The sequence below is a fragment of the Schistocerca gregaria genome, chromosome 9 (genome assembly GCF_023897955.1).
Source record: "Schistocerca gregaria isolate iqSchGreg1 chromosome 9, iqSchGreg1.2, whole genome shotgun sequence".
NCBI classification, from domain to species: Eukaryota; Metazoa; Arthropoda; class Insecta; order Orthoptera; family Acrididae; genus Schistocerca; species Schistocerca gregaria.
Genome location: NC_064928.1, coordinates 47,319,707 through 47,391,795, shown reverse-complemented (window position 1 = coordinate 47,391,795; position 72,089 = coordinate 47,319,707).

Genomic DNA, 72,089 nt, shown 5'->3' with positions numbered 1-72,089 from the left:
CTGTGTTTCATCAACACTCTGATAGTCCACCGATTACAGAATGCCACCAGATGTGCTTCGGAAATTTCTACTGGTCTTCCAGGGAACGATCAAAGCGTAGACTGTTTGAGACATTACTCCCGTGGAGGGAAGTGCGCATGGTGACTGTTGTAATAAATCCCAATGCAATTTCTGTGTTTCATCAACAATCAGTTATTCCACAGATTTCAGAATGCCTCCAGATGTGCATCGGAAACTACTACTGGTCTTCCAGGGAACAATCAAAGCGTAGACTGTTTGAGACATTAGTTCCGTGCAGAAAGTGCGCATGGTAACTGTTGTAATCAATCCCAATGCAATATCTGTGTTTCATCAACACTTTGAAGGTCCACAGATTACAGAATGCCTCCAGATGTGCATCGGAACCTACTACTGGTATTCCAGGGAACGATCAAAGCGTAGACTGTTAGGGACATTACACATATGGAGGAAAGTGTTCATGGTGACTGTTGTATTCAATCCCGATGCAATATCGGTGTTTCATCAACACTTTGAAGGTCCACAGATTACAGAATGCCTCCAGATGTTCATCGGAACCTGCTACTGGTGTCCAGGGAACGATCAAAGCGTAGACTGTTTGAGACATTACTCCTGTGGAGGAAAGTGCGCATGGTGACTGTTGTATTCAATCCCGATGCAATTTCTGTGTTTCATCAACACTCTGATAGTCCACAGATTACAGAATGCCACCAGATGTGCATCGGAAACTGCTACTGATCTTCCAGGGAACGATCAAAGCGTGGACTGTTAGAGACATTACTCCCATGGAGGAAAGAGCGCATGGTGACTGTTGTATTCAATCCCAATGCTATTTCTGTGTTTCATGAAACTCTGATACTCCACAGATTACAGAATGGCTCCAGATTTGCATCGGAAACTACTACTGGTCTTCCTGGGAACGATCCAAGCGTAGACTGTTAGAGACATAACTCCCATGGAGGAAAGTGCGCATGGTGACTGTTGTAATCAATCCCAATGCAATTTCTGTGTTTCATCAACAATCATTTAGTCGACAGATTTCAGAATGCCTCCAGATGTGCATCGGAAACTACTACTGGTCTTCCAGGGAACAATCAAAGCATAGACTGATTGAGACATTAGTTCCATGGAGAAAGTGCGCATGGTGACTGTTGTATTCAATCCCGATGCAATTTCTGTGTTACATCAACACTCTGATAGTCCACAGATTACAGAATGCCTTCAGATGTGCATCGGAAACTACTACTGGTCTTCCAGGGAACGATCAAAGCGTAGACTGTTAGGGACATTACACATATGGAGGAAAGTGTTCATGGTGACTGTTGTATTCAATCCCGATGCAATATCGGTGTTTCATCAACACTTTGAAGGTCCACAGATTACAGAATGCCTCCAGATGTTCATCGGAACCTGCTACTGGTGTCCAGGGAACGATCAAAGCGTAGACTGTTTGAGACATTACTCCTGTGGAGGAAAGTGCGCATGGTGACTGTTGTATTCAATCCCGATGCAATTTCTGTGTTTCATCAACACTCTGATAGTCCACAGATTACAGAATGCCACCAGATGTGCATCGGAAACTGCTACTGATCTTCCAGGGAACGATCAAAGCGTAGACTGTTTGAGACATTACTTCTGTGGAGGAAAGTGCGCATGGTGACTGTTGTATTCAATACCGATGCAATTTCTGTGTTTCATCAACACTCTGATAGTCCACCGATTACAGAATGCCACCAGATGTGCTTCGGAAATTTCTACTGGTCTTCCAGGGAACGATCAAAGCGTAGACTGTTTGAGACATTACTCCCGTGGAGGGAAGTGCGCATGGTGACTGTTGTAATAAATCCCAATGCAATTTCTGTGTTTCATCAACAATCAGTTATTCCACAGATTTCAGAATGCCTCCAGATGTGCATCGGAAACTACTACTGGTCTTCCAGGGAACAATCAAAGCGTAGACTGTTTGAGACATTAGTTCCGTGCAGAAAGTGCGCATGGTAACTGTTGTAATCAATCCCAATGCAATATCTGTGTTTCATCAACACTTTGAAGGTCCACAGATTACAGAATGCCTCCAGATGTGCATCGGAACCTACTACTGGTATTCCAGGGAACAATCAAAGCGTAGACTGTTTGAGACATTACTTCTGTGGAGGAAAGTGCGCATGGTGACTGTTGTATTCAATACCGATGCAATTTCTGTGTTTCATCAACACTCTGATAGTCCACAGATTACAGAATGCCACCAGATGTGCATCGGAAACTGCTACTGGTATTGCAGGGAACGATCAAAGCGTAGACTGATTGAGACATTACTCCCATGGAGGAAAGTGCGCATGGTGACTGTTGTATTCACTCCCGATGCAATTTTTGTGTTTCATTAACACTCTGATAGTCCACAGATTACAGATCTGCATCGGAAACTACTACTGGTCTTCCAGGGAATGATCAAAGCGTAGACTGTTTGAGACATTACTCCCATGGAGGAAAGTGCGCATGGTGACTGTTGTATTCAATCCCGATGCAATTGCTGTGTTTCGTTAACACTCTGATAGTCCACAGATTGCAGAATGCCACCAGTTGTGCATCGGAAACCACTACTGGTCTTTCAATGAACGATCAAATTGTAGACTGTTTCAGACATTACTGCCAAGTAGGAAAGGGCGGATTGTGACTGTTGTATTCACTCCCGAGGCAATTTCTGTGTTTCATCAACACTTTGAAGGTCCACAGATTACAGAATGCCTCCAGATGTGTATCGGAAACTACTACCGATATTCCAGGGAACGATCAAAACGTAGACTGTTTGAGACATTACTCCCATGGTGGAGAGTGCGCATGGTTACTGTTGTATTCAATCCCGATGCAATTTCTGTGTTACATCAACACTCTGATAGTCCACAGATTACAGAATGCCTCCAGAAGTGAATTGGAAACTACCACTGGACTTCCAGGGAACGATCAAAGCGTAGACTGTTTGAGACATTACTAACATGGAGGAAAGTGCGCATGGTGTCTGTTGTATTCAATCCCGATGCAATTTCTGTGTTTCATCAACACTCTGATAGTGCACAGATTACAGAATGACTCTAGATGTGCATCGGAAACTAATACTGGTCTTCCAGGGAACGATCAAAGCTTAAACACTTTGAGACAATACTCCCATGGAGGAAGGTGCGCATGTCGACTGTTGTATTCAATCCCGATGCAATTTCTGTGCTTCATGAACACTCAGATACTCCACAGATTACGGAATGGTTCCAGATGTGCATCGGAAATTACTACTGGTCTTCCTGGGAACGATCCAAGCGTAGACTGTTAGAGACATTACTCCCATGGAGGAAAGTGCGCATGGTGACTGTTGTAATCAATCCCAATGCAATTTCTGTGTTTCATCATCAATCAGTTAGTCCACAAATTTCTGAATGCCTCCAGATGTGCACCGGAAACTACTACTGGTCTTCCAAGCAACAATCAAAGCGTAGACTGTTTGAGACATTACGTCCGTGGAGAAAGTGCGCATGTTGACTGTTGTATTCAATCCCGATGCAATTTCTGTGTTTCATCAACACTCTGATAGACCACAGATTACAGAATGCCTCCAGATGTGCGTCGGAAACTACTACTGGTCTTCTAGGGAACGATCAAATTGTAGACTGTTTCAGACATTACTCCATGTAGGAAAGTGCGGATTGTGATTGTTGTATTCACTCCCGCTGCAATTTCTGTGTTTCATCAACACATTGAAGGTCCACAGATTACAGAATGCCACCAGATTTTCATCGGAAACTACTACTGATATTCCAGGGAACGATCAAATCGTAGACTGTTTGAGACATTACTCTCATGGAAGAAAGTGCGCATGGTGACTGTTGTATTCAATCCCGATGCAATTTCTGTGTTTCATCAACACTCTGTTAGTCCACAGATTATAGAATGCCTCCAGATGTGCATCAGAAACAACTACTGGTCCTCCAGGGTACGATCAAAGCGTAGACTGTTTGAGACATTACTTCCAAGGAGGAAAGTGCGGATGGTGACTGTTGTATTCAATCCCGATGCAATTTCTGTGTTTCATCAACACTCTGATAGTCCACAAATTACACAATGCCACCAGATGTACATCCGGAACTACTACTGGTCTTCCAGGGAACGATCAAAGCGTAGACTGTTTGAGACATTACTCCCGTGGAGGAAAGTGCGCATGGTGACTGTTGTATTCAATCCCGATGCAATTTCTGTGATTCATGAACACTCTGATACGCCACAGATTACAGAATGCCACCAGATGTGCATCGGAAACCAATACTGGTCTTCCAGGGAACGATCAAAGCGTAGACTGTTTCAGACATTACTCCCATGGAGGATAGTGCGGATGGTGACTGTTGTATTCACTCCCGATGCAATTTTTGTGTTTCATCAACACTCTGATAATCCACAGATTACAGATGTGCATCGTAAACTACTACTGGTCTTCCAGGGAATGATCAAAGCGTAGACTGTATAAGACATTACTCCCATGGAGGAAAGTGCGCATGGTGTCTGTTGTATTCAATCCCGATGCAATTTCTGTGTCTCATCAACACTCTGATAGACCACAGATTACAGAATGCCTCCAGAAGTGAATTGGAAACTACCACTGGTCTTCCAGGGAACGATCAAAGCGTAGACTGTTTGAGACATTACTAACATGGAGGAAAGTGCGCATGGTGAATATTGTATTCAATCCCGATGCATCTTCTGTGTTTCATCAACACTCTGATAGTGCACAGGTTACAGAATGACTCTAGATGTGCATCGGAAACAACTACTGGTCTTCCAGGGAACGATCAAAGCGTAAACTCTTTGAGACATTACTCCCATAGAGGAAGGTGCGCATGGTGACTGTTGTATTCAATCCCGATGCAATTTCTGTGTTTCGTGACACACTGATACTCCACAGATTACAGAATGGCTAAAGATGTGCATCGTAAACTACTACTGGTCTTCCTGGGAACGATCCAAGCGTAGACTGTTAGAGACATAACTCCCATGGAGGAAAGTGCGCATGGTGAAAGTTGTAATCAATCCCAATGCAATTTCTGTGTTTCATCAACACTCTGATAGTCCACAGATTACAGAATGCCACCAGATGTGAATTGGAAACTACCACTGGTCTTCCAGGGAACGATCAAAGCGTAGACTGCTTGAGACATTACTAACATGGAGGAAAGTGCTCATGGTGACTGTTGTATTCAATCCCGATGCAATTTCTGTGTTTCATGACACTCTGATACTCCACAGATTACAGAATGGCTCCAGATGTGCATCGGAAACTACTACTGGTCTTCCTGGGAACAATCCATGCGTAGACTGTTAGAGACATTACTCCCGTGGAGGAAAGTGCGCATGGTGACTGTTGTATTCAATCCCAATGCAATTTCTGTGTTTCATGAAACTCTGATACTCCACAGATTACAGAATGGCTCCAGATGTGCATCGGAAACTACTACTGGTCTTCCTGGGAACGATCCAAGCGTAGACTGTTACAGACATAACTCCCATGGAGGAAAGTGCGCATGGTGACTGTTGTAATCAATCCCAATGCAATTTCTGTGTTTCATCAACAATCAGTTAGTCGACAGATTTCAGAATGCCTCCAGATGTGCATTGGAAACTACTACTGGTCTTCCAGGGAACAATCAAAGCATAGACTGTTTGAGACATTAGTTCCGTGGAGAAAGTGCGCATGGTGACTGTTGTATTCAATCCCGATGCAATTTCTGTGTTACATCAACACTCTGATAGTCCACAGATTACAGAATGCCTTCAGATGTGCATCGGAAACTACTACTGGTATTCCAGGGAACGATCAAAGCGTAGACTGTTAGGGACATTACACATATGGAGGAAAGTGTTCATGGTGAATGTTGTATTCAATCCCGATGCAATATCTGTGTTTCATCAACACTTTGAAGGTCCACAGATTACAGAATGCCTCCAGATGTTCATCGGAACCTGCTACTGGTGTCCAGGGAACGATCAAAGCGTAGACTGTTTGAGACATTACTCCTGTGGAGGAAAGTGCGTATGGTGACTGTTGTATTCAATCCCGATGCAATTTCTGTGTTTCATCAACACTGTGATAGTCCACAGATTACAGAATGCCACCAGATGTGCATCGGAAACTGCTACTGATCTTCCAGGGAACGATCAAAGCGTGGACAGTTTGAGACATACCTCCCGTGGGGGAAAGTGCGCATGGTGACTGTCGTATTCAATCCCGATGCAATTTCTGTGTTTCATCAAAACTCTGATAGTCCACGGATTACAGAATGCCACCAGAATTGCATCGGAATGTACTACTGGTCTTCCAGGGAACGATCAAAGCGTGGACTGTATTAGACATTACTCCCATGGAGGAAAGTGCGCATGGTGACTGATGTATTCAATACCGATGCAATTTCCGTGTTTCATCAACACTTTGATAGTCCACAGATTACAGAATGCCACCAGATGTGAATTGGAAACTACCACTGGTCTTCCAGGGAACGATCAAAGCGTAGACTGCTTGAGACATTACTAACATGGAGGAAAGTGCGCATGGTGACTGTTGTATTCAATCCCGATGCAATGTCTGTGTTTCATGACACTCTGATACTCCACAGATTACAGAATGGCTCCAGATGTGCATCGGAAACTACTACTGGTCTTCCTAGGAACGATCCAAGCGTAGACTGTTAGAGACATTACTCCCATGGAGGAAAGTGCGCATGGTGACTGTTGTAATCAATCCCAATGCAATTACTGTGTTTCATCAACAATCAGTTAGTCCACAGATTTCAGAATGCCTCCAGATGTGCATCGGAAACAACTGCTGGTCTTCCAGGGAACGATCAAAGCGTGGACTGTTTCAGACATTACTCCCATGGAGGAAAGTGCGTATTGTGACTGTTGTATTAAATCCCGATGCAATTTCTGTGTTTCATCAACACTCGGATAGTCCACAGATTACAGAATGCCACCAGATAAGCATCGGAAACTACTACTGGTCTTCCAGGGAACGATCAAATCGTGGACTGTTTCAGACATTACTCCCATGGAGGAAAGTGCGCATGGTGACTGTTGTATTCAATCCCGATGCAATTTCTGTGTTTCATCAACTCTCTGATAGTCCACAGATTACAGAATGCCACCAGATGTGCATCGGAAACTACTACTGGTCATCGGGGGAACGATCAAAGCGTAGACTGTTTAAGACATTACTCCTGTGGAGAAAAGTGCGCATGGTGACTGTTGTATTCAATACCGATGCAATTTCTGTGTTTCGTCAACACTCTGATAGTCCACAGATTACAGAACGCCACCAGAAGTGCATCGGAAACAACTACTTGTGTTCCAGGGAACGATCAAAGCGTAGACTGTTTGAGACATTACTCCTGTGGTGGAAAGTGTGCATGGTGACTGTTGTATTCAATCCCAATGCAATTTCTGTGTTTCATCAACACTCTGATAGTCCACAGATTACAGAATGCCACCAGATGTGCATCGGAAACTTCTACTGGTCTTCCAGGGAACGATCAAAGCGTAGACTGTTTGAGACATTACTCCCGTGGAGGGAAGTGCGCATGGTGACTGTTGTATTCAATCCCGATGCAATTTCTGTGTTTCATCAACACTCTGATAATCCACAGATTACAGAATGCCAGCAGATGCGCATAGGAAACTACTACTGGTCTTCCAGGGAACGATCAAAGCGTGGACTGTTTCAGACATTACTCCCATGGAGGAAAGTGCGTATTGTGACTGTTGTATTAAATCCCAATGCAATTTCTATGTTTCATCAACACTCTGATAGTCCACAGATTACAGAATGCCACCAGATAAGCATCGGAAACTACCACTGGCCTTCCAGGGAACGATCAAAGCGTAGACTGTTTGAGACATTACTAACATGGAGGACAGAGCGCATGATGACTGTTGTATTCAATACCAATGCAATTACTGTGTTTCATCAACACCTTGATTGTCCACAGATTACAGAATGCCTCCAAATGTGCATCGGAAACTACTACTGGTCTTCCAGGACACGATCGAACCGTAAACTCTTGGAGACATTACCACCATGGAGGTAGGTGCGCATGGTGACTGTTGTATTCAATCCCGATGCAATTTCTGTGTTTCATGACACTCTGATACTCCACAGATTACAGAATGGCTCCAGATGTGCATCGTAAACTACTGCTGGTCTTCCTGGGAACGATCCAAGCGTAGACTGTTAGAGACATAACTCCCATGGAGGAAAGTGCGCATGGTGAAAGTTGTAATCAATCCCAATGCAATTTCTGTGTTTCATCAACACTCTGATAGTCCACAGATTACAGAATGCCTTCAGATGTGCATCGGAAACTACTACTGGTCTTCCAGGGAACGATCAAAGCGTAGACTGTAAGGGACATTACACATATGGAGGAAAGTGTTCATGGTGACTGTTGTATTCAATCCCGATGCAATATCTGTGTTTCATCAACACTTTGAAGGTCCACAGATTACAGAATGCCTCCAGATGTTCATCGGAACCTGCTACTGGTCTTCCAGGGAACGATCAAAGCCTAGACTGTTTGAGACATTAATCCTGTGGAGGAAAGTGCGCGTGGTGACTGTTGTATTCAATCCCGATGCAATTTCTGTGTTTCATGACACTCTGATACACCACAGATTACAGAATGGCTCCAGATGTGCATCGGAAACTACTACTGGCCTTCCTGGGAACGATCCAAGCGTAGACAGTTAGAGACATTACTCCCATGGAGGAAAGTGCGCATGGTGACTGTTGTATTCAATCCCAATGCAATTTCTGTGTTTCATGAAACTCTGATACTCCACAGATTACAGAATGGCTCCAGATGTGCATCGGAAACTACTACTGGCCTTCCTGGGAACGATCCAAGCGTAGATTGTTAGAGACATAACTCCCATGGAGGAAAGTGCGCATGGTGACTGTTGTAATCAATCCCAATGCAATTTCTGTGTTTCATCAACAATCATTTAGTCGACAGATTTCAGAATGCAGCCAGATGTGCATCGGAAACTACTACTGTTCTTCCAGGGAACAATCAAAGCATAGACTGTTTGAGACATTAGTTCCATGGAGAAAGTGCGCATGGTGACTGTTGTATTCAATCCCGATGCAATTTCTGTGTTACATCAACACTCTGATAGTCCACAGATTACAGAATGCCTTCAGATGTGCATCGGAAACTACTACTGGTCTTCCAGGGAACGATCAAAACGTAGACTGTTAGGGACATTACACATATGGAGGAAAGTGTTCATGGTGAATGTTGTATTCAATCCCTATGCAATATCGGTGTTTCATCAACACTTTGAAGGTCCACAGATTACAGAATGCCTCCAGATGTTCATCGGAACCTGCTACTGGTGTCCAGGGAACGATCAAAGCGTAGACTGTTTGAGACATTACTCCTGTGGAGGAAAGTGCGCATGGTGACTGTTGTATTCAATCCCGATGCAATTTCTGTGTTTCATCAACACTCTGATAGTCCACAGATTACAGAATGCCACCAGATGTGCATCGGAAACTGCTACTGATCTTCCAGGGAACGATCAAAGCGTGGACAGTTTGAGACATACCTCCCGTGGAGGAAAGTGCGCATGGTGACTGTCGTATTCAATCCCGATGCAATTTCTGTGTTTCATCAAAACTCTGATAGTCCACGGATTACAGAATGCCACCAGAATTGCATCGGAATGTACTACTGGTCAACCAGGGAACGATCAAAGCGTGGACTGTTTTAGACATTACTCCCATGGAGGGAAGTGCGCATGGTGGCTGATGTATTCAATACCGATGCAATTTCCGTGTTTCATCAACACTTTGATAGTCCACAGATTACAGAATACCACCAGATGTGAATTGGAAACTACCACTGGTCTTCCAGGGAACGATCAAAGCGTAGACTGCTTGAGACATTACTAACATGGAGGAAAGTGCGCATGGTGACTGTTGTATTCAATCCCGATGCAATTTCTGTGTTTCATGACACTCTGATACTCCACAGATTACAGAATGGCTCCAGATGTGCATCGGAAACTACTACTGGTCTTCCTAGGAACGATCCAAGCGTAGACTGTTAGAGACATTACTCCCATGGAGGAAAGTGCGCATGGTGACTGTTGTAATCAATCCCAATGCAATTACTGTGTTTCATCAACAATCAGTTAGTCCACAGATTTCAGAATGCCTCCAGATGTGCATCGGAAACAACTACTGGTCTTCCAGGGAACGATCAAAGCGTAGACAGTTTGAGACATACCTCCCGTGGAGGAAAGTGCGCATGGTGACTGTAGTATTCAATCCCGATGCAATTTCTGTGTTTCATCAACACACTGATAGTCCACGGATTACAGAATGCCACCAGGATTGCATCGGAAACTACTACTGGTCTTCCAGGGAATGATCAAATCGTGGACTGTTTCAGCCATTACTCCCATGGAGGAAAGTGCGCATGGTGACTGTTGTATTCAATCCCGATGCAATTTCTGTGTTTCATCAACTCTCTGATAGTCCACAGATTACAGAATGCCACCAGATGTGCATCGGAAACTACTACTGGTCATCGGGGGAACGATCAAAGCGTAGACTGTTTAAGACATTACTCCTGTGGAGAAAAGTGCGCATGGTGACTGTTGTATTCAATACCGATGCAATTTCTGTGTTTCGTCAACACTCTGATAGTCCACAGATTACAGAACGCCACCAGAAGTGCATCGGAAACAACTACTTGTGTTCCAGGGAACGATCAAAGCGTAGACTGTTTGAGACATTACTCCTGTGGTGGAAAGTGTGCATGGTGACTGTTGTATTCAATCCCAATGCAATTTCTGTGTTTCATCAACACTCTGATAGTCCACAGATTACAGAATGCCACCAGATGTGCATCGGAAACTTCTACTGGTCTTCCAGGGAACGATCAAAGCGTAGACTGTTTGAGACATTACTCCCGTGGAGGGAAGTGCGCATGGTGACTGTTGTATTCAATCCCGATGCAATTTCTGTGTTTCATCAACACTCTGATAATCCACAGATTACAGAATGCCAGCAGATGCGCATAGGAAACTACTACTGGTCTTCCAGGGAACGATCAAAGCGTGGACTGTTTCAGACATTACTCCCATGGAGGAAAGTGCGTATTGTGACTGTTGTATTAAATCCCGATGCAATTTCTATGTTTCATCAACACTCTGATAGTCCACAGATTACAGAATGCCACCAGATAAGCATCGGAAACTACCACTGGTCTTCCAGGGAACGATCAAAGCGTAGACTGTTTGAGACATTACTAACATGGAGGACAGAGCGCATGATGACTGTTGTATTCAATACCAATGCAATTACTGTGTTTCATCAACACCTTGATTGTCCACAGATTACAGAATGCCTCCAAATGTGCATCGGAAACTACTACTGGTCTTCCAGGACACGATCGAACCGTAAACTCTTGGAGACATTACCACCATGGAGGTAGGTGCGCATGGTGACTGTTGTATTCAATCCCGATGCAATTTCTGTGTTTCATGACACTCTGATACTCCACAGATTACAGAATGGCTCCAGATGTGCATCGTAAACTACTACTGGTCTTCCTGGGAACGATCCAAGCGTAGACTGTTAGAGACATAACTCCCATGGAGGAAAGTGCGCATGGTGAAAGTTGTAATCAATCCCAATGCAATTTCTGTGTTTCATCAACACTCTGATAGTCCACAGATTACAGAATGCCTTCAGATGTGCATCGGAAACTACTACTGGTCTTCCAGGGAACGATCAAAGCGTAGACTGTAAGGGACATTACACATATGGAGGAAAGTGTTCATGGTGACTGTTGTATTCAATCCCGATGCAATATCTGTGTTTCATCAACACTTTGAAGGTCCACAGATTACAGAATGCCTCCAGATGTTCATCGGAACCTGCTACTGGTTTCCAGGGAACGATCAAAGCCTAGACTGTTTGAGACATTAATCCTGTGGAGGAAAGTGCGCGTGGTGACTGTTGTATTCAATCCCGATGCAATTTCTGTGTTTCATGACACTCTGATACACCACAGATTACAGAATGGCTCCAGATGTGCATCGGAAACTACTACTGGCCTTCCTGGGAACGATCCAAGCGTAGACAGTTAGAGACATTACTCCCATGGAGGAAAGTGCGCATGGTGACTGTTGTATTCAATCCCAATGCAATTTCTGTGTTTCATGAAACTCTGATACTCCACAGATTACAGAATGGCTCCAGATGTGCATCGGAAACTACTACTGGCCTTCCTGGGAACGATCCAAGCGTAGATTGTTAGAGACATAACTCCCATGGAGGAAAGTGCGCATGGTGACTGTTGTAATCAATCCCAATGCAATTTCTGTGTTTCATCAACAATCATTTAGTCGACAGATTTCAGAATGCAGCCAGATGTGCATCGGAAACTACTACTGTTCTTCCAGGGAACAATCAAAGCATAGACTGTTTGAGACATTAGTTCCATGGAGAAAGTGCGCATGGTGACTGTTGTATTCAATCCCGATGCAATTTCTGTGTTACATCAACACTCTGATAGTCCACAGATTACAGAATGCCTTCAGATGTGCATCGGAAACTACTACTGGTCTTCCAAGGAACGATCAAAACGTAGACTGTTAGGGACATTACACATATGGAGGAAAGTGTTCATGGTGAATGTTGTATTCAATCCCTATGCAATATCGGTGTTTCATCAACACTTTGAAGGTCCACAGATTACAGAATGCCTCCAGATGTTCATCGGAACCTGCTACTGGTGTCCAGGGAACGATCAAAGCGTAGACTGTTTGAGACATTACTCATGTGGAGGAAAGTGCGCATGGTGACTGTTGTATTCAATCCCGATGCAATTTCTGTGTTTCATCAACACTCTGATAGTCCACAGATTACAGAATGCCACCAGATGTGCATCGGAAACTGCTACTGATCTTCCAGGGAACGATCAAAGCGTGGACAGTTTGAGACATACCTCCCGTGGAGGAAAGTGCGCATGGTGACTGTCGTATTCAATCCCGATGCAATTTCTGTGTTTCATCAAAACTCTGATAGTCCACGGATTACAGAATGCCACCAGAATTGCATCGGAATGTACTACTGGTCAACCAGGGAACGATCAAAGCGTGGACTGTTTTAGACATTACTCCCATGGAGGGAAGTGCGCATGGTGGCTGATGTATTCAATACCGATGCAATTTCCGTGTTTCATCAACACTTTGATAGTCCACAGATTACAGAATACCACCAGATGTGTATTGGAAACTACCACTGGTCTTCCAGGGAACGATCAAAGCGTAGACTGCTTGAGACATTACTAACATGGAGGAAAGTGCGCATGGTGACTGTTGTATTCAATCCCGATGCAATTTCTGTGTTTCATGACACTCTGATACTCCACAGATTACAGAATGGCTCCAGATGTGCATCGGAAACTACTACTGGTCTTCCTAGGAACGATCCAAGCGTAGACTGTTAGAGACATTACTCCCATGGAGGAAAGTGCGCATGGTGACTGTTGTAATCAATCCCAATGCAATTACTGTGTTTCATCAACAATCAGTTAGTCCACAGATTTCAGAATGCCTCCAGATGTGCATCGGAAACAACTACTGGTCTTCCAGGGAACGATCAAAGCGTAGACAGTTTGAGACATACCTCCCGTGGAGGAAAGTGCGCATGGTGACTGTAGTATTCAATCCCGATGCAATTTCTGTGTTTCATCAACACACTGATAGTCCACGGATTACAGAATGCCACCAGGATTGCATCGGAAACTACTACTGGTCTTCCAGGGAATGATCAAATCGTGGACTGTTTCAGCCATTACTCCCATGGAGGAAAGTGCGCATGGTGACTGTTGTATTCAATCCCGATGCAATTTCTGTGTTTCATCAACTCTCTGATAGTCCACAGTTTACAGAATGCCACCAGATGTGCATCGGAAACTACTACTGGTCATCGGGGGAACGATCAAAGCGTAGACTGTTTAAGACATTACTCCTGTGGAGGAAAGTGCGCATGGTGACTGTTGTATTCAATACCGATGCAATTTCTGTGTTTCGTCAACACTCTGATAGTCCACAGATTACAGAACGCCACCAGAAGTGCATCGGAAACAACTACTTGTGTTCCAGGGAACGATCAAAGCGTAGACTGTTTGAGACATTACTTCCGTGGAGGGAAGTGCGCATGGTGACTGTTGTATTCAATACCGATGCAATTTCTGTGTTTCATCAACACTCTGATAATACACAGATTACAGAATGCCAGCAGATGCGCATAGGAAACTACTACTGGTCTTCCAGGGAACGATCAAAGCGTGGACTGTTTCAGACATTACTCCCATGGAAGAAAGTGCGTATTGTGACTGTTGTATTAAATCCCGATGCAATTACTATGTTTCATCAACACTCTGATAGTCCACAGATTACAGAATGCCACCAGATAAGCATCGGAAACTACTACTGGTCTTCCAGGGAACGATCAAAGCGTAGACTGTTTGAGACATTACTAACATGGAGGAAAGTGCGCATGATGACTGTTGTATTCACTCCCAATGCAATTACTGTGTTTCATCCACACCTTGATAGTCCACAGATTACAGAATGCCTCCAAATGTGCATCGGAAACTACTACTTATCTTCCAGGACACGATCGAACCGTAAACTCTTGGAGACATTACCCCCATGGAGGTAGGTGCGCATGGTGACTGTTGTATTCAATCCCGATGCAATTTCTGTGTTTCATGACACTCTGATACTCCACAGATTACAGAATGGCTCCAGATGTGCATCGTAAACTACTACTGGTCTTCCTGGGAACGATCCAAGCGTAGACTGTTAGAGACGTAACTCCCATGGAGGAAAGTGCGCATGGTGAAAGTTGTAATCAATCCCAATGCAATTTCTGTGTTTCATCAACACTCTGATAGTCCACAGATTACAGAATGCCTTCAGATGTGCATCGGAAACTACTACTGGTCTTCCAGGGAACGATCAAAGCGTAGACTGTAAGGGACATTACACTTATGGAGGAAAGTGTTCATGGTGACTGTTGTATTCAATCCCGATGCAATATCTGTGTTTCATCAACACTTTGAAGGTCCACAGATTACAGAATGCCTCCAGATGTTCATCGGAACCTGCTACTGGTTTCCAGGGAACGATCAAAGCCTAGACTGTTTGAGACATTACTCCTGTGGAGGAAAGTGCGCATGTTGACTGTTGTATTCACTCCCAATGCAATTACTGTGTTTCATCCACACCTTGATAGTCCACAGATTACAGAATGCCTCCAAATGTGCATCGGAAACTACTACTGGTCTTCCAGGACACGATCGAACCGTAAACTCTTGGAGACATTACCCCCATGGAGGTAGGTGCGCATGGTGACTGTTGTATTCAATCCCGATGCAATTTCTGTGTTTCATGACACTCTGATACTCCACAGATTACAGAATGGCTCCAGATGTGCATCGTAAACTACTACTGGTCTTCCTGGGAACGATCCAAGCGTAGACTGTTAGAGACATAACTCCCATGGAGGAAAGTGCGCATGGTGAAAGTTGTAATCAATCCCAATGCAATTTCTGTGTTTCATCAACACTCTGATAGTCCACAGATTACAGAATGCCTTCAGATGTGCATCGGAAACTACTACTGGTCTTCCAGGGAACGATCAAAGCGTAGACTGTAAGGGACATTACACTTATGGAGGAAAGTGTTCATGGTGACTGTTGTATTCAATCCCGATGCAATATCTGTGTTTCATCAACACTTTGAAGGTCCACAGATTACAGAATGCCTCCAGATGTTCATCGGAACCTGCTACTGGTTTCCAGGGAACGATCAAAGCCTAGACTGTTTGAGACATTACTCCTGTGGAGGAAAGTGCGCATGGTGACTGTTGTATTCAATCCCGATGCAATTTCTGTGTTTCATGACACTCTGATACACCACAGATTACAGAATGGCTCCAGATGTGCATCGGAAACTACTACTGGTCTTCCTGGGAACGATCCAAGCGTAGACTGTTAGAGACATTACTCCCATGGAGGAAAGTGCGCATGGTGACTGTTGTATTCAATCCCAATGCAATTTCTGTGTTTCATGAAACTCTGATACTCCACAGATTACAGAATGGCTCCAGATGTGCATCGGAAACTACTACTGGCACTCCTGGGAACGATCCAAGCGTAGACTGTTAGAGACATAACTCCCATGGAGGAAAGTGCGCATGGTGACTGTTGTAATCAATCCCAATGCAATTTCTGTGTTTCATCAACAATCATTTAGTCGACAGATTTCAGAATGCCTCCAGATGTGCATCGTAAACTACTACTGGTCTTCCAGGGAACAATCAAAGCATAGACTGTTTGAGACATTAGTTCCATGGAGAAAGTGCGCATGGAGACTGTTGTATTCAATCCCGATGCAATTTCTGTGTTACATCAACACTCTGATAGTCCACAGATTACAGAATGCCTTCAGATGTGCATCGGAAACTACTACTGGTCTTCCAGGGAACGATCAAAGCGTAGACTGTTAGGGACGTTACACATATGGAGGAAAGTGTTCATGGTGACTGTTGTATTCAATCCCGATGCAATATCGGTGTTTCATCAACACTTTGAAGGTCCACAGATTACAGAATGCCTCCAGATGTTCATCGGAACCTGCTACTGGTGTCCAGGGAACGATCAAAGCGTAGACTGTTTGAGACATTACTCCTGTGGAGGAAAGTGCGCATGGTGACTGTTGTATTCAATCCCGATGCAATTTCTGTGTTTCATCAACACTGTGATAGTCCACAGATTACAGAATGCCACCAGATGTGCATCGGAAACTGCTACTGATCTTCCAGGGAACGATCAAAGCTTGGACAGTTTGAGACATACCTCCCGTGGAGGAAAGTGCGCATGGTGACTTTCGTATTCAATCCCGATGCAATTTCTGTGTTTCATCAAAACTCTGATAGTCCACGGATTACAGAATGCCACCAGAATTGCATCGGAATGTACTACTGGTCATCCAGGGAACGATCAAAGCGTAGACTGTTTGAGACATTACTCCTGTGGTGGAAAGTGTGCATGGTGACTGTTGTATTCAATCCCAATGCAATTTCTGTGTTTCATCAACACTCTGATAGTCCACAGATTACAGAATGCCACCAGATGTGCATCGGAAACTTCTACTGGTCTTAAAGGGAACGATCAAAGCGTAGACTGTTTGAGACATTACTCCCGTGGAGGGAAGTGCGCATGGTGACTGTTGTATTCAATCCCGATGCAATTTCTGTGTTTCATCAACACTCTGATAATCCACAGATTACAGAATGCCAGCAGATGCGCATCGGAAACTACTACTGGTCTTCCAGGGAACGATCAAAGCGTGGACTGTTTCAGACATTACTCCCATGGAGGAAAGTGCGTATTGTGACTGTTGTATTCAATCCCGATGCAATTTCTGTGTTTCATCAACACTCTGATAGTCCACAGATTACAGAATGCCTTCAGATGTGCTTCGGAAACTACTACTGGTCTTGCAGGGAACGATCAAAGCGTAGACTGATAGGGACATTACTCACATGGAGGAAAGTGCTCATTGTGACAGTTGTATTCAATCCCTATGCAATATCTGTGTTTCATCAACACTTTGAAGGTCCACAGATTACAGAATGCCTCCAGATGTGCATCGGAACCTACTACTGGTATTCCATGGAACGATCAAAGCGTAGACTGTTTGAGACATTACTCCCATGGAGGATAGTGCGGATGGTGACTGTTGTATTCACTCCCAATGCAATTTTTGTGTTTCATCAACACTCTGATAATCCACAGATTACAGATGTGCATCGTAAACTACTACTGGTCTTCCAGGGAATGATCAAAGCGTAGACTGTATAAGACATTACTCCCATGGAGGAAAGTGCGCATGGTGACTGTTGTATTCAATCCCGATGCAATTTCTGTGTCTCATCAACACTCTGATAGTCCACGGATTACAGAATGCCTCCAGAAGTGAATTGGAAACTACCACTGGTCTTCCAGGGAACGATCAAAGCGTAGACTGTTTGAGACATTACTAACATGGAGGAAAGTGCGCATGGTGAATATTGTATTCAGTCCCGATGCATCTTCTGTGTTTCATCAACACTCTGATAGTGCACAGGTTACAGAATGACTCTAGATGTGCATCGGAAACAACTACTGGTCTTCCAGGGAACGATCAAAGCGTAAACTCTTTGAGACATTACTCACATAGAGGAAGGTGCCCATGGTGACTGTTTTATTCAATCCCGAAGCAATTTCAGTGTTTCATCAACACTCTGATACTCCACAGATTACAGAATGGCTCCAGATGTGCATCGGAAACTACTACTGGTCTTCCTGGGAACGATCCAATCGTAGACTGTTAGAGACATTACTTCCATGGAGGAAAGTGCGCATGGTGACTGTTGTAATCAATCCCAATGCAATTTCTGTGTTCATGAACACTCTGATACTCCACAGATTACAGAATGGTTCCAGATGTGCATCGGAAACTACTACTGGTCTTCCTGGGAACGATCCAAGCGTAGACTGTTAGAGACATTACTCCCATGGAGGAAAGTGCGCATGGTGACTGCTGTAATCAATCCCAATGCAATTTCTGTGTTTCATCAACAATCAGTTAGTCCACAGATTTCTGAATGCCTCCAGATGTGCATCGGAAACTACTACTGGTCTTCCAGGGAACAATCAAAGCGTAGACTGTTTGAGAGATTACTTCCGTGGAGAAAGTGCGCATGGTGACTGTTGTATTCAATCCCGATGCAATTTCTGTGTTTCATCAACACTCTGATAGTCCACAGATTACACAATGCCACCAGATGTGCATCAGATACTACTACTGGTCCACCAGGGAACGATCAAAACGTAGACTGTTTGAGACATTACTTCCAAGGAGGAAAGTGCGGATGGTGACTGTTGTATTCAATCCCGATGCAATTTCTGTGTTTCATCAACACTCTGATGGTCCACAGATTACAGAATGCCTCCAGATGTGCATCGGACACTACTACTGGTCTTCCAGGGAACGATCAAAGCGTAGACTGTTAGGGACATTACTCATATGAAGGAAAGTGTTCAAGGTGACTGTTGTATTCAATCCCGATGCAATATCTGTGTTTCATCAACACTTTGAAGGTCCACAGATTACAGAATGCCTCCAGATGTGCATCGGAAACTACTACTGGTTTTCCAGGGAACGATCAAAGTGTAGACTGTTTGAGACATTACTCCTGTGGAGGAAAGTGCGAATGGTGACTGTTGTATTCAATCCCGATGCAATTTCTGTGTTTCATCAACACTCTGATAGTCCACAGATTACAGATTGCCACCAGATGTGCATCGGAAACTGCTACTCGTCTTCCAGGGAACGATCAAAGCGTAGACAGTTTGAGACATACCTCCCGTGGAGGAAAGTGCGCATGGTGACTGTTGTATTCAATCCCGATGCAATTTCTGTGTTTCATCATCTCTCTGATAGCCCACAGATTACAGAATGCCTCCAGATGTGCATCGGAAACTACTACTGGTCTTCCAGGGAACGATCAAATTGTAGACTGTTTCAGACATTACTCCCATGCAGGAAAATTGCGGATTGTGAATGTTGTATTCACTGCCGGTGCAATTTCTGTGCTTCATCAACACATTGAAGGTCCACACATTACAGAATGCCACCAGATTTTCATCGGAAACTACCACTGGTCTTCCAGGGAACGATCAAAGCGTAGACTGTTTGAGACATTACTTCCATGGAGGAAAGTGCTGATGGTGACTGTTGCATTCAATCCCGATGCAATTTCTGTGTTTCATCAACTCTCTGATAGTCCACAAATTACACAATGCCACCAGATGTACATCCGGAACTACTACTGGTCTTCCAGGGAACGATCAAAGCGTAGACTGTTTGAGACATTACTCCCGTGGAGGAAAGTGCGCATGGTGACTGTTGTATTCAATCCCGATGCAATTTCTGTGATTCATGAACACTCTGATAGTCCACAGATTACAGAATGCCACCAGATGTGCATCTGAAACTACTACTGGTCTTCCAGGGAACGATCAAAGCGTAGACTGTTTGAGACATTACTCCCATGGAGGAAAGTGAGAATGGTGACTGTTGTATTCACCTCCGATGCAATTTTTGTGTTTCATCAACACTCTGATAGTCCACAGATTACAGAATGCCACAAGATGTGAATTAGAAACTACCACTGGTCTTTCAGGGAACGATCAAAGCGTAGACTGCTTGAGACATTACTAACATGGAGGAAAGTGCGCATGGTGACTGTTGTATTCAATCCCGATGCAATTTCTGTGTTTCATTAACACTCTGATAGTCCACAGATTACAGAATGCCACCAGATGTGCATCGGAAACAACTACTGGTGTCCCAGGGAACGATCAAAGCGTAGACTGTTTGAGACATTACTCCCATGGAGGAAGGTGCGCATGGTGACTGTTGTATTCAATCCCGATGCAATTTCTATGTTTCATCAACACTCTGATACTCCACAGATTACAGAATGCCTCCAGATGTGCATCGGAAACTACTACTGGTCTTCCAGGGAACAATCAAAGCGTAGACTGTTTGAGACATTACGTCCGTGGAGAAAGTGCGCATGGTGACTGTTGTATTCAATCCCGATGCAATTTCTGTGTTTCATCAACACTCTGATAGACCACAGATTACAGAATGCCTCCAGATGTGCATCGGAAACTACTACTGGTCCTCTAGGGAACGATCAAATTGTACACTGTTTCAGATATTACTCCCATGTAGGAAAGTGCGGATTGTGATTGTTCTATTCACTCCCGCTGCAATTTCTGTGTTTCATCAACACATTGAAGGTCCACAGATTACAGAATGCCACCAGATTTTCATCGGAAACTACTACTGATATTCCAGGGAACGATCAAATCGTAGACTGTGTGAGACATTACTCTCATGGAAGAAAGTGCGCATGGTGACTGTTGTATTCAATCCCGATGAAATTTCTGTGTTTCATCAACACTATGATAGTCATCAGATTATAGAATGCCTCCAGATGTGCATCAGAAACAACTACTGGTCCTCCAGGGAACGATCAAAGCGTAGACTGTTTGAGACATTAGTTCCAAGGAGGAAAGTGCGGATGGTGACTGTTGTATTCAATCCCGATGCTGTTTCTGTGTTTCATCAACACTCTGATAATCCACAAATTACACAATGCCACCAGATGTACATCCGGAACTACTACTTGTCTTCCAGGGAACGATCAAAGCGTAGACTGTTTGAGACATTACTCCCGTGGAGGAAAGTGCGCATGGTGACTGTTGTATTCAATCCCGATGCAATTTCTGTGTCTCATCAACACTCTGATAGTCCACAGATTACAGAATGCCTCCAGAAGTGAATTGGAAACTACCACTGGTCTTCCAGGGAACGATCAAAGCGTAGACTGTTTGAGACATTACTAACATGGAGGAAAGTGCGCATGGTGAATATTGTATTCAGTCCCGATGCATCTTCTGTGTTTCATCAACACTCTGATAGTGCACAGGTTACAGAATGACTCTAGATGTGCATCGGAAACAACTACTGGTCTTCCAGGGAACGATCAAAGCGTAAACTCTTTGAGACATTACTCACATAGAGGAAGGTGCCCATTGTGACTGTTTTATTCAATCCCGAAGCAATTTCAGTGTTTCATCAACACTCTGATACTCCACAGATTACAGAATGGCTCCAGATGTGCATCGGAAACTACTCCTGTCTTCCTGGGAACGATCCAATCGTAGACTGTTAGAGACATTACTTCCATGGAGGAAAGTGCGCATGGTGACTGTTGTAATCAATCCCAATGCAATTTCTGTGTTCATGAACACTCTGATACTCCACAGATTACAGAATGGTTCCAGATGTGCATCGGAAACTACTACTGGTCTTCCTGGGAACGATCCAAGCGTAGACTGTTAGAGACATTACTCCCATGGAGGAAAGTGCGCATGGTGACTGCTGTAATCAATCCCAATGCAATTTCTGTGTTTCATCAACAATCAGTTAGTCCACAGATTTCTGAATGCCTCCAGATGTGCATCGGAAACTACTACTGGTCTTCCAGGGAACAATCAAAGCGTAGACTGTTTGAGAGATTACTTCCGTGGAGAAAGTGCGCATGGTGACTGTTGTATTCAATCCCGATGCAATTTCTGTGTTTCATCAACACTCTGATAGTCCACAGATTACACAATGCCACCAGATGTGCATCAGATACTACTACTGGTCCACCAGGGAACGATCAAAGCGTAGACTGTTTGAGACATTACTTCCAAGGAGGAAAGTGCGGATGGTGACTGTTGTATTCAATCCCGATGCAATTTCTGTGTTTCATCAACACTCTGATGGTCCACAGATTACAGAATGCCTCCAGATGTGCATCGGACACTACTACTGGTCTTCCAGGGAACGATCAAAGCGTAGACTGTTAGGGACATTACTCATATGAAGGAAAGTGTTCAAGGTGACTGTTGTATTCAATCCCGATGCAATATCTGTGTTTCATCAACACTTTGAAGGTCCACAGATTACAGAATGCCTCCAGATGTGCATCGGAAACTACTACTGGTTTTCCAGGGAACGATCAAAGTGTAGACTGTTTGAGACATTACTCCTGTGGAGGAAAGTGCGAATGGTGACTGTTGTATTCAATCCCGATGCAATTTCTGTGTTTCATCAACACTCTGATAGTCCACAGATTACAGATTGCCACCAGATGTGCATCGGAAACTGCTACTCGTCTTCCAGGGAACGATCAAAGCGTAGACAGTTTGAGACATACCTCCCGTGGAGGAAAGTGCGCATGGTGACTGTTGTATTCAATCCCGATGCAATTTCTGTGTTTCATCATCTCTCTGATAGCCCACAGATTACAGAATGCCTCCAGATGTGCATCGGAAACTACTACTGGTCTTCCAGGGAACGATCCAATTGTAGACTGTTTCAGACATTACTCCCATGCAGGAAAATTGCGGATTGTGAATGTTGTATTCACTGCCGGTGCAATTTCTGTGCTTCATCAACACATTGAAGGTCCACACATTACAGAATGCCACCAGATTTTCATCGGAAACTACCACTGGTCTTCCAGGGAACGATCAAAGCGTAGACTGTTTGAGACATTACTTCCATGGAGGAAAGTGCTGATGGTGACTGTTGCATTCAATCCCGATGCAATTTCTGTGTTTCATCAACTCTCTGATAGTCCACAAATTACACAATGCCACCAGATGTACATCCGGAACTACTACTGGTCTTCCAGGGAACGATCAAAGCGTAGACTGTTTGAGACATTACTCCCGTGGAGGAAAGTGCGCATGGTGACTGTTGTATTCAATCCCGATGCAATTTCTGTGATTCATGAACACTCTGATAGTCCACAGATTACAGAATGCCACCAGATGTGCATCTGAAACTACTACTGGTCTTCCAGGGAACGATCAAAGCGTAGACTGTTTGAGACATTACTCCCATGGAGGAAAGTGAGAATGGTGACTGTTGTATTCACCTCCGATGCAATTTTTGTGTTTCATCAACACTCTGATAGTCCACAGATTACAGAATGCCACAAGATGTGAATTACAAACTACCACTGGTCTTTCAGGGAACGATCAAAGCGTAGACTGCTTGAGACATTACTAACATGGAGGAAAGTGCGCATGGTGACTGTTGTATTCAATCCCGAAGCAATTTCTGTGTTTCATTAACACTCTGATAGTCCACAGATTACAGAATGCCACCAGATGTGCATCGGAAACAACTACTGGTGTCCCAGGGAACGATCAATGCGTAGACTGTTTGAGACATTACTCCCATGGAGGAAGGTGCGCATGGTGACTGTTGTATTCAATCCCGATGCAATTTCTATGTTTCATCAACACTCTGATACTCCACAGATTACAGAATGCCTCCAGATGTGCATCGGAAACTACTACTGGTCTTCCAGGGAACAATCAAAGCGTAGACTGTTTGAGACATTACGTCCGTGGAGAAAGTGCGCATGGTGACTGTTGTATTCAATCCCGATGCAATTTCTGTGTTTCATCAACACTCTGATAGACCACAGATTACAGAATGCCTCCAGATGTGCATCGGAAACTACTACTGGTCTTCTAGGGAACGATCAAATTGTAGACTGTTTCAGACATTATTCCTATGTAGGAAAGTGCGGATTGTGATTGTTGTATTCACTCCCGCTGCAATTTCTGTGTTTCATCAACACATTGAAGGTCCACAGATTACAGAATGCCACCAGATTTTCATCGGAAACTACTACTGATATTCCAGGGAACGATCAAATCGTAGACTGTTTGAGACATTACTCTCATGGAAGAAAGTGCGCATGGTAACTGTTGTATTCAATCCCGATGCAATTTCTGTGTTTCATCAACACTCTGTTAGTCCACAGATTATAGAATGCCTCCAGATGTGCATCAGAAACAACTACTGGTCCTCCAGGGAACGATCAAAGCGTAGACTGTTTGAGACATTACTTCCAAGGAGGAAAGTGCAGATGGTGACTGTTTTATTCAATCCCGATGCAATTTCTGTGTTTCATCAACACTCTGATAATCCACAAATTACACAATGCCACCAGATGTACATCCGGAACTACTACTGGTCTTCCAGGGAACGATCAAAGCGTAGACTGTTTGAGACATTACTCCCGTGGAGGAAAGTGCGCATGGTGACTGTTGTATTCAATCCCGATGCAATTTCTGTGATTCATGAACACTCTGATAGTCCACAGATTACAGAATGCCACCAGATGTGCATCGGAAACTACTACTGGTCTTCCAGGGAACGATCAAAGCGTAGACTGTTTGAGACACTACTCCCATGGAGGATAGTGCGGATGGTGACTGTTGTATTCACTCCCGATGCAATTTTTGTGTTTCATCAACACTCTGATAATCCACAGATTAGAGATGTGCATCGTAAACTACTACTGGTCTTCCAGGGAATGATCAAAGCGTAGACTGTTTGAGACATTACTCCCATGGAGGAAAGTGCGCATGGTGACTGTTGTATTCAATCCCGATGCAACTGCTGTGTTTCGTCAACACTCTGATAGTCCACAAATTAAAGAATGCCACCAGTTGTGCATCGGAAACCACTACTGGTCTTCCAGGGAACGATCAAATTGTAGACAGTTTCAGACATTACTCCCATGGAGGAGAGTGCGCATGGTTACTGTTGTATTCAATCCCAATGCAATTTCTGTGTTACATCAACACTCTGATAGTCCGCAGATTACAGAATGCCTCCTGAAGTGAATTGGAAACTACCACTGGACTTCCAGGGAACGATCAAAGCGTAGACTGTTTGAGACATTACTAACATGGAGGAAAGTGCGCATGGTGTCTGTTGTATTCAATCCCGATGCAATTTCTGTGTTTCATCAACACTCTGATAGTGCACAGATTACAGAATGACTCTAGATGTGCATCGGAAACTACTACTGGTCTTCCAGGGAACGATCAAAACGTAAACTCTTTGAGACATTACTCCCATGGAGGAAGTTGCGCATGTCGACTGTTGTATTCAATCCCGATGCAATTTCTGTGCTTCATGAACACTCTGATACTCCACAGATTACAGAATGGTTCCAGATGTGCATCGGAAATTACTACTGGTCTTCCTGGGAACGATCCAAGCGTAGACTGTTAGAGACATTACTCCCATGGAGGAAAGTGCGCATGGTGACTGTTGTAATCAATCCCAATGCAATTTCTGTGTTTCATCAACAATCAGTTAGTCCACAGATTTCTGAATGCCTCCAGATGTGCATCGGAAACTACTACTGGTCTTCCAGGGAACAATCAAAACGTAGACTGTTTGAGACATTACGTCCGTGGAGAAAGTGCGCATGGTGACTGTTGTATTCAATCCCGATGCAATTTCTGTGTTTCATCAACACTCTGATAGACCACAGATTACAGAATGCCTCCAGATGTGCATCGGACACTACTACTGGTCTTCTAGGGAACGATCAAATTGTAGACTGTTTCAGATATTACTCCCATGTAGGAAAGTGCGGATTGTGATTGTTGTATTCACTCCCGCTGCAATTTCTGTGTTTCATCAACACATTGAAGGTCCACAGATTACAGAATGCCACCAGATTTTCATCGGAAACTACTACTGATATTCCAGGGAACGATCAAATCGTAGACTGTGTGAGACATTACTCTCATGGAAGAAAGTGCGCATGGTGACTGTTGTATTCAATCCCGATGCAATTTCTGTGTTTCATCAACACTATGTTAGTCCACAGATTATAGAGTGCCTCCAGATGTGCATCAGAAACAACTACTGGTCCTCCAGGGAACGATCAAAGCGTAGACCGTTTGAGACATTACTTCCAAGGAGGAAAGTGCGGATGGTGACTGTTGTATTCAATCCCGATGCTATTTCTGTGTTTCATCAACACTCTGATAATCCACAAATTACACAATGCCACCAGATGTACATCCGGAACTACTACTGGTCTTCCAGGGAACGATCAAAGCGTAGACTGTTTGAGACATTACTCCCGTGGAGGAAAGTGCGCATGGTGACTGTTGTATTCAATCCCGATGCAATTTCTGTGATTCATGAACACTCTGATAGTCCACAGATTACAGAATGCCACCAGATGTGCATCGGAAACTACTACTGGTCTTCCAGGGAACGATCAAAGCGTAGACTGTTTGAGACATTACTGCCATGGAGGATAGTGCGGATGGTGACTGTTGTATTCACTCCCGATGCAATTTTTGTGTTTCATCAACACTCTGATAATCCACAGATTACAGTAGTGCATCGTAAACTACTACTGGTCTTCCAGGGAATGATCAAAGCGTAGACTGTTTGAGACATTACTCCCGTGGAGGAAAGTGCGCATGGTGACTGTTGTATTCAATCCCGATGCAACTGCTGTGTTTCGTCAACACTCTGATAGTCCACAGATTACAGAATGCCACCAGTTTTGCATCGGAACCCACTACTGGTCTTCCAGGGAACGATCAAATTGTAAACTGTTTCAGACATTACTGCCAAGTAGGAAAGGGCGGATTGTGACTGTTGTATTCACTCCGAGGCAATTTCTGTGTTTTATCAACACTTTGAAGGTCCACAGATATCACAATGCCTCCAGATGTGTATCGGAAACTTCTACTGATATTCCAGGGAACGATCAAATCGTAGACTGTTTGAGACATTACTCCCATGGAGGAAAGTGCGCATGGTGACTGTTGTATTCAATCCCGATGCAATTTATGTGTCTCATCAACACTCTGATAGTCCACAGATTACAGAATGCCTCCAGAAGTGAATTGGAAACTACCACTGGTCTTCCAGGGAACGATCAAAGCGTAGACTGTTTGAGACACTACTAACATGGAGGAAAGTGCGCATGGTGAATATTGTATTCAATCCCGATGCATTTTCTGTGTTTCATCAACACTCTGATAGTGCACAGGTTACAGAATGACTCTAGATGTGCATCGGAAGCAACTACTGGTCTTCCAGGGAACGATCAAAGCGTAAACTCTTTGAGACATTACTCCCATAGAGGAAGGTGCGCATGGTGACTGTTGTATTCAATCCCGAAGCAATTTCAGTGTTTCATCAACACTCTGATACTCCACAGATTACAGAATGGCTCCAGATGTGCATCGGAAACTACTACTGGTCTTCCTGGGAACGATCCAATCGTAGACTGTTAGAGACATTACTTCCATGGAGGAAAGTGCGCATGGTGACTGTTGTAATCAATCCCAATGCAATTTCTGTGTTTCATGAACACTCTGATACTCCACAGATAACAGAATGGTTCCAGATGTGCATCGGAAACTACTACTGGTCTTACTGGGAACGATCCAAGCGTACACTGTTAGAGACATTACTCCGTTGGAGGAAAGTGCGCATGGTGGCTGCTGTAATCAATCCCAATGCAATTTCTGTGTTTCATCAACAATCAGTTAGTCCACAGATTTCTGAATGCCTCCAGATGTGCATCTGAAACTACTACTGGTCTTCCAGGGAACAATCAAAGCGTAGACTGTTTGAGACATTACTTCCGTGGAGAAAGTGCGCATGGTGACTGTTGTATTCAATCCCGATGCAATTTCTGTGTTTCATCAACACTCTGATAGTCCACAGATTACACAATGCCACCAGATGTGCATCAGAAACTACTACTGGTCCTCCAGGGAACGATCAAAGCGTAGACTGTTTGAGACATTACTTCCAAGGAGGAAAGTGCGGATGGTGACTGTTGTATTCAATTCAGATGCAATTTCTGTGTTTCATCAACACTCTGATAGTCCACAGATTTCAGAATGCCTCCAGATGTGCATCGGAAACTACTACTGGTCTTCCAGGGAACGATCAAAGCGTAGACTGTTAGGGACATTACTCATATGGAGGAAAGTACGCAAGGTGACTGTTGTATTCAATCCCGATGCAATATCTGTGTTTCATCAACACTTTGAAGGTCCACAGTTTACAGAGTGCCTCCAGATGTGCATCGGAAACTACTACTGGTTTTCCAGGGAACGATCAAAGTGTAGACTGTTTGAGACATTACTCCTGTGGAGGAAAGTGCGAATGGTGACTGTTGTATTCAATCCCGATGCAATTTCTGTGTTTCATCAACACTCTGATAGTCCACAGATTACAGAATGCCACCAGATGTGCATCGGAAACTGCTACTGGTCTTCCAGCGAACGATCAAAGCGTAGACAGTTTGAGACATACCTCCCGTGGAGGAAAGTGCGCATGGTGACTGTTGTATTCAATCCCGATGCAATTTCTGTGTTTCATCATCTCTCTGATAGCCCACAGATTACAGAATGCCTCCAGATGTGCATCGGAAACTACTACTGGTCTTCCAGGGAACGATCAAATTGTAGACTGTTTCAGACATTACTCCCATGCAGGAAAATTGCGGATTGTGACTGTTGTATTCACTGCCGGTGCAATTTCTGTGTTTCATCAACACATTGAAGGTCCACAGATTACAGAATGCCACCAGATTTTCATCGGAAACTACCACTGGTCTTCCAGGGAACGATCAAAGCGTAGACTGTTTGAGACATTACTCCCATGGAGGAAAGTGCGGATGGTGACTGTTGCATTCAATCCCGATTCAATTTCTGTGTTTCATCAACTCTCTGATAGTCCACAAATTACACAATGCCACCAGATGTACATCCGGAACTACTACTGGTCTTCCAGGAACGATCAAAGCGTAGACTGTTTGAAACATTACTCCCGTGGAGGAAAGTGCGCATGGTGACTGTTGTATTCAATCCCGATGCAATTTCTGTGATTCATGAAGACTCTGATAGTCCACAGATTACAGAATGCCACCAGATGTGCATCTGAAACTACTACTGGTCTTCCAGGGAACGTTTAAAGCGTAGACTGTTTGAGACATTACTCCCATGGAGGAAAGTGAGAATGGTGACTGTTGTATTCACTCCCGATGCAATTTTTGTGTTTCATCAACACTCTGATTGTCCACAGATTACAGATGTGCATCGGAAACTACTACTGGTCTTCCAGGGAACGATCAAAGCGTAGACTGTTTCAGATATTACTCCCATTTAGGAAAGTGCGCATGGTGACTGTTGTATTCAATCCCGATGCAATTTCTGTGTTTTATCAACACTCTGATAGTCCACAGATTACAGAATGCCACCAGTTGTGCATCGGAAACCACTACACGTCTTCCAGGGATCGATCAAATTGTAGACTGTTTCAGACATTACTGCCAAGTAGGAAAGTGCGGATTGTGACTGTTGTATTCACTCCCGAGGCAATTTCTGTGTTTCATCAACACTTTGAAGGTCCACAGATTACAGAATGCCTCCAGATGTGTATCGGAAACTACTACTGATATTCCAGGGAACGATCAAAGCGTAGACTGTTTGAGACATTACTCCTGTGGAGGAAAGTGCGCATGGTGACTGTTGTATTCAATCCCGATGCAATTTCTATGTTTCATCAACACTCTGATAGTCCACAGATTACAGAATGCCACCAGATGCGCATCGGAAACTGCTACTGGTCTTCCAGGGAACGATCAAAGCGTAGACAGTTTGAGACATACCTCCCGTGGAGGAAAGTGCGCATGGTGACTGTCGTATTCAATCCCGATGCAATTTCTGTGTTTCATCAACACTCTGATACTCCACAGATTACAGAATGCCTCCAGATGTGCATCGGAAACAACTACTGGTCTTCCTGGGAACGATCCAAGCGTAGACAGTTAGAGACAGTACTCCCATGGAGGAAAGTGCGCATGGTGACTGTTGTATTCAATCCCGATGCAATTTCTGTGTTTCATCAACACTCTGATAGTCCACAGATTACAGAATGCCTCCTCATGTGCATCGGAAACTACTACTAGTCTTCCAGGGAACAGTGAAAGCGTAGACTGTTTGAGACATTACTTCCGTGGAGAAAGTGCGCATGGTGACTGTTGTATTCAATCCCGATGCAATTTCTGTGTTTCGTCAACACTCTGATAGTCCACAGATTACAGAATGCCACCAGATGTGTATCGGAAACTACTACTGATATTGCAGGGAACGATCAAATCGTAGACTGTTTGAGACATTACTCCCATGGAGGAAAGTGCGCATGGTGACTGTTGCATTCAATCCCGATGCAATTTCTGTGTTTCATCAACACTCTGATAGTCCACAGATTACAGAATGCCACCAGATGTGCATCGGAAACTACTATTGTTCTTCCAGGGAACGATCAAAGCGTGGACTGTTTCAGACATTACTGTCCTGGAGGAAATTGCGCATGGTGACTGTTGTATTCAATCCCGATGCAATTTCTGTGTTTCATCAACACTCAGATAGTCCACAGATTACAGAATGCCACCAGATGAGCATCGGAAACTATTACTGGTCTTATAGGGAACGATCAAAGCGTAGACAGTTTGATACATACCTCCCGTGGAGGAAAGTACGCATGGTGACTGTTGTATTCATTACCGATGCAATTTCTGTGTTTCGTCAACACTCTGATAGTCCACAGATTACAGAATGCCACCAGATGTGCAGCGGAAACAACTAATTGTGTTCCAGGGAACGATCAAAGCGTAGACTGTTTGAGACATTACTCCTGTGGTGGAAAGGGTGCATGGTGACTGTTGTATTCAATCCCAATGCAATTTCTGTGTTTCATCAACAATCAGTTAGTCCACAGATTTCAGAATGCCTCCAGATGTGCATCGGAAACTACTACTGGTCTTCCAGGGAACGATCAAAGCGTAGACTGTTGGAGACATTACTCCCATGGAGGAAAGTGCGCATGGTGACTGTTGTAATCAATCCCAATGCAATTTCAGTGTTTCATCAACAATCAGTTAGTCCACAGATTTCAGAATGCCTCCAGATGTGCATCGGAAACTACTACTGGTCTTCCAGGGAACAATCAAAGCGTAGACTGTTTGAGACATTACTCTCATGGAAGAAAGTGCGCATGGTGACTGTTGTATTCAATCCCGATGCAATTTCTGTGTTTCATCAACACTCTGTTAGTCCACAGATTATAGAATGCCTCCAGATGTGCATCAGAAACAACTACTGGTCCTCCAGGGAACGATCAAAGCGTAGACTGTTTGAGACATTACTTCCAAGGAGGAAAGTGCGGATGGTGACTTTTGTATTCAATCCCGATGCTATTTCTGTGTTTCATCAACACTCTGATAATCCACAAATTACACAGTGAGACCAGATGTACATCCGGAACTACTACTGGTCTTCCAGGGAACGATCAAAGCGTAGACTATTTGAGACATTACTCCCGTGGTGGAAAGTGCGCATGGTGACTGTTGTATTCAATCCCGATGCAATTTCTGTGATTCATGAACACTCTGATAGTCCACAGATTACAGAATGCCACCAGATGTGCATCGGAAACTACTACTGGTCTTCCAGGGAACGATCAAAGCGTAGACTGTTTGAGACATTACTGCCATGGAGGATAGTGCGGATGGTGACTGTTGTATTCACTCCCGATGCAATTTTTGTGTTTCATCAACACTCTGATAATCCACAGATTACAGATGTGCATCGTAAACTACTACTGGTCTTCCAGGGAATGATCAAAGCGTAGACTGTTTGAGACATTACTCCCATGGAGGAAAGTGCGCATGGTGACTGTTGTATTCAATCCCGATGCAACTGCTGTGTTTCGTCAACACTCTGATAGTCCACAGATTACAGAATGCCTCCAGAAGTGAATTGGAAACTACCACTGGTCTTCCAGGGAACGATCAAAGCGTAGACTGTTTGAGACATTACTAACATGGAGGAAAGTGCGCATGGTGAATATTGTATTCAATCCCGATGCATTTTCTGTGTTTCATCAACACTCTGATAGTGCACAGGTTACAGAATGACTCTAGATGTGCATCGGAAACAACTACTGGTCTTCCAAGGAACGATCAAAGCGTAAACTCTTCGAGACATTACTCCCATAGATGAAGGTGCGCATGGTGACTGTTGTATTCAATCCCGAAGCAATTTCAGTGTTTCATCAACACTCTGATACTCCACAGATTACAGAATGGCTCCAGAAGTGCATCGGAAACTACTACTGGTCTTCCTGGGAACGATCCAATCGTAGACTGTTAGAGACATTACTTCCATGGAGGAAAGTGCGCATGGTGACTGTTGTAATCAATCCCAATGCAATGACTCTAGATGTGCATCGGAAACAACTACTGGTCTTCCAAGGAACGATCAAAGCGTAAACTCTTTGAGACATTACTCCCATAGATGAAGGTGCGCATGGTGACTGTTGTATTCAATCCCGAAGCAATTTCAGTGTTTCATCAACACTCTGATACTCCACAGATTACAGAATGGCTCCAGAAGTGCATCGGAAACTACTACTGGTCTTCCTGGGAACGATCCAATCGTAGACTGTTAGAGACATTACTCCCATGGAGGAAAGTGCGCATGGTGACTGCTGTAATCAATCCCAATGCAATTTCTGTGTTTCATCAACAATCAGTTAGTCCACAGATTTCTGAATGCCTCCAGATGTGCATCTGAAACTACCACTGGTCTTCCAGGGAACAATCAAAGCGTAGACTGTTTGAGACATTACTTCCGTGGAGAAAGTGCGCATGGTGACTGTTGTATTCAATCCCGATGCAATTTCTGTGTTTCATCAACACTCTGATAGTCCACAGATTACACAATGCCACCAGATGTGCATCAGAAACTACTACTGGTCCTCCAGGGAACGATCAAAGCGTAGACTGTTTGAGACATTACTTCCAAGGAGGAAAGTGCGGATGGTGACTGTTGTATTCAATCCCGATGCAATTTCTGTGTTTCATCAACACTCTGATAGTCCACAGATTTCAGAATGCCTCCAGATGTGCATCGGAAATTACTACTGGTCTTCCAGGGAACGATCAAAGCGTAGACTGTTAGGGACATTACTCATATGGAGGAAAGTACGCAAGGTGACTGTTGTATACAATCCCGATGCAATTTTTGTGTTTCATCAACACTCTGATTGTCCACAGATTACAGATGTGCATTGGAAACTACTACTGGTCTTCCAGGGAACGATCAAAGCGTAGACTGTTTCAGATATTACTCCCATTTAGGAAAGTGCGCATGGTGACTGTTGTATTCAATCCCGATGCAATTTCTGTGTTTTATCAACACTCAGATATTCCACGGATTACAGAATGCCACCAGATGTGCATCGGAAACTACTACTGGTCTTCCAGGGAACGATCAAAGCGTAGACTGTTAGGGACATTACTCATATGGAGGAAAGTGCGCAAGGTGACTGTTGTATTAAATCCCGATGCAATATCTGTGTTTCATCAACACTTCGAATTTCCACAGATTACAGAATGCCTCCAGATGTGCATTGGAAACTACTACTGGTTTTCCAGGGAACGATCAAAGCGTAGACTGTTTGAGACATTACTCCTGTGGAGGAAAGTGCGAATGGTGACTGTTGTATTCAATCCCGATGCAATTTCTGTGTTTCATCAACACTCTGATAGTCCATAGATTACAGAATGCCACCAGATGTGCATCGGAAACTGCTACTGGTCTTCCAGGGAACGATCAAAGCGTATACAGTTTGAGACATACCTCCCGTGGAGGAAAGTGCGCATGGTGACTGTTGTATTCAATCCCGATGCAATTTCTGTGTTTCATCAACTCTCTGATAGCCCACAGTTTACAGAATGCTACCAGATGTGCATCGGAAACTACTACTGGTCTTCCAGGGAACGATCAAATTGTAGACTGTTTCAGACATTACTCCCATGCAGGAAAATTGCGGATTGTGACTGTTGTATTCACTGCCGGTTCAATTTCTGTGTTTTATCAACACATTGAAGGTCCACAGATTACAGAATGCCACCAGATTTTCATTGGAAACTACTACTGGTCTTCCAGGGAACGATCAAATCGTAGACTGTTTGAGACATTACTTCCATGGAGGAAAGTGCGGATGGTGACTGTTGCATTCAATCCCGATGCAATATCTGTGTTTCATCAACACTCTGATAATCCACAAATTACACATTGCCACCAGATGTACATCCGGAACTACTACTGGTCTTCCAGGGAACGATCAAAGAGTAGACTGTTTGAGACATTACTTCCATGGAGGAAAGTGCGGATGGTGACTGTTGCATTCAATCCCGATGCAATTTCTGTGTTTCATCAACACTCTGATAGTCCACAAATTACACAATGCCACCAGATGTACATCCGGAAATACTACTGGTCTTAGAGGGAACGATCAAAGCATAGAGTGTTTGAGACATTACTCCCGTGTAGGAAAGTGCGCATGGTGACTGTTGTATTCAATCCCGATGCAATTTCTGTGATTCATCAACACTCTGATAGTCCACAGATTATAGAATACCACCGGTTGTGCTTCGGAAACCACTACACGTCTTCCAGGGATCGATCAAATTGTAGACTGTTTCAGACATTACTGCCAAGTAGGAAAGTGCGGATTGTGACTGTTGTATTCACTCCCGAGGCAATTTCTGTGTTTCATCAACACTTTGAAGGTCCACAGATTACAGAATGCCTCCAGATGTGTATCGGAAACTACTACTGATATTCCAGGGAACGATCAAAGCGTAGACTGTTTGACACATTACTCCTGTGGAGGAAAGTGCGCATTGTGGCTGTTGTATTCAATCCCGATGCAATTTCTGTGTTTCATCAACACTCTGATAGTCCACAGATTACAGAATGCCACCAGATGCGCATCGGAAACTGTTACTGGTCTTCCAGGGAACGATCAAAGCGTAGACAGTTTGAGACATACCTCCCGTGGAGGAAAGTGCGCATGGTGACTGTCGTATTCATCCCGATGCAATTTCTGTGTTTCATCAACACTCTGATACTCCACAGATTACAGAATGCCTCCAGATGTGCATAGGTAACAACTACTGGTCTTCCTGGGAACGATCCAAGCGTAGACAGTTAGAGACAGTACTCCCATGGAGGAAAGTGCGCATGGTGACTGTTGTATTCAATCCCGATGCAATTTCTGTGTTTCATCAACACTCTGATAGTCCACAGATTACAGAATGCCTCCTCATGTGCATCGGAAACTACTACTAGTCTTCCAGGGAACAGTCAAAACGTAGACTGTTTGAGACATTACTTCCGTGGAGAAAGTGCGCATGGTGACTGTTGTATTCAATCCCGATGCAATTTCTGTGTTTCGTCAACACTCTGATAGTCCACAGATTACAGAATGCACCAGATGTGTATCGGAAACTACTACTGATATTGCAGGGAACGATCAAATCGTAGACTGTTTGAGACATTACTCCCATGGAGGAAAGTGCGCATGGTGACTGTTGCATTCAATCCCGATGCAATTTCTGTGTTTCATCAACACTCTGATAGTCCACAGATTACAAAATGCCACCAGATGTGCATCGGAAACTACTATTGTTCTTCCAGGGAACGATCAAACGTGGACTGTTTCAGACATTACTGTCCTGGAGGAAATTGCGCATGGTGACTGTTGTATTCAATCCCGATGCAATTTCTGTGTTTCATCAACACTCAGATAGTCCACAGATTACAGAATGCCACCAGATGTGCATCGGAAACTACTACTGGTCTTATAGGGAACGATCAAAGCGTAGACAGTTTGAGACACACCTCCCGTGGAGGAAAGTGCGCATGGTGACTGTTGTATTCATTACCGATGCAATTTCTGTGTTTCGTCAACACTCTGATAGTCCACAGATTACAGAATGCCACCAGATATGCTGCGGAAACAACTAATTGTGTGCCAGGGAACGATCAAAGCGTAGACTGTTTGAGACATTACTCCTGTGGAGGAAAGTGCGCATGGCGACTGTTGTATTCAATCCCGATTCAATTTCTGTGATTCATGAATACTCTGATAGTCCACAGATTACAGAATGCCACCAGATGTGAATCGGAAACTACTACTGGTCTTCCAGGGAACGATCAAAGCGTAGACTGTTTGAGACATTACTCCCATGGAGGAAAGTGCGAATGGTGACTGTTGTAATAACTCCCGTTGCAATTTTTGTGTTTCATCAACACTCAGATATTCCACAGATTACAGATGCGCATCGGAAACTACTACTGGTCTACCATTGAATGATCAAAGCGTAGACTGTTTGAGACATTACTCCCATGGAGGAAAGTGCGCATGGTGACTGTTGTATTCAATCCCGATGCAATTGCTGTGTTTCGTCAACACTCTGATAGTCCACAGATTACAGAATGCCACCAGTTGTGCATCGGAAACCACTACTGGTCTTCCAGGGAACGATCAAATTGTAGACTGTTTCAGACATTAGTGCCAAGTAGGAAAGGGCGGATTGTGACAGTTGTATTCACTCCCGAGGAAATTTCTGTGTTTCATCAACACTCTGATACTCCACAGATTACAGAATAGCTCCAGATGTGCATCGGAAACTACTACTGGTCTTATAGGGAACCATCGAACCGTAAACTCTTTGAGACATTACCCCATGGAGGAAGGTGGGCATGGTGACTGTTGTAATCAATCCCAATGCAATTTCAGTGTTTCATCAACAATCAGATAGTCCACAGATTTCAGAATGCCTCCAGATGTGCATCGGACACTGCTACTGGTCTTCCAGGGAACAATCAAAGCGTAGACTGTTTGAGACATTACTTCCGTGGAGAAAGTGCGCATGGTGACTGTTGTATTCAATCCCGATGCAATTTCTGTGTTTCATCAACAATCTGATAGACCACAGATTACAGAATGCCACCAGATGTGCATCGGAAACTGCTACTGGTCTTCCAGGGAACGATCAAAACGTAGACAGTTTGAGACATACCTCCCGTGGAGGAAAGTGCGCATGGTGTCTTTTGTATTTAATCGCGATGCAATTTCTGTGTTTCATCAACACTCTGATACTCCACAGATTACAGAATGCCTCCAGATGTGCATCGGAAACAACTACTGGTCTTCCTGGGAACGATCCAAGCGTAGACTGATAGAGACATTACTCCGTGGAGGGAAGTGCGCATGGTGATTGTTGTATTCAATCCCGATGTAATTTCTGTGATTCATGAACACTCTGATAGTCCACAGATTACAGAATGCCACCAGATGTGAATCGGAAACTACTACTGGTCTTCCAGGGAACGATCAAAGCGTAGACTGTTTGAGACATTACTCCCATGGAGGAAAGTGCGAATGGTGACTGTTGTAATAACTCCCGTTGCAATTTTTGTGTTTCATCAACACTCTGATAGTCCACAGATTACAGATGCGCATCGGAAACCACTACTGGTCTTCCAGGGAATGATCAAAGCGTAGACTGTTTGAGACATTACTCCCATGGAGGTAAGTGCGCATGGTGACTGTTGTAATCAATCCAAATGCAATTTCTGTGTTTCATCAAAAATCAGTTAGTCCACAGATTTCAGAATGCCTCCAGATGTGCATCGGAAACTACTACTGGTCTTCCAGGGAACAATCGAAGCGTAGACTGTTTGAGACATTACTTCCGTGGAGAAAGTGTGTATGGTGACTGTTGTATTCTATCCCGATGCAATTTCTGTGTTTCATCAACACTCTGATAGTCCACAGATTACAGAATGCTTCCAGATGTGCATCGGAAACTACTAGTGGTCTTCCAGGGAACAATCAAAGCGTAGACTGTTAGGGACATTACTCTTATGGAGGAAAAAGCGCAGGGTGAGTGTTGTATTCAATCCCGATGCAATATCTGTGTTTCATCAACACTCTGATAGTCCACAGATTACAGAATGCCACCAGCTGTGCATCGGAAACTGCAACTGGTCATCCAGGGAACGATCAAATCGTAGACAGTTTGAGACATACCTCCCGTGGAAGGAAGTGCGCATGGTGACTGTCGTATTCAATCAAGATGCAATTTCTGTGATTCATGAACACTCTGATAGTCCACAGATTACAGAATGCCACCAGATGTGAAACGGAAACTACTACTGGTCTTCCAGGGAACGATCAAAGCGTAGACTGTTTGAGACATTACTCCCATGGAGGAAAGTGCGAATGGTGACTGTTGTAATAACTCCCATTGCAATTTTTGTGTTTCATCAACACTCAGATAGTCCACAGATTACAGATGCGCATCGGAACCTACTACTGGTCTTCCAGGGAATGATCAAAGCGTAGACTGTTTGAGATATTACTCCCATGGAGGAAAGTGCGAATGGTGACTGTTGTAATAACTCCCGTTGCAATTTTTGTGTTTCATCAACACTCAGATATTCCACAGATTACAGATGCGCATCGGAAACTACTACTGGTCTACCATTGAATGATCAAAGCGTAGACTGTTTGAGACATTACTCCCATGGAGGAAAGTGCGCATGGTGACTGTTGTATTCAATCCCGATGCAATTGCTGTGTTTCGTCAACACTCTGATAGTCCACAGATTACAGAATGCCACCAGTTGTGCATCGGAAACCACTACTGGTCTTCCAGGGAACGATCAAATTGTAGACTGTTTCAGACATTAGTGCCAAGTAGGAAAGGGCGGATTGTGACAGTTGTATTCACTCCCGAGGAAATTTCTGTGTTTCATCAACACTCTGATACTCCACAGATTACAGAATAGCTCCAGATGTGCATCGGAAACTACTACTGGTCTTATAGGGAACCATCGAACCGTAAACTCTTTGAGACATTACCCCATGGAGGAAGGTGGGCATGGTGACTGTTGTAATCAATCCCAATGCAATTTCAGTGTTTCATCAACAATCAGATAGTCCACAGATTTCAGAATGCCTCCAGATGTGCATCGGACACTGCTACTGGTCTTCCAGGGAACAATCAAAGCGTAGACTGTTTGAGACATTACTTCCGTGGAGAAAGTGCGCATGGTGACTGTTGTATTCAATCCCGATGCAATTTCTGTGTTTCATCAACAATCTGATAGACCACAGATTACAGAATGCCACCAGATGTGCATCGGAAACTGCTACTGGTCTTCCAGGGAACGATCAAAGCGTAGACAGTTTGAGACATACCTCCCGTGGAGGAAAGTGCGCATGGTGTCTTTTGTATTTAATCGCGATGCAATTTCTGTGTTTCATCAACACTCTGATACTCCACAGATTACAGAATGCCTCCAGATGTGCATCGGAAACAACTACTGGTCTTCCTGGGAACGATCCAAGCGTAGACTGATAGAGACATTACTCCGTGGAGGGAAGTGCGCATGGTGATTGTTGTATTCAATCCCGATGTAATTTCTGTGATTCATGAACACTCTGATAGTCCACAGATTACAGAATGCCACCAGATGTGAATCGGAAACTACTACTGGTCATCCAGGGAACGATCAAAGCGTAGACTGTTTGAGACATTACTCCCATGGAGGAAAGTGCGAATGGTGACTGTTGTAATAACTCCCGTTGCAATTTTTGTGTTTCATCAACACTCTGATAGTCCACAGATTACAGATGCGCATCGGAAACCACTACTGGTCTTCCAGGGAATGATCAAAGCGTAGACTGTTTGAGACATTACTCCCATGGAGGTAAGTGCGCATGGTGACTGTTGTAATCAATCCAAATGCAATTTCTGTGTTTCATCAAAAATCAGTTAGTCCACAGATTTCAGAATGCCTCCAGATGTGCATCGGAAACTACTACTGGTCTTCCAGGGAACAATCGAAGCGTAGACTGTTTGAGACATTACTTCCGTGGAGAAAGTGTGTATGGTGACTGTTGTATTCTATCCCGATGCAATTTCTGTGTTTCATCAACACTCTGATAGTCCACAGATTACAGAATGCTTCCAGATGTGCATCGGAAACTACTAGTGGTCTTCCAGGGAACAATCAAAGCGTAGACTGTTAGGGACATTACTCTTATGGAGGAAAAAGCGCAGGGTGAGTGTTGTATTCAATCCCGATGCAATATCTGTGTTTCATCAACACTCTGATAGTCCACAGATTACAGAATGCCACCAGCTGTGCATCGGAAACTGCAACTGGTCATCCAGGGAACGATCAAATCGTAGACAGTTTGAGACATACCTCCCGTGGAAGGAAGTGCGCATGGTGACTGTCGTATTCAATCAAGATGCAATTTCTGTGATTCATGAACACTCTGATAGTCCACAGATTACAGAATGCCACCAGATGTGAAACGGAAACTACTACTGGTCTTCCAGGGAACGATCAAAGCGTAGACTGTTTGAGACATTACTCCCATGGAGGAAAGTGCGAATGGTGACTGTTGTAATAACTCCCATTGCAATTTTTGTGTTTCATCAACACTCAGATAGTCCACAGATTACAGATGCGCATCGGAACCTACTACTGGTCTTCCAGGGAATGATCAAAGCGTAGACTGTTTGAGATATTACTCCCATGGAGGAAAGTGCGAATGGTGACTGTTGTAATAACTCCCGTTGCAATTTTTGTGTTTCATCAACACTCAGATATTCCACAGATTACAGATGCGCATCGGAAACTACTACTGGTCTACCATTGAATGATCAAAGCGTAGACTGTTTGAGACATTACTCCCATGGAGGAAAGTGCGCATGGTGACTGTTGTATTCAATCCCGATGCAATTGCTGTGTTTCGTCAACACTCTGATAGTCCACAGATTACAGAATGCCACCAGTTGTGCATCGGAAACCACTACTGGTCTTCCAGGGAACGATCAAATTGTAGACTGTTTCAGACATTAGTGCCAAGTAGGAAAGGGCGGATTGTGACAGTTGTATTCACTCCCGAGGAAATTTCTGTGTTTCATCAACACTCTGATACTCCACAGATTACAGAATAGCTCCAGATGTGCATCGGAAACTACTACTGGTCTTATAGGGAACCATCGAACCGTAAACTCTTTGAGACATTACCCCATGGAGGAAGGTGGGCATGGTGACTGTTGTAATCAATCCCAATGCAATTTCAGTGTTTCATCAACAATCAGATAGTCCACAGATTTCAGAATGCCTCCAGATGTGCATCGGACACTGCTACTGGTCTTCCAGGGAACAATCAAAGCGTAGACTGTTTGAGACATTACTTCCGTGGAGAAAGTGCGCATGGTGACTGTTGTATTCAATCCCGATGCAATTTCTGTGTTTCATCAACAATCTGATAGACCACAGATTACAGAATGCCACCAGATGTGCATCGGAAACTGCTACTGGTCTTCCAGGGAACGATCAAAGCGTAGACAGTTTGAGACATACCTCCCGTGGAGGAAAGTGCGCATGGTGTCTTTTGTATTTAATCGCGATGCAATTTCTGTGTTTCATCAACACTCTGATACTCCACAGATTACAGAATGCCTCCAGATGTGCATCGGAAACAACTACTGGTCTTCCTGGGAACGATCCAAGCGTAGACTGATAGAGACATTACTCCGTGGAGGGAAGTGCGCATGGTGATTGTTGTATTCAATCCCGATGTAATTTCTGTGATTCATGAACACTCTGATAGTCCACAGATTACAGAATGCCACCAGATGTGAATCGGAAACTACTACTGGTCTTCCAGGGAACGATCAAAGCGTAGACTGTTTGAGACATTACTCCCATGGAGGAAAGTGCGAATGGTGACTGTTGTAATAACTCCCGTTGCAATTTTTGTGTTTCATCAACACTCTGATAGTCCACAGATTACAGATGCGCATCGGAAACCACTACTGGTCTTCCAGGGAATGATCAAAGCGTAGACTGTTTGAGACATTACTCCCATGGAGGTAAGTGCGCATGGTGACTGTTGTAATCAATCCAAATGCAATTTCTGTGTTTCATCAAAAATCAGTTAGTCCACAGATTTCAGAATGCCTCCAGATGTGCATCGGAAACTACTACTGGTCTTCCAGGGAACAATCGAAGCGTAGACTGTTTGAGACATTACTTCCGTGGAGAAAGTGTGTATGGTGACTGTTGTATTCTATCCCGATGCAATTTCTGTGTTTCATCAACACTCTGATAGTCCACAGATTACAGAATGCTTCCAGATGTGCATCGGAAACTACTAGTGGTCTTCCAGGGAACAATCAAAGCGTAGACTGTTAGGGACATTACTCTTATGGAGGAAAAAGCGCAGGGTGAGTGTTGTATTCAATCCCGATGCAATATCTGTGTTTCATCAACACTCTGATAGTCCACAGATTACAGAATGCCACCAGCTGTGCATCGGAAACTGCAACTGGTCATCCAGGGAACGATCAAATCGTAGACAGTTTGAGACATACCTCCCGTGGAAGGAAGTGCGCATGGTGACTGTCGTATTCAATCAAGATGCAATTTCTGTGATTCATGAACACTCTGATAGTCCACAGATTACAGAATGCCACCAGATGTGAAACGGAAACTACTACTGGTCTTCCAGGGAACGATCAAAGCGTAGACTGTTTGAGACATTACTCCCATGGAGGAAAGTGCGAATGGTGACTGTTGTAATAACTCCCATTGCAATTTTTGTGTTTCATCAACACTCAGATAGTCCACAGATTACAGATGCGCATCGGAACCTACTACTGGTCTTCCAGGGAATGATCAAAGCGTAGACTGTTTGAGATATTACTCCCATGGAGGAAAGTGCGCATGGTGACTGTTGTATTCAATCCCGCTGCAATTGCTGTGTTTCGTCAACACTCTGATAGTCCACAGATTACAGAATGCCACCAGTTGTGCATCGGAAACCACTACTGGTCTTCCAGGGAACGATCAAATTGTAGACTGTTTCAGACATTAGTGCCAAGTAGGAGAGGGCGGATTGTGACTGTTGTATTCACTCCCGAGGAAATTTCTGTGTTTCATCAACACTCTGATACTCCACAGATTACAGAATTGCTCCAGATGTGCATCGGAAACTACTACTGGTCTTCCATTGAACAATCAAAGCGTAGACTGTTTGAGACATTACTTCCGCGGAGAAAGTGCGCATGGTGACTGTTGTATTCAATCCCGATGCAATTTCTGTGTTTCATCAACACTCTGATAGACCACAGATTACAGAATGCCACCAGATGTGCATCGGAAACTGCTACTGGTCTTCCAGGGAACGATCAAAGCGTAGACAGTTTGAGACATACCTCCCGTGGAGGAAAGTGCGCATGGTGACTTTTGTATTTAATCGCGATGCAATTTCTGTGTTTGATCAACACTCTGATACTCCACAGATTACACAATGCCTCCAGATGTGCATCGGAAACAACTACTGGTCTTCCTGGGAACGATCCAAGCGTAGACTGTTAGAGACATTACTCCGTGGAGGGAAGTGCGCATGCTGATTGTTGTATTCAATCCCGATGCAATTTCTGTGACTCATGAACACTCTGATAGTCCACAGATAACAGAATGCCACCAAATGTGAATGGGAAACTACTACTGGTCTTCCAGGGAACGATCAAAGCGTAGACTGTTTGAGACATTACTCCCATGGAGGAAAGTGCGAATGGTGAATGTTGTAATAACTCCCGTTGCAATTTTTGTGTATCATCAACACTCTGATAGTCCACAGATTACAGATGCGCATCGGAAACTACTACTGGTCTTCCAGGGAATGATCAAAGCGTAGACAGTTTGAGACATTACTCCCATGGAGGTAAGTGCGCATGGTGACTGATGTAATCAATCCAAATGCAATTTCTGTGTTTCAACAAAAATCAGTTAGTCCACAGATTTCAGAATGCCTCCAGATGTGCATCGGAAACTACTACTGGTCTTCCAGGGAACAATCGAAGCGTAGACTGTTTGAGACATGACTTCCGTGGAGAAAGTGTGCATGGTGACTGTTGTATTCAATCCCGATGCAATTTCTGTGTTTCATCAACACTCTGATAGTCCACAGATTACAGAATGCTTCCAGATGCGCATCGGAAACTACTACTGGTCTTCCGGGGAACGATCAAAGCGTAGACTGATAGGGACATTACTCTTATGGAGGAAAGTGCGCATGGTGACTGTTGTATTCAATCCCAATGCAATTTCTGTGTTTCATCAACACTCTGATAGTCCACAAATTACACAATGCCACCAGATTTACATCCGGAACTACTACTGGTCTTCCAGGGAACGATCAAATCGTAGACTGTTTGAGACATTACTCCTGTAAAGGAAAGTGCGCATGGTGACTGTTGTATTCAATCCCGATGCAATTTCTGTGATTCATGAACACTCTGATAGTCCACAGATTACAGAGTGCCACCAGATGTGCATCGGAAACTACTACTGGTCTTCCAGGGAACGATCAAAGCATAGACTGTTTCAGACATTACTCCCATGGACGAAAGTGCGGATGGTGACTGTTGTATTCACTCCCAATGCAATTTTTGAGTTTCATCAACACTCTGATAGTCCACAGATTACAGATGTGCATCGGAAACTACTACTGGTCTTCCAGGGAACGATCAAAGCGTAGACTGTTTGAGACATTACTCCCATTGAGGAAAGCTCGCATGGTGACTGTTGTATTCAATCCTGATGCTATTTCTGTGTTTCATCACCACTCTGATAGTCCACAAATTACACAATGCCACCAGATGTACATCGGGAACTACTACTGGTCTTCCTGGGAACGATCAAAAAGTAGACTGGTTGAGACATTACTCCCGTGGAAGAAAGTGCGCATGGCGACTGTTGTATTCAATCCCGATGAAATTTCTGCGTTTCATCAACACTCTGATAGTCCACAGATTACAGAATGCCTCCAGATGAGCATCGGAAACTACTACTGGTCTTCTAGGGAACGATCAAATTTTAGACTGTTTCAGACATTACTCCCATGTAGGAAAGTGCGGATTGTGACTGTTTTATTCACTCCCGATGCAATTTCTGTGTTTCATCAACACTTTGAAGGTCCACAGATTACAGAATGCATCCAGATGTGTATCGGAAACTACTACTGGTCTTCCAGGGAACGATCAAAGCGTAGACTGTTTGAGACATTACTCCCATGGAGGAAAGTGCGGATGGTGACTGTTGTATTCAATCCCGATGCAATTTCTATGTTTCATCAACACTCTGATAGTCCACAGATTACAGATAGCCTCCAGATGTGCATCGGAAACTACTACCGGTCTTCCAGGGAACGATCAAAGCGTAAAGTGTCTGAGACATTACTCCCATGGAGGAAATTGTGCATGGTGACTGTTTTATTCAAACCCGATGCAATTTCTGTGTTTCATCAATACTTTGAAGGTCCACAGATTACAGAATGCCTCCAGATGTGCATCGGAAAGTACTACTGGTCTTCCAGGGAACAATCAAAGCGTAGACTGTTTGAGACATTACTCCCATGGAGGAAAGTGCGGATGGTGGCTGTTGTATTCAATCCCGATGCAATTTCTGTGTTTCATCAACACTCTGATAGTCCTCATATTACAGAATGCCACCAGATGTGCATCGGAAACTACTACTGGTCTTCCAGGGAACGATCAAAGGGTAGACCGTTTGAGACATTACTCCCATGGAGGAAAGTGCGCATGGTGACTTTTGTATTCAATCCCGCCGCTATTACTGTGTTTCATCAACACTCTGATAGTCCACAGATTACAGAATGCCACCAGATGTGCATCGGAAACTACTGCTGGTCTTCCAGGGAACGATCAAAGCGTTGACTGTTTGAGACATTACTCCCATGGAGGAAAGTGCGGATGGTGACTGTTGTATTCACTCCCGATGCAATTTTTGTGTTTCATCAACACTCTGATAGTCCACAGATTACAGATGTGCATCGGAAACTAGTACTGGTCTTCCAGGGAACGATCAAAGCGTAGGCTGTTTGAGACATTACTCCCATGGAGGAAAGTGCGCATGGTGACTGTTGTATTCAATCCTGATGCAACTGCTGTGTTTCGTCAACACTCTGATAGTCCACAGATTACGGAATGCCACCAGTTGTGCACCGGGATCCACTACTGGTCTTCCAGGGAACGATCAAATTGTAGACTGTTTCAGACATTACTGCCAAGTAGGAAAGTGCGGATTGTGACTGTTGTATTCACTCCCGAGGCAATTTCTGTGTTTCATCAACACTTTGAAGTTCCAAAGGTTACAGAATGCCTCCAGATGTGTATCGGAAACTACTACTGATATTCCAGGCAACGATCAAATCGTAGACTGTTTGAGACATTACTCCCGTGGAGGAAAGTGCGCATGGTGACTGTTGTATTCAATACCGATGCAATTTCTGTGTTTCATCAACACTCTGATAGTCCACAGATTACAGAATGCCTCCAAATGTGCATCAGAAACTACCACTGGTCTTCCAGGGAATGATCAAAGCGTAGACTGTTTGAGACATTACTGCCATGGAGGAAAGTGCGCTTGGTGACTGTTGTATTCAATCCCGATGCAATTGCTGTGTTTCGTCAACACTCTGATAGTCCACAGATTACAGAACGCCACCAGTTGTGCATCGGAAACTACTACTGGTCTTCCAGCGAACGATCAAATTGTAGACTGTTTCAGACATTACTGCCAAGTAGGAAGGGGCGGATTGTGACTGTTGTATTCACTCCCGAGGCAATTTCTGTGTTTCATCAACACTTTGAGGGTCCACAGATTACAGAATGCCTCCAGATGTGTATCGGAAACTACTACTGATATTCCAGGGAACGATCAAATCGTAGACTGTTTGAGACATTACTCCCGTGGAGGAAAGTGCGCATGGTGACTGTTGTATTCAATCCCCATGCAATTTCTGTGTTTCATCAACACTCTGATAGTCCACAGATTACAGAATGCCTCCAGATGTGCATCAGAAACTGCCACTGGTCTTCCAGGGAATGATCAAAGCGTAGACTGTTTGAGACATTATTAACATGGAGGCAAGTGCGCATGGTGACTGTTGTATTCAATCCAGATGCAATTTCTGTGTTTCGTCAACACTCTGATAGTCCACAGATTACAGATTGCCACAAGATGTGCATCGGAAACAACTACTGGTGTTCCAGGGAACGATCAAAGCGTAGACTGTTTGAGACATTACTCCCATGGAGGGAAGTGTGCATGGTGACTGTTGTATTCAATCCCGATGCAATTTCTGTGTTTCATCAACTCTCTGATAGCCCACAGGTAACAGAATGCCACCAGATGTGCATCGGAAACTACTACTGGTCTTCCAGGGACCGATCAAATTGTAGACTGTTTCAGACATTACTCCCATGTAGGAAAGTGTGGATTGTGACTGTTGTATTCACTCCCGGTGCTATTTCTGTGTTTCATCAACACATTGAAGGTCCACAGATTACAGAATGCCACCAGATTTTCATTGGAAACTACTACTGGTGTTCCAGGGAACGATCAAAGCGTACACTGTTTGAGACATTACTTCCAAGGAGGAAAGTGCGGATGGTGACTGTTGTATTCAATCCCGATGCAATTTCTGTGTTTCATCAACACTCTGATAGTCCACAAATTACACAATGCCACCAGATGTACATCCGGAACTACTACTGGTCTTCCAGGGAACGATCAAATCGTAGACTGTTTGAGACATTACTCCTGTAAAGGAAAGTGCGCATGGTGACTGTTATATTCAATCCCGATGCAATTTCTGTGATTCATGAACACTCTGATAGTCCACAGATTACAGAGTGCCACCAGATGTGCATCGGAAACTACTACTGGTCTTCCAGGGAACGATCAAAGCATAGACTGTTTCAGACATTACTCCCATGGACGAAAGTGCGGATGGTGACTGTTGTATTCACTCCCAATGCAATTTTTGTGTTTCATCAACACTCTGATAGTCCACAGATTACAGATGTGCATCGGAAACTACTACTGGTCTTCCAGGGAACGATCAAAGCGTAGACTGTTTGAGACATTACTCCCATTGAGGAAAGGTCGCATGGTGACTGTTGTATTCAATCCTGATGCAATTTCTGTGTTTCATCACCACTCTGATAGTCCACAAATTACACAATGCCACCAGATGTACATCGGGAACTACTACTGGTCTTCCTGGGAACGATCAAACCGTAGACTGGTTGAGACATTACTCCCGTGGAAGAAAGTGCGCATGGCGACTGTTGTATTCAATCCCGATGAAATTTCTGCGTTTCATCAACACTCTGATAGTCCACAGATTACAGAATGCCTCCAGATGAGCATCGGAAACTACTACTGGTCTTCTAGGGAACGATCAAATTTTAGACTGTTTCAGACATTACTCCCATGTAGGAAAGTGCGGATTGTGGCTGTTTTATTCACTCCCGATGCAATTTCTGTGTTTCATCAACACTTTGAAGGTCCACAGATTACAGAATGCATCCAGATGTGTATCGGAAACTACTACTGGTCTTCCAGGGAACGATCAAAGCGTAGACTGTTTGAGACATTACTCCCATGGAGGAATGTGCGGATGGTGACTGTTGTATTCAATCCCGATGCAATTTCTATGTTTCATCAACACTCTGATAGTCCACAGATTACAGATAGCCTCCAGATGTGCATCGGAAACTACTACCGGTCTTCCAGGGAACGATCAAAGCGTAAAGTGTCTGAGACATTACTCCCATGGAGGAAATTGTGCATGGTGACTGTTTTATTCAAACCCGATGCAATTTCTGTGTTTCATCAATACTTTGAAGGTCCACAGATTACAGAATGCCTCCAGATGTGCATCGGAAAGTACTACTGGTCTTCCAGGGAACAATCAAAGCGTAGACTGTTTGAGACATTACTCCCATGGAGGAAAGTGCGGATGGTGGCTGTTGTATTCAATCCCGATGCAATTTCTGTGTTTCATCAACACTCTGATAGTCCTCATATTACAGAATGCCACCAGATGTGCATCGGAAACTACTACTGGTCTTCCAGGGAACGATCAAAGGGTAGACCGTTTGAGACATTACTCCCATGGAGGAAAGTGCGCATGGTGACTTTTGTATTCAATCCCGCCGCTATTACTGTGTTTCATCAACACTCTGATAGTCCACAGATTACAGAATGCCACCAGATGTGCATCGGAAACTACTGCTGGTCTTCCAGGGAACGATCAAAGCGTTGACTGTTTGAGACATTACTCCCATGGAGGAAAGTGCGGATGGTGACTGTTGTATTCACTCCCGATGCAATTTTTGTGTTTCATCAACACTCTGATAGTCCACAGATTACAGATGTGCATCGGAAACTAGTACTGGTCTTCCAGGGAACGATCAAAGCGTAGGCTGTTTGAGACATTACTCCCATGGAGGAAAGTGCGCATGGTGACTGTTGTATTCAATCCTGATGCAACTGCTGTGTTTCGTCAACACTCTGATAGTCCACAGATTACGGAATGCCACCAGTTGTGCACCGGGATCCACTACTGGTCTTCCAGGGAACGATCAAATTGTAGACTGTTTCAGACATTACTGCCAAGTAGGAAAGTGCGGATTGTGACTGTTGTATTCACTCCCGAGGCAATTTCTGTGTTTCATCAACACTTTGAAGTTCCAAAGGTTACAGAATGCCTCCAGATGTGTATCGGAAACTACTACTGATATTCCAGGCAACGATCAAATCGTAGACTGTTTGAGACATTACTCCCGTGGAGGAAAGTGCGCATGGTGACTGTTGTATTCAATCCCCATGCAATATCTGTGTTTCATCAACACTCTGATAGTCCACAGATTACAGAATGCCTCCAAATGTGCATCAGAAACTACCACTGGTCTTCCAGGGAATGATCAAAGCGTAGACTGTTTGAGACATTACTCCCATGGAGGAAAGTGCTGATGGTGACTGTTGTATTCAATCCCGATGCAATTTCTATGTTTCATCAACACTCTGATAGTCCACAGATTACAGATAGCTTCCAGATGTGCATCGGAAACTACTACTGGTCTTCCAGGGAACGATCAAAGCGTAGACTGTTTGAGACATTACTCCCATGGAGGAAAGTGCGGATGGTGACTGCTGTATTCAATCCCGATGCAATTTCTATGTTTCATTAACACTCTGAGAGTCCACAGATTACAGATAGCTTCCAGATGTGCATCGTAAACTACTACAGGTCATCCAGGGAGCGATCAAAGCGTAGACTGTTTGAGACATTACTCCCATGGAGGTAATTGGGCATGGTGACTGTTTTATTGAAACCCGATGCAATTTCTGTGTTTCATCAATACTTTGAAGGTCCACAGATTACGGAATGCCTCCAGATGTGCATCGGAAAGTACTACTGGTCTTCCAGGGAACAATCAAATTGTAGACTGTTTCAGACATTACTGCCAAGTAGAAAAGTGCGGATTGTGACTGTTGTATTCACTCCCGAGGCAATTTCTGTGTTTCATCAACACTTTGAAGGTCCACAGATTACAGAATGCCTCCAGATGTGTATCGGAAACTACTACTGATATTCCAGGGAACGATCAAATCGTAGACTGTTTGAGACATTACTCCCGTGGAGGAAAGTGAGCATGGTGACCGTTGTGTTCAATCCCGAGGCAATTTCTGTGTTTCATCAACACTTTGAAGGTACACAGATTACAGAATGCATCCAGATGTGTATCGGAAACTACTACTGGGCTTCCAGGGAACGATCAAAGCGTAGACTGTTTGAGACATTACTCCCATGGAGGAAAGTACGGATGGTGACTGTTGTATTCAATCCCGATGCAATTTCTATGTTTCAACAACACTCTGATAGTCCACAGATTACAGATAGCCTCCAGATGAGCATCGGAAACTACTACTGGTCTTCCAGGGAACGATCAAAGCGTAGACAGTTTGAGACATTACTCCCATGGAGGGAATTGCGCATGGTGAGTGTTTTATTCAAACCCGATGCAATTTCTGTGTTTCATCAATACTTTGAAGGTCCACAGATTACTGAATGCCTCCAGATGTACATCGGAAAGTACTACTGGTCTTCCAGGGAACAACCAAAGCGTAGACTGTTTGAGACATTACTCCCATGGAGGAAAGTGCGGATGGTGGCTGTTGTATTCAATCCCGGTGCAATTTCTGTGTTTCATCAACACTCTGATAGTCCTCAGATTACAGAAAGTCACCAGATGTGCATCGGAAACTACTACTGGTCTTCCAGGGAACGATCAAATGGTAGAGTGTTTGAGACAATACTCCCATGGAGGAAAGTGCGCATGGTGACTGTTGTATTCAATCCCGACGCTATTACTGTGTTTCATCAATACTCTGATAGTCCAGAAATTACACAATGCCAGCAGATGTACATCGGGAACTACTACTCGTCTTCCAGGGAACGATCAAAGCATAGACTGTTTGGGACATTACTCCCATGGAGGAAAGTGGGGATTGTGACTGTTGTATTCTCTCCCGATGCAATTTCTGTGTTTCATCAACACTCTGATAGTCCACAAACTACACAATGCCACCAGATGTACATCCGGAAATACTACTGGTCTTCCAGGGAACGATCAAATCGTAGACTGTTTGAGACATTACTCCCGTGGAGGGAAGTGCGCATGGTGACTGTTGTATTCAATCCCCATGCAATTTCAGTGATTCATGAAAACTCTGATAGTCCACAGATTACAGAATGCCACCAGATGTGCATCGGAAACTACTGCTGATCTTCCAGGGAACGATCAAAGCGTAGACTGTTTGAGACATTATCCCATGGAGGAAAGTGCGGATGGTGACTGTTGTATTCACTCCCGATGCAATTTTTGTGTTTCATCAACACTCTGATAGTCCACAGATTACAGATGTGCATCGGAAACTAGTACTGGTTTTCCAGGGAACGATCAAAGCGTAGGCTGTTTGAGACATTACTCCCATGGAGGAAAGTGCGCATGGTGGCTGTTGTATTCAATCCCGATGCAACTGCTGTGTTTCGTCAACACTCTGATAGTCCACAGATTACAGAATGCCACCAGTTGTGCATCGGAATCCACTACTTGTCTTCCAGGGAACGATCAAATCGTAGACGGTTTCAGACATTACTGCCAAGTAGGAAAGTGCGGATTCTGACTGTTGTATTCACTCCCGAGGCAATTTCTGTGTTTCATCAACACTTTGAATGTCCACAGATTACAGAATGCCTCCAGATGTGCCTCAGAAACTACCACTGGTCTTCCAGGGAATGATCATATCGTAGACTGTTTGAGGCATTACTCCCATGGAGGAAAGTGCGGATGGTGACTGTTGTATTCAATCCCGATGCAATTTCTATGTTTCATCAACACTCTGATAGTCCACAGATTACAGTTAGCCTCCAGATGTGCATCGGAAACTATTACTGGTCTTCCAGGGAACGATCAAAGCGTGGACTGTTTGAGACATTACTCCCATGGAGGAAAGTGCGGATGGTGACTGTTGTATTCAATCCCGATGCAATACCTATGTTTCATCAACACTCTGATAGTCCACAGATTACAGATAGCCTCCAGATGTGCATCGGAAACTACTACTGGTCTTCCAGGGAAGGATCAAAGCGTAGACTGTTTGAGACATTACTCCCGTGGAGGAAAGTGCGCATGGTGACTGTTGTATTCAATCCCCATGCAATTTCTGTGTTTCATCAACACTCTGATAGTCCACAGATTACAGAATGCCCCAAATGTGCATCAGAAACTACCACTGGTCTTCCAGGGAATGATCAAAGCGTAGACTGTTTGAGACATTACTCCCATGGAGGAAAGTGCTGATGGTGACTGTTGTATTCAATCCCGATGCAATTTCTATGTTTCATCAACACTCTGATTGTCCACAGATTACAGATAGCTTCCAGATGTGCATCGTAAACTACTACAGGTCATCCAGGGAACGATCAAAGCGTAGACTGTTTGAGACATTACTCCCATGGAGGGAATTGGGATGGTGACTGTTTTATTGAAACCCGATGCAATTTCTGTGTTTCATCAATACTTTGAAGGTCCACAGATTACGGAATGCCTCCAGATGTGCATCGGAAAGTACTACTGGTCTTCCAGGGAACAATCAAATTGTAGACTGTTTCAGACATTACTGCCAAGTAGAAAAGTGCGGATTGTGACTGTTGTGTTCACTCCCGAGGCAATTTCTTTGTTTCATCAACACTTTGAAGGTCCACAGATTACAGAATGCCTCCAGATGTGTATCGGAAACTACTACTGATATTCCAGGGAACGATCAAATCGTAGACTGTTTGAGACATTACTCCCGTGGAGGAAAGTGCGCTTGGTGACTGTTGTATTCAATCCCCATGCAATTTCTGTGTTTCATCAACACTCTGATAGTCCACAGATTACAGATATTCTCCAGATGTGCATCGGAAACTACTACTGGTCTTCCAGGGAACGATCAAAACGTAGACTGTTTGAGACATTACTCCCGTGGAGGAAAGTGAGCATGGTGACCGTTGTGTTCAATCCCGAGGCAATTTCTGTGTTTCATCAACACTTTGAAGGTACACAGATTACAGAATGCATCCAGATGTGTATCGGAAACTACTACTGGGCTTCCAGGGAACGATCAATGCGTAGACTGTTTGAGACATTACTCCCATGGAGGAAAGTGCGGATGGTGACTGTTGTATTCAATCCCGATGCAATTTCTATGTTTCAACAACACTCTGATAGTCCACAGATTACAGATAGCCTCCAGATGTGCAACGGAAACTACTACTGGTCTTCCAGGGAACGATCAAAGCGTAGACTGTTTGAGACATACTCCCATGGAGGGAATTGCGCATGGTGAGTGTTTTATTCAAACCCGATGCAATTTCTGTGTTTCATCAATACTTTGAAGGTCCACAGATTACTGAATGCCTCCAGATGTACATCGGAAAGTACTACTGGTCTTCCAGGGAACAACCAAAGCGTAGACTGTTTGAGACATTACTCCCATGGAGGAAAGTGCGGATGGTGGCTGTTGTATTCAATCCCGGTGCAATTTCTGTGTTTCATCAACACTCTGATAGTCCTCAGATTACAGAATGTCACCAGATGTGCATCGGAAACTACTACTGGTCTTCCAGGGAACGATCTAAGGGTAGAGTGTTTGAGACAATACTCCCATGGAGGAAAGTGCGCATGGTGACTGTTGTATTCAATCCCGACGCTATTACTATGTTTCATCAACACTCTGATAGTCCACAAATTACACAATGCCAGCAGATGTACATCGGGAACTACTACTGGTCTTCCAGGGAACGATCAAAGCATAGACTGTTTGAGACATTACTCCCATGGAGGAAAGTGGGGATTGTGACTGTTGTATTCACTCCCGATGCAATTTCTGTGTTTCATCAACACTCTGATAGTCCACAAACTACACAATGCCACCAGATGTACATCCGGAACTACTACTGGTCTTCCAGGGAACGATCAAATCGTAGACTGTTTGCGACATTACTCCCGTGGAGGGAAGTGCGCATGGTGACTGTTGTATTCAATCCCCATGCAATTTCTGTGATTCATGAACACTCTGATAGTCCACAGATTACAGAATGCCACCAGATGTGCATCGGAAACTACTGCTGGTCTTCCAGGGAACGATCAAAGCGTAGACTGTTTGAGACATTACTCCCATGGAGGAAAGTGCGGATGGTGACTGTTGTATTCACTCCCAATGCAATTTTTGTGTTTCATCAACACTCTGATAGTCCACAGATTACAGATGTGCATCGGAAACTAGTACTGGTTTTCCAGGGAACGATCAAAGCGTAGGCTGTTTGAGACATTACTCCCATGGAGGAAAGTGCGCATGGTGACTGTTGTATTCAATCCCGATGCAATTTCTGTGTTTCATCAACGCTCTGATAGTCCACAGATTACAGAATGCCTCCAGATGTGCATCGGAAACTACTACTGGTCTTCCAGGGAACGATAAAATTGTAGACTCTTTCAGACATTACTCCCATGGAGGAAAGTGCGGATTGTGACTGTTGTATTCCCTCCCGATGCAATTTCTGTGTTTCAACAACACTCTGATAGTCCACAAAAAATACACAATGCCACCAGATGTACATCGGGAACTACTACTGGTCTTCCAGGGAACGATCAAAGCATAGACTGTTTGAGACATTACTCCCGTTGAGGAAAGTGCGCATGGTGACTGTTGTATTCAATCCCGATGCAATTTCTGTGTTTCATCAACGCTCTGATAGTCCACAGATTACAGAATGCCTCCAGATGTGCATCGGAAACTACTACTGGTCTTCCAGGGAACGATCAAATTGTAGACTCTTTCAGACATTACTCCCATGGAGGAAAGTGGGGATTGTGACTGTTGTATTCACTCCCGATGCAATTTCTGTGTTTCATCAACACTCTGATAGTCCACAAATTACACAATGCCACCAGATGTACATCCGGAACTACTACTGGTCTTCCAGGGAACGATCAAATCGTAGACTGTTTGAGACATTACTCCCGTGGAGGGAAGTGCGCATGGAGACTGTTGTATTCAATCCCCATGCAATTTCTGTGATTCATGAACACTCTGATAGTCCACAGATTACAGAATGCCACCAGATGTGCATCGGAAACTACTGCTGGTCTTCCAGGGAACGATCAAAGCGTAGACTGTTTGAGACATTACTCCCATGGAGGAAAGTGCGGATGGTGACTGTTGTATTCACTCCCGATGCAATTTTTGTGTTTCATCAACACTCTGATAGTCAACAGGTTACAGATGTGCATCGGAAACTAGTACTGGTCTTACAGGGAACGATCAAAGCGTAGGCTGTTTGAGACATTACTCCCATGGAGGAAAGTGCGCATGGTGGCTGTTGTATTCAATCCCGATGCAACTGCTGTGTTTCGTCAACACTCTGATAGTCCACAGATTACAGAATGCCACCAGTTGTGCATCGGAATTCACTACTGATATTCCAGGGAACGATCAAATTGTAGACGGTTTCAGACATTACTGCCAAGTAGGAAAGTGCGGATTCTGACTGTTGTATTCACTCCCGAATCAATTTCTGTGTTTCATCAACACTTTGAAGGTCCACAGATTACAGAATGCCTCCAGATGTGTATCGGAAACTACTACTGATATTCCAGGGAACGATCAAATCGTAGACTGTTTGAGACATTATTCCCGTGGAGGAAAGGGCGCATGGTGACTGTTGTATTCAATCCCCATGCAATTTCTGTGTTTCATCAACACTCTGATAATCCACAGATTACAGAATGCCTCCAGATAGTGCCTCAGAAACTACCACTGGTCTTCCAGGGAATGATCATATCGTAGACTGTTTGAGGCATTACTCCCATGGAGGAAAGTGCGGTTGGTGACTGTTGTATTCAATCCCGATGCAATTTCTAAGTTTCATCAACACTCCGATAGTCCACGGATTACAGATAGCCTCCAGATGTGCATCGGAAACTACTACTGGTCTTCCAGGGAACGATCAAAGCGTGGACTGTTTGAGACATTACTCCCATGGAGGAAAGTGCGGATGGTGACTGTTGTATTCAAACCCGATGCAATTTCTATGTTTCATCAACACTCTGATAGTCCACAGATTACAGATAGCCTCCAGATGTGCATCGGCAACTACTACTGGTCTTCCAGGGAACGATCAAAGCGTAGACTGTTTCAGACATTACTGCCAAGTAGGAAAGTGCGGATTGTGACTGTTGTATTCACTCCCGAGGCAATTTCTGTGTTTCATCAACACTTTGAAGGTCCACAGATTACAGAATGCCTCCAGATGTGTATCGGAAACTACTACTGATATTCCAGGGAACGATCAAATCGTAGACTGTTTGAGACATTACTCCTGTGAAGGAAAGTGCGCATGGTGACTGTTGTATTGAATCCCCATGCAATTTCTGTGTTTCATCAACACTCTGATAGTCCACAGATTACAGATATTCTCCAGATGTGCATCGGAAACTACTACTGGTCTTCCAGGGAACGATCAAAGCGTAGACTGTTTGAGACATTACTCCCGTGGAGGAAAGTGAGCATGGTGACCGTTGTGTTCAATCCCGAGGCAATTTCTGTGTTTCATCAACACTTTGAAGGTACACAGATTACAGAATGCCTCCAGATGTGTATCGGAAACTACTACTGGGCTTCCAGGGAACGATCAAAGCGTAGACTGTTTGAGACATTACTCCCATGGAGGAAAGTGCGGATGGTGACTGTTGTATTCAATCCCGATGCTATTTCTATGTTTCAACAACACTCTGATAGTCCACAGATTACAGATAGCCTCCAGATGTGCATCGGAAACTACTACTGGTCTTCCAGGGAACGATCAAAGTTTAGACTGTTTGAGACATTACTCCCATGGAGGGAATTGCGCATGGTGAGTGTTTTATTCAAACCCGATGGAATTTCTGTGTTTCATCAATACTTTGAAGGTCCACAGATTACTGAATGCCTCCAGATGTACATCGGAAAGTACTACTGGTCTTCCAGGGAACAATCAAAGCGTAGACTGTTTGAGACATTACTCCCATGGAGGAAAGTGCGGATGGTGGCTGTTGTATTCAATCCCGATGCAATTTCTGTGTTTCATCAACACTCTGATAGTCCTCAGATTACAGAATGTCACCAGATGTGCATCGGAAACTACTACTGGTCTTCCAGGGAACGATTAAAGGGTAGAGTGTTTGAGACAATACTCCCATGGAGGAAAGTGCGCATGGTGACTGTTGTATTCAATCCCGACGCTATTACTGTGTTTCATCAACACTCTGATAGTCCACAGATTACAGAATGCCACCAGATGTGCATCGGAAACTACTACTGGTATTCCAGGGAACGATCAAAGCGTAGACTGTTTGAGACATTACTCCCGTGGAGGGAAGTGCGCATGGTGACTATTGTATTCAATCCCGATGCAATTTCTGTGTTCATCAACGCTCTGATAGTCCACAGATTACAGAATGCCTCCAGATGTGCATCGGAAACTACTACTGGTCTTCCAGGGAACGATCAAATTGTAGACTCTTTCAGACATTACTCCCATGGAGGAAAGTGCGGATTGTGACTGTTGTATTCCCTCCCGATGCAATTTCTGTGTTTCAACAACACTCTGATAGTCCACAAATTACACAATGCCACCAGATGTACATCGGTAACTACTACTGGTCTTCCAGGGAACGATCAAAGCATAGACTGTTTGAGACATTACTCCCGTGGAGGAAAGTGCGCATGGTGACTGTTGTATTCAATCCCGATGCAATTTCTGTGTTTCATCAACGCTCTGATAGTCCACAGATTACAGAATGCCTCCAGATGTGCATCGGAAACTACTACTGGTCTTCCAGGGAACGATCAAATTGTAGACTCTTTCAGACATTACTCCCATGGAGGAAAGTGGGGATTGTGACTGTTGTATTCACTCCCGATGCAATTTCTGTGTTTCATCAACACTCTGATAGTCCACAAATTACACAATGCCACCAGATGTACATCCGGAACTACTACTGGTCTTCCAGGGAACGATCAATTCGTAGACTGTTTGAGACATTACTCCCGTGGAGGGAAGTGCGCATGGTGACTGTTGTATTCAATCCCCATGCAATTTCTGTGATTCATGAACACTCTGATAGTCCACAGATTACAGAATGCCACCAGATGTGCATCGGAAACTACTGCTGGTCTTCCAGGGAACGATCAAAGCGTAGACTGTCTGAGACATTACTCCCATGGAGGAAAGTGCGGATGGTGACTGTTGTATTCACTCCCGATGCAATTTTTGTGTTTCATCAACACTCTGATAGTCCACAGATTACAGATGTGCATCGGAAACTAGTACTGGTCTTACAGGGAACGATCAAAGCGTAGGCTGTTTGAGACATTACTCCCATGGAGGAAAGTGCGCATGGTGGCTGTTGTATTCAATCCCGATGCAATTGCTGTGTTTCGTGAACACTCTGATAGTCCACAGATTACAGAATGCCACCAGTTGTGCATCGGAGTCCACTACTGGTCATCCAGGGAACGATCAAATTGTAGACTGTTTCAGACATTACTGCCAAGTAGGAAAGTGCGGATTGTGACTGTTGTATTCACTCCCAAGGCAATTTCTGTGTTTCATCAACACTTCGAAGGTCCACAGATTACAGAATGCCTCCAGATGTGTATCGGAAACTACTACTGATATTCCAGGGAACGATCAAATCGTAGACTGTTTGAGACATTACCCCTGTGGAGGAAAGTGCGCATGGTGACTGTTGTATTCAATCCCCATGCAATTTCTGTGTTTCATCAACACTCTGATAGTCTACAGATTACAGAACGCCTCCAGATGTGCATCAGAAACTAAAACTGGTCTTCCAGGGAATGATCAAATCGTAGACTGTTTGAGACATTACTCCCATGGAGGAAAGTACGGATGGTGATTGTTTTATTCAATCCCGATGCAATTTCTATGTTTCATCAACACTCTGATAGTCCACAGATTACAGATAGCCTCCGGATGTGCATCGGAAACTACTACTGGTCTTCCAGGGAACGATCAAAGCGTAGACTGTTTGAGACATTACTCCCATGGAGGAAAGTGTGGATGGTGACTGTTGTATTAAATCCCGATGCAATTTCTATGTTTCATCAACACTCTGATAGTCCACACATTACAGATAGCCTCCAGATGCGCATCGGAAACTACTACTGGTCTTCCAGGGAACGATCAAAGCGTAGACTGTTTGAGACATTACTCCCATGGAGGGAATTGCGCATGGTGACTGTTTTATTCAAACCCGATGCAATTTCTGTGTTTCATCAATACTTTGAAGGTCCACAGATTACTGAATGCCTCCAGACGTGCATCGGAAAGTACTACTGGTCTTCCAGGGAACAATCAAAGCGTAGATTGTTTGAGACATTACTCCCATGGAGGAAAGTGCGGATGGTGACTGTTGTATTCAATCCCGATGCAATTTCTGTGTATCATCAACACTCTGATAGTCCTAAGATTACAGAATGCCACCAGATGGGCATCGGAAACTACTACTGGTCTTCCAGAGAACGATCAAAGCGTAGACTGTTTGAGACATTACTCCCGTGGAGGAAAGTGCGCATGGTGACTGTTGTATTCAATCCCGATGCAATTTCTGTGTTTCATCAACGCTCTGATAGTCCACAGATTACAGAATGCCTCCAGATGTGCATCGGAAACTACTACTGGTCTTCCAGGGAACGATCAAATTGTAGACACTTTCAGACATTACTCCCATGGAGGAAAGTGCGGATTGTGACTGTTGTATTCACTCCCGATGCAATTTCTGTGTTTCATCAACACTCTGATAGTCCACAAATTACACAATGCCACCAGATGTACATCCGGAACTACTACTGGTCTTCCAGGGAACGATCAAATCGTAGACTGTTTGAGACATTACTCCCGTGGAGGAAAGTGCGCATGGTGACTGTTGTATTCAATCCCCATGCAATTTCTGTGATTCATGAACACTCTGATAGTCCACAGATTACAGAATGCCACCATATGTGCATCGGAAACTACTGCTGGTCTTCCAGGGAACGATCAAATTGTAGACTGTTTCAGACATTACTGCCAAGTAGGAAAGTGCGGATTGTGACTGTTGTATTCACTCCCAAGGCAATTTCTGTGTTTCATCAACACTTCGAAGGTCCACAGATTACAGAATGCCTCCAGATGTGTATCGGAAACTACTACTGATATTCCAGGGAACGATCAGATCGTAGACTGTTTGAGACATTACTCCCGTGGGGGAAAGTGCGCATGGTGACTGTTGTATTCAATCCCGATGCAATTTCTGTGTTTCATCAACGCTCTGATAGTCCACAGATTACAGAATGCCTCCAGATGTGCATCGGAAACTACTACTGGTCTTCCAGGGAACCATCAAATTGTAGACTCTTTCAGACATTACTCCCATGGAGGAAAGTGCGGACTGTGACTGTTGTATTCACTCCCGATGCAATTTCTGTGTTTCATCAACACTCTGATAGTCCACAAATTACACAATGCCACCAGATGTAGATCCGGAACTACTACTGGTCTTCCAGGGAACGATCAAATCGTAGACTGTTTGAGACATTACTCCCGTGGAGGAAAGTGCGCATGGTGACTGTTGTATTCAATCCCCATGCAATTTCTGTGATTCATGAACACTCTGATAGTCCACAGATTACAGAATGCCACCAGATGTGCATCGGAAACTACTGCTGGTCTTCCAGGGAACGATCAAAGCGTAGGCTGTTTAAGACATTACTCCCATGGAGGAAAGTGCGCATGGTGACTGTTGTATTCAATCCCGATGCAACTGCTGTGTTTCGTCAACACTCTGATAGTCCACAGATGACAGAATGCCACCAGTTGTGCATCGGAATCCACTACTGGTCTTCCAGGGAACGATCAAATTGTAGACTGTTTAAGACATTACTGCCAAGTAGGAAAGTGCGGATTGTGACTGTTGTATTCACTCCCGAGGCTATTTCTGTGTTTCATCAACACATTGAAGGTCCACAGTTTACAGAATGCCCCTAGATGTGTATCGGAAACTACTACTGATATTCCAGGGCACGATCAAATCGTAGACTGTTTGAGACATTACTCCCGTGGAGGAAAGTGCGGATTGTGACTGTTGTATTCACTCCCGGTGCAATTTCTGTGTTTCATCAACACATTGAAGGTACACAGATTACAGAATGCCACCAGATTTTCATTGGAAACTACTACTGGTCTTCCAGGGAACGATAAAATCGTAGACTGTTTGAGACATTACTTCCAAGGAGGAAAGTGCGGATGGTGACTGTTGTATTCAATCCCGATGCAATTTCTGTGTTTCATCAACACTCTGATAGTCCACAAATTACACAATGCCACCAGATGTACATCCGGAACTACTACTGGTGTTCCAGGGAACTATCAAATCGTAGACTGTTTGAGACATTACTCCTGTAAAGGAAAGTGCGCATGGTGACTGTTGTATTCAATCCCGATGCAATTTTTGTGTTTCATCAACAGTCTGACAGTCCACAGATTACACAATGCCACCAGATGTACATCGGGAACTACTACTGGTCTCCCTGGGAACGATCAAACCGTAGACTGTTTGAGACATTACTCCCGTGGAGGAAAGTGCGCATGGCGACTGTTGTATTCAATCCCGATGAAATTTCTGCGTTTCATCAACACTCTGATAGCCCACAGAGTACAGAATGCCACCAGATGTGCATCGGTAACTACTACTGGTCTTCCAGGGAACGATCAAAGCCTGGACTGTTTCAGACATTACTCCCATGGGGGAAAGTGCGGATGGTGACTCTTGTATTCAATCCAAATGCAATTTCTGTATTTCATCAACACTCTGATAGTCCACAGATTACAGAATGCCTCCAGATGAGCATCGGAAACTACTACTGGTCTTCCAGGGAACCATCAAATTGTAGACTCTTTCAGACATTACTCCCATGGAGGAAAGTGCGGACTGTGACTGTTGTATTCACTCCCGATGCAATTTCTGTGTTTCATCAACACTCTGATAGTCCACAAATTACACAATGCCACCAGATGTAGATCCGGAACTACTACTGGTCTTCCAGGGAACGATCAAATCGTAGACTGTTTGAGACATTACTCCCGTGGAGGAAAGTGCGCATGGTGACTGTTGTATTCAATCCCCATGCAATTTCTGTGATTCATGAACACTCTGATAGTCCACAGATTACAGAATGCCACCAGATGTGCATCGGAAACTACTGCTGGTCTTCCAGGGAACGATCAAAGCGTAGGCTGTTTAAGACATTACTCCCATGGAGGAAAGTGCGCATGGTGACTGTTGTATTCAATCCCGATGCAACTGCTGTGTTTCGTCAACACTCTGATAGTCCACAGATGACAGAATGCCACCAGTTGTGCATCGGAATCCACTACTGGTCTTCCAGGGAACGATCAAATTGTAGACTGTTTAAGACATTACTGCCAAGTAGGAAAGTGCGGATTGTGACTGTTGTATTCACTCCCGAGGCTATTTCTGTGTTTCATCAACACATTGAAGGTCCACAGTTTACAGAATGCCCCTAGATGTGTATCGGAAACTACTACTGATATTCCAGGGCACGATCAAATCGTAGACTGTTTGAGACATTACTCCCGTGGAGGAAAGTGCGGATTGTGACTGTTGTATTCACTCCCGGTGCAATTTCTGTGTTTCATCAACACATTGAAGGTACACAGATTACAGAATGCCACCAGATTTTCATTGGAAACTACTACTGGTCTTCCAGGGAACGATAAAATCGTAGACTGTTTGAGACATTACTTCCAAGGAGGAAAGTGCGGATGGTGACTGTTGTATTCAATCCCGATGCAATTTCTGTGTTTCATCAACACTCTGATAGTCCACAAATTACACAATGCCACCAGATGTACATCCGGAACTACTACTGGTGTTCCAGGGAACTATCAAATCGTAGACTGTTTGAGACATTACTCCTGTAAAGGAAAGTGCGCATGGTGACTGTTGTATTCAATCCCGATGCAATTTTTGTGTTTCATCAACAGTCTGACAGTCCACAGATTACACAATGCCACCAGATGTACATCGGGAACTACTACTGGTCTCCCTGGGAACGATCAAACCGTAGACTGTTTGAGACATTACTCCCGTGGAGGAAAGTGCGCATGGCGACTGTTGTATTCAATCCCGATGAAATTTCTGCGTTTCATCAACACTCTGATAGCCCACAGAGTACAGAATGCCACCAGATGTGCATCGGTAACTACTACTGGTCTTCCAGGGAACGATCAAAGCCTGGACTGTTTCAGACATTACTCCCATGGGGGAAAGTGCGGATGGTGACTCTTGTATTCAATCCAAATGCAATTTCTGTATTTCATCAACACTCTGATAGTCCACAGATTACAGAATGCCTCCAGATGAGCATCGGAAACTACTACTGGTCTTTTATGGAACGATCAAATTTTAGACTGTTTTAGACATTACTCCCATGTAGGAAAGTGCGGATTGTGACTGTTTTATTCACTCCCGATGCAATTTCTGTGTTTCATCAACACTTTGAAGGTCCACAGATTACAGAATGCATCCAGATGTGTATCGGAAACTACTACTGGTCTTCCAGGGAACGATCAAAGCGTATACTGTTTGAGACTTTACTCCCATGGAGGAAAGTGCGGATGGTGACTGTTGTATTCAATCCCGTTGCAATTTCTATGTTTCATCAACACTCTGATAGTCCACAGATTACAGATAGCCTCCAGATGTGCATCGGAAACTACTACTGGTCTTCCAGGGAACGATCAAATTGTAGACTCTTTCAGACATTACTCCCATGGAGGAAAGTGCGGATTGTGACTGTTGTATTCACTCCCGATGCAATTTCTGTGTTTCATCAACACTCTGATAGTCCACAAATTACACAATGACACCAGATGTACATCGGGAACTACTACTGGTCTTCCAGGGAACGATCAAAGCGTAGACTGTTTGAGACATTACTCCCGTGGAGAAAAGTGCGCATGGTGACTGTTGTATTCAATCCCAATGCAATTTCTGTGTTTCATCAACACTCTGATAGTCCACAGATTACAGAATGCCTCCAGATGTGCATCGGAAACTACTACTGGTCTTCCAGGGAACGATCAAATTGTAGACTCTTTCAGACATTACTCCCATGGAGGAAAGTGCGGATTGTGACTGTTGTATTCACTCCCGATGCAATTTCTGTGTTTCATCAACACTCTGATAGTCCACAAATTACACAATGACACCAGATGTACACCGGGAACTACTTCTGGACTTCCAGGGACGATCAAAGCGTAGACTGTTTGAGACATTACTCCCGTGGAGGAAAGTGTGCATGGTGACCGTTGTATTCAATCGCGAGGCAATTTATGTGTTTCATCAACACTTTGAAGGTCCACAGATTACAGAATGCCTCCAGATGTGTATCGGAAACTACTACTGGTCTTCCAGGGAACGATCAAATCGTAGACTGTTTGAGACATTACTCCCATGGAGGAAAGTGCGGATGGTGACTGTTGCATTCAATCCTGATGCATTTTCTATGTTTCATCATCACTCTGATAGTCCACAGATTACAGATGGCCTCCAGATGTGCATCGGAAACTACTACTGGTCTTCCAGGGAACTATCATAGCGTAGACTGTTTGAGACATTACTCCCATGGAGGGAATTGCGCATGGTGACTGTTTTATTCAAACCCGATGCAATTTCTGTGTTTCATCAACACTTTGAAGGTCCACAGATTACAGAATGCCTCCAGATGTGCATCGGAAAGTACTACTGGTCTTCCAGGGAACAATCAAAGCGTAGACTGTTTGAGACATTACTCCCATGGAGGAAAGTGCGGATGGTGACTGTTGTATTCAATCCCGACGCTATTACTGTGTTTCATCAACACTCTGATAGTCCACAGATTACAGAATGCCACCAGATGTGCATCGGAAACTACTACTGGTATTCCAGGGAACGATCAAAGCGTAGACTGTTTGAGACATTACTCCCGTGGAGGAAAGTGCGCATGGTGAATGTTGTATTCAATGCCGATTAAATTTCTGTGTTTCATCAACACTCTGATAGTCCACAGGTTACAGAATGCCACCAGTTGTGCATCGGAAACCACTACTGGTCTTCCTGGGAACGATCAAAGCGTAGACTGTTTGAGACATTACTCCCATGGAGGAAAGTGCGGATGGTGACTGTAGTATTCAATCCCGATATAATTTCTGCGTTTCATCAACACTCTGATAGTCCATAAATTACAGAATGTCACCACATGTACATCGGGAACTACTACTGGTCTTCCAGGGAACGATCAAAGCCTAGACTGTTTGAGAAATTACTCCCGTGGAGGAAAGTGCGCATGCTGACTGTTGTATTAAATCCGATGCACTTCTGTGTTTCATCAACACTCTGATAGTCCACAGATTACAGAATTCCACCAGATGTGCATCGGAAACTACTACTGGTCTTCCAGGGAACGAGCAAATTTTAGACTGTTTCAGACATTACTCCCATGTAGGAAAGTGCGGATTGTGACTGTTGTATTCACTTCCGATGCAATTTCTGTGTTTCATCAACACTCTGATAGTCCACAAATTACACAATGAAACCAGATGTACATCGGGAACTACTACTGGTCTTCCAGGGAACGATCAAAGCGTAGACTGTTTGATACATTACTCCTGTGGAGGAAAGTGCGCATGGTGACTGTTGTATTCAATCCCGATGCAATATCTGTGTTTCATCAACGCTCTGATAGTCCACAGATTACAGGATGCCTCCAGATGTGCATCGGAAACTACTACTGGTCTTCCAGGGAACGATCAAATTGTAGACTGTTTCAGACATTACTCCTAAGTAGGAAAGTGCAGATTGTGACTGCTGTATTCACTCCCGAGGAAATTTCTGTGTTTCATCAACACTTTGAAGGTCCTCAGATTGCAGAATGCCTCCAGATGTGTATCGGAAACTACTATCGGTCTTCCAGGGAACAATCAAAGCGTAGACTGTTTGAGACAGTACTCCCATGGAGGAAGGTGCTCATGGTGACTGTTGTATTTAATCCCGATGCAATTTCTGTGTTTCATCAACACTCTGATTCTCCACAGATTACAGAATGCCTCCAGATGTGCATTGGAAACAACTACTGGTCTTCCTGGGAACTATCCAAGCGTAGACTGTTAGAGACATTACTCCCATGGAGGAAAGTGCGCATGGTGACTGTTGTATTCAATCCCGATGCAATTTCTGTGTTTCATCAACACTCTGACAGCCCACAGATTACAGAATGCCTCCAGATGTGCATCGGAAACTACCACTGGCCTTCCAGGGAATGATCAAAGCGTAGACTGTTTGAAACATTACTAACATCGAGGCAAGTGCGAATGGTGACTGTTGTATTCAATCCCGATGCAATTTCTGTGTTTTGTCAACACTCTGATAGTCCACAGATTGCAGAATGCCACCAGATGTGCATCGGAAACAACTACTGGTGTTCCAGGGAACGATCAAAGCGTAGACTGTTTGAGACATTACTCCCATAGCGGAAAGTGTGCATGGTGACTGTTGTATTCAATCCCGATGCAATTTCTGTGTTTCATCAACTCTCTGATACCCCACAGATTACAGAATGCCACCAGATGTGCATCGGAAACTACTACTGGTCTTCCAGGGAACGATCAAATTGTAGACTGTTTCAGACATTAATCCCATGTAGGAAAGTGCGGATTGTGACTGTTGTATTCACTCCCGGTGCAACTTCTGTGATTCATCAACACATTGAAGGTCCACAGATTAGAGAATGCCACCAGATTTTCATCGGAAACTACTACTGGTCTTCCAGGGAACGATCAAAGCGTAGACTGTTTGAGACATTACTTCGAAGGAGGAAAGTGCGGATGGTGACTGTTGTATTCAATCCCGATGCAATTTCTGTGTTTCATCAACACTCTGATAGTCCACAGATTACAGATGTGCGTCGGAAACTACTAATGGTCTTCCAGGGAACGATCAAAGCGTAGACTGTTTGAGACATTACTCCCATGGAGGAAAGTGCGGATGGTGACTGTTGTATTCAATCCCGATGCAATTTCTGTGTTCCATCAACACTCTGATAGTCCACAAATTACACAATGCCACCAGATGTACATCGGGAACTACTACTGGTGTTCCAGGGAACGATCAAAGCGTATACTGTTTGAGACATTACTCCCATGGAGGAAAGTGCGGATGGTGACTGTTGTATTCAATCCCGTTGCAATTTCTATGTTTCATCAACACTCTGATAGTCCACAGATTACAGATAGCCTCCAGATGTGCATCGGAAACTACTACTTGTCTTCCAGGGAACGATCAAAGCGTAGACTGTTTGAGACATTACTCCCATGGAGGGAATTGCGCATGGTGACTGTTTTATTCAAACCCGATGCAATTTCTGTGTTTCATCAACACTTTGAAGGTCCACAAATTACATAATGCCTCCAGATGTGCATCGGAAAGTACTACTGGTCTTCCAGGGAACAATCAAAGCGTAGACTGTTTGAGACATTACTCCCATGGAGGAAAGTTCGGATGGTGACTGTTGTATTCAATCACGAAGCAATTTCTGTGTTTCATCAACACTCTGATAGTCCACAGATTACAGAATGCCACCAGATGTGCATCGGAAACTACTACTGGTCTTCCAGGGAACGATCAAAGGGTAGACTGTTTGAGACATTACTCCCATGGAGGTAAGTGCGCATGGTGACTGTTGTATTCAATCCGATGCAACTTCTGTGTTTCATCAACACTCTGATAGTCCACAGATTACAGAATGCCACCAGATGTGCATCGGAAACTACTACTCGTCCTCCAGGGAACGAGCAAATTTTAGACTGTTTAAGACATTACTCCCATGTAGGAAAGTGCGGATTGTGACTGTTGTATTCACTCACGATGCAATTTCTGTGTTTCATCAACACTCTGATAGTCCACAAATTACACAATGCCACCAGATGTACATCGGGAACTACTACTGGTCTTCCAGGAAACGATCAAAGCGTAGACTGTTTGAGACATTACTCCTGTGGAGAAAAGTGCGCATGGTGACTGTTGTATTCAATCCCGATGCAATTTCTGTGTTTCATCAACACTCTGATAGTCCACAGATTAGAGAATGCCTCCAGATGTGCATCGGAAACTACTAATGGTCTTCCAGGGAACGATCAAATTGTAGACTCTTTCAGACATTACTCCCATGGAGGAAAGTGCGGATTGTGACTGTTGTTTCACTCCCGATGCAATTTCTGTGTTTCATCAACACTCTGATAGTCCACAAATTACACAATGACACCAGATGTACACCGGGAACTACTTCTGGACTTCCAAGGAACGATCAAAGCGTAGACTGTTTGAGACATTACTCCTGTGGAGGAAAGTGTGCATGGTGACCGTTGTATTCAATCGCGAGGCAATTTATGTGTTTCATCAACACTTTGAAGGTCCACAGATTACAGAATGCCTCCAGATGTGTATCGGAAACTACTACTGGTCTTCCAGGGAACGATCAAATCGTAGACTGTTTGAGACATTACTCCCATGGAGGAAAGTGCGGATGGTGACTGTTGTATTCAATCCCGATGCATTTTCTATGTTTCATCATCACTCTGATAGTCCACAGATTACAGATAGCCTCCAGATGTGCATCGGAAACTACTACTGGTCTTCCAGGGAACTATCATAGCGTAGACTGTTTGAGACATTACTCCCATGGAGGGAATTGCGCATGGTGACTGTTGTATTCAATCCCGATGCATTTTCTATGTTTCATCATCACTCTGATAGTCCACAGATTACAGATAGCCTCCAGATGTGCATCGGAAACTACTACTGGTCTTCCAGGGAACTATCATAGCGTAGACTGTTTGAGACATTACTCCCATGGAGGGAATTGCGCATGGTGACTGTTTTATTCAAACCCGATGCAATTTCTGTGTTTCATCAACACTTTGAAGGTCCACAGATTACAGAATGCCTCCAGATGTGCATCGGAAAGTACTACTGGTCTTCCAGGGAACAATCAAAGCGTAGACTGTTTGAGACATTACTCCCATGGAGGAAAGTGCGGATGGTCACTGTTGTATTCAATCCCGATGCAATTTCTGTGTTTCATCAACACTCTGATAGTCCACAGATTACAGAATGCCTCCAGATGTGCATCGGAAACTACTACTGGTCTTCCAGGGAACGATCAAAGCGTAGACTGTTTGAGACATTACTCCCATGGAGGAAAGTGCGCATGGTGACTGTTGTATTCAATCCCGACGCTATTACTGTGTTTCATCAACACTCTGATAGTCCACAGATTACAGAATGCCACCAGATGTGCATCGGAAACTACTACTGGTATTCCAGGGAACGATCAAAGCGTAGACTGTTTGAGACATTACTCCCGTGGAGGAAAGTGCGCATGGTGAATGTTGTATTCAATGCCGATTCAATTTCTGTGTTTCATCAACACTCTGATAGTCCACAGATTACAGAATGCCACCAGTTGTGCATCGGAAACCACTACTGGTCTTCCAGGGAACGATCAAAGCGTAGACTGTTTGAGACATTACTCCCATGGAGGAAAGTGCGGATGGTGACTGTTGTATTCAATCCCGATTTAATTTCTGCGTTTCATCAACACTCTGATAGTCCATAAATTACAGAATGCCACCACATGTACATCGGGAACTACTACTGGTCTTCCAGGGAACGATCAAAGCCTAGACTGTTTGAGAAATTACTCCCGTGGAGGAAAGTGCGCATGCTGACTGTTGTATTAAATCCGATGCACTTCTGTGTTTCATCAACACTCTGATAGTCCACAGATTACAAAATTCCACCAGATGTGCATCGGAAACTACTACTGGTCTTCCAGGGAACGAGCAAATTTAAGACTGTTTCAGACATTACTCCCATGTAGGAAAGTGCGGATTGTGACTGTTGTATTCACTTCCGATGCAATATCTGTGTTTCATCAACACTCTGATAGTCCACAAATTACACAATGAAACCAGATGTACATCGGGAACTACTACTGGTCTTCCAGGGAACGATCAAAGCGTAGACTGTTTGAGACATTACTCCCGTGGAGGAAAGTGCGCATGGTGACTGTTGTATTCAATCCCGATGCAATATCTGTGTTTCATCAACGCTCTGATAGTCCACAGATTACAGGAGGCCTCCAGATGTGCATCGGAAACTACTACTGGTCTTCCAGGGAACGATCAAATTGTAGACTGTTTCAGACATTACTCCTAAGTAGGAAAGTGCAGATTGTGACTGCTGTATTCACTCCCGAGGAAATTTCTGTGTTTCATCAACACTTTGAAGGTCCTCAGATTGCAGAATGCCTCCAGATGTGTATCGGAAACTACTATCGGTCTTCCAGGGAACAATCAAAGCGTAGACTGTTTGAGACAGTACTCCCATGGAGGAAGGTGTTCATGGTGACTGTTGTATTCAATCCCGATGCAATTTCTGTGTTTCATCAACACTCTGATACTCCACAGATTACAGAATACCTCCAGATGTGCATTGGAAACAACTACTGGTCTTCCTGGGAACTATCCAAGCGTAGACTGTTAGAGACATTACTCCCATGGAGGAAAGTGCGCATGGTGACTGTTGTATTCAATCCCGATGCAATTTCTGTGTTTCATCAACACTCTGACAGCCCACAGATTACAGAATGCCTCCAGATGTGCATCGGAAACTACCACTGGCCTTCCAGGGAATGATCAAAGCGTAGACTGTTTGAGACATTACTCCTGTGGAGAAAAGTGCGCATGGTGACTGTTGTATTCAATCCCGATGCAATTTCTGTGTTTCATCAACACTCTGATAGTCCACAGATTAGAGAATGCCTCCAGATGTGCATCGGAAACTACTAATGGTCTTCCAGGGAACGATCAAATTGTAGACTCTTTCAGACATTACTCCCATGGAGGAAAGTGCGGATTGTGACTGTTGTTTCACTCCCGATGCAATT